This window comes from Gossypium arboreum, chromosome 11, assembly GCF_025698485.1.
Source record: "Gossypium arboreum isolate Shixiya-1 chromosome 11, ASM2569848v2, whole genome shotgun sequence".
Lineage (NCBI taxonomy): Eukaryota > Viridiplantae > Streptophyta > Magnoliopsida > Malvales > Malvaceae > Gossypium > Gossypium arboreum.
Genome location: NC_069080.1, coordinates 129,954,206 through 130,026,294, shown reverse-complemented (window position 1 = coordinate 130,026,294; position 72,089 = coordinate 129,954,206). Strand labels below are relative to the sequence as shown.

General features: G+C 36.2%; 1 protein-coding gene and 1 pseudogene across 1 annotated transcript; one reads left to right on the top strand and one right to left on the bottom strand.

Annotated features, from left to right (window-relative positions):
* Positions 1-15,680: 15,680 nt before the first annotated feature.
* Positions 15,681-16,022, bottom strand: LOC108459063 (serine/arginine-rich splicing factor SC35-like). Its single transcript, XM_017758427.1, has one exon. The coding sequence runs from the start codon at positions 16,020-16,022 to the stop codon at positions 15,681-15,683; it is 342 nt and encodes a 113-aa protein (XP_017613916.1).
* A 35,104-nt stretch (positions 16,023-51,126) lies between these two features.
* On the top strand, positions 51,127-57,855 carry LOC128283974 (uncharacterized; annotated as a pseudogene).
* The last annotated feature ends 14,234 nt before the right edge of the window (positions 57,856-72,089 follow it).

Below are 72,089 nucleotides of genomic sequence, written 5' to 3'. Positions count from 1 at the left end.
GAGCCTTGGCTCACACGCTGAGCTATTTTCAATTTCTGTTTTTAATGTCTATTTTTAAAGAGTCAATTCATATTAGTGCGAGAAATGAGTTGAGCTCAGGATCACATGCCAAGTAAAGAATAAATATTGGAGCTGATTGAAGACACCAGATTTTATATCCCTGAAGTTACAAGTAGAGCTAATCGAGGATACCAGATCTTATCTCTCTGAAGTTGCAGAAGAGCAGATCACAACGAATTTTATATCCTTAAAGATGCGAGTAAATTGAAGCTACAAGTCATACCGAAAGATGCAATGGATTGAACCAAAGCTACAATACGGTGGACTGGAAAGAGACTACCTGAACAAGAAGAGCACCAATGAAGTCAAGACTCGGCAAGACGGAGCAAAATTGGCCTTTCATTATGTCTTTGCTCTATTCCCGTTATATGATAATGAGCAAAGAGGGGCAGCTGTTATAGGCCAATTTTGGCCCAGTCCATTTACAAATAAACCAAAATAAATAGTCCTTTTTACAATGGCCGCAAGCCCAAAACCAAACTACCCATACCCAATTCACAAACCCTAAACTAGCCCATTTACAACCGAAACCCTAGCCCCATTTTCGGCTTCCACTTGTTCTGACACCAGCCATCAGCCCCATACCCTGGCGCCCCAGCTCTCCATGCCACCATGTCGGCCACCACGTCCCTCGTGATACGGAGCCACCACTCACGTCACCACGCCTCGAGGGTCATCGACACCGCAAAGTGAAGCAAGCACCAAGACAGAAGCAGACAAATAGAGAATGACAAAGAAAAACAATATTTTTCTACTATTTTAATCGGCTATAAAGCCGAGAAGAAATCAAAACAAAGGGGGGATTTTGGTCTCAATACCAAGGATTCTAATATACAAGCAGATTTAAAAAAATATACAAGGAAAACATAAGAATAGCATTAATCCAGTAATCAAAACACAGGCATCAAACATTAAGGTGATTTTTTATTTTTTTTCTATTTTTAATTTCGTTTTCAGACCCTTTTTTACCTATATATATATATATATATATATATATATATATATAGAACATATTAACATAAAAAAAGAAAATTTTCAAAAAAAAATTACCTTTTGAACTTCTGGCCACCACATGCTGTGGCCGGCGCCAGTGACGCACGGTGGTCCGGCGACCGGACCAAGTGCCCCCACGCCAAATCCTCCCTCTCCCTCCTCTCTCTTCTTCTCTCCTTTTTCTTTCTTTTTTTCTCTTCCCTTCACAAATGATTTTTTTTCTAAAATTGGGCCTATTTATAGCTCTCCAAAGCACGTCGTTTTGGGGCTATATTTAAGCCCCAAAACGACGTCGTTTGGCCTAACCCGACCCGACCCGACCTGCCTTACCCTAGGATCCGCGTGTTTTTGTTTGATGGTCTAATTTGCGATTGGCTCTTCCGCCTTTTCATGTTTTCGCAATTGAGTTTTTAATATTTCCTAATTAGGCCCCAAGTTTGTCGCGCTTTGTGATCTAGTCCTCGCCATGCGTGGCGTTTTAGGAGGAGGAATATTGCTTTGGTCCCCACAGTTGCCAGCGTGTTCACTTTGGCTCTTTCCTTTATTTCTTTTAAAATTTGCCCCAAAATTTCATTCTTAGTTCGATTTAGTCCTTTTTCGTTTATTTTCATTTTTTTTACATATTATTAATATTATTACTATTATTTTATTTCTATTATTATCTTTATTATTACTGTTAGTATTATTTTCATTACTATTATTTTTATTAACATATTAATTATTTTCTTAGTATTATAATTACTAATTATTATTATTTCCAGTTTTATTATTATTAATATTAGTGTATGTATATTATATATGTATGTATATATGTTTATATATAGTACTATTTTAGTTACTTTATTTTAATATTACTATTATATTATATTTGCTTTTATATATTTCATTATTGTTTCTAATATTATTATTATTATTAGTCGTTATTTATTTCTAATATGTATATATTATGTAAATGTTTAAATATTATATTATATATTCTTCATATATGTTATATATTGTACATGTTTTATGTATATATTGTACATGTTTTATGTATGTTTTGTATATATCTTTAATATTACTAATTATGTATATTTCTTATACATTTCCATGTACATGTTTTATACCATCTTATGTATATATTTTAAATACTATATTGTGTGTATATATATATATATATATATTCTTAATACCATATTGTGTATATATCATTATTACATTTATTTTATTCCTACTATGTTTGTTATTAATATCAAGACATATATTTTATTATACTTGTATGCATATTTTATATATAGTATTATTTTAGTATATCATTATAATTATTATACCCATTATTTTCACTATTATCACTTATTATTTTATATTACAATGTATATATTTTTCATATCGTCATGTGCACACATTTTTCATATGTATATATGTATATATTATGTATATATTTTAACATTATTAGTTATATTCTTACTATCAAACATTATATATAGTTTACATACATACTCTTAATATCATGTATCTACATTCATTATTTCCATTTCATATTTAATTCTAGTATCATATATATCTTTATTGTTTATAATATTATTGTCACATTTATATTCGCTTCAATGTACCCCTAGATTTGTCTTTTATTTATTTTTATTTATTAATTTGCTTTGCATTACTTGAAAACCATATTCTTGTTTTCTAATTAATTTCAATAATCAAGGCAACGTATCGATTTAACATTAAGCCATCGATTTCATCGCTATGTTGGGTGAAAATTAATCGACTCGTGTTAAAACGGTATGTCCTTCTCAAAATCAAAAGAATTGAAATTTCGTCTTTTCAATCGGATCACGATTAAATCTTACTTTGAACTTGCAATTTTGAAAATTAAGACAACGCTTGTTTAATAAGATACCAATTTTGGGCGTCGCGAGGGTGCTAACACCTTCCTCGCACGTAACTGACTCCCGAACCCAACTTTACTCTGGCTTTTGACGTAGACCTAAATTCGGCCTTCATTTTTGTGCAAGAATAAGTTTTCTTTTCTAAAAAAGGAGGATTTATTAGGTGTCCGGTCACACCTCGGAAAAAGATCGGTGGCGACTCCTTTTTTTTTAAAATCGAAAATTGGTTTTCAAATGTTTAATAAATCGCCACAATTAGCGACCGAAAGCGAAAAGTTTTACGTCGATACACATAGAATCAAAGTATTTATATTATTTTAAACATTAAATAAGTATTAAACTCAACTATTTCTCTCTTTTCTTATTAGCCTTATCTTCACCGTTAATCAAATCCCCTTATAGTACTAAAATCTCATATAATTTATGAATCACGAAACTTTTAACAGTTAATTAGATAACTTTTACTTATGTTTGCAATTAAATTGAGTTCACTTATAAATTCAAACATCACAACTCTTGACGCATTAAGTATGAATCTCACGAACACCATACCATCTTAGTTGAATTTTTTTTTTCCTTACCAAACTCAACATTCTTAACAATAGTTTCAATGTTTGTTTACCCATTGAGTAAACTAATTTGCATCGAATAGAATATTTCAACTTTGGTAACAACAATTTCTGAAATCTAAAAGTTGCATTTGTATAGTTACAACTTCACTAATATTATCCCTATCTACCCTAAGCAATTTGTCAAAACTAGAAATACTCATCTTGAAGTTGGAAATCTTTTAAATTTGATTTGAATATATTTGGATAATAATTATCTTTCAGTTTCATCCATTTCTTAATATTGAATATATTTTCATTCGAAAAAATATTGGTTTTACAACTAACAATATTATCGTTGCAGGTCATCTACAGTCAGAAATCTTTGATAACCTATCTAAATTGCAAGTGTTAGAGTTGAGAGCCAAATAAGATTTAGGGTAGAATTCCAAATAGTTTAATCAAGTGCAAAGAGTTGACATTTTTATCATTGTATAACAACTCTTTGGAGGGAAGTATCCCTATGGAAATTGAAAATTTGACTAAGCTCGAATATTTGCTTCTTGATGACAACAACCTCAAAGATAAATAATTATTGTTTTTATTTCATTCGTCTTCTCTTATGTAATTTCTATGAAAAATTTTTGTAGTTATTAAAGCATGAGTTTAAACAATAACCATTAAATTCAATAATAACAAAACGAAACTTTGTCATAGAGTAATTTTTTTATGTGTCAATTTTGGCGTCAAGCTTTTATTTGATTCCTCAAGCCAATTTAAAGGAAAAATGATGACGTGGTCAATGGTTTAGTTAACTTGCATGCCGAAATAAGTCTTGATATTAATTATGTAAAAAATTTTCAACAAATTGAATCTGATGACATCAAATAATAAGTTGAAATTTGGATGGACATAAATCTTCCACATTTATCGCATGTGAAATTTAATGCCTTATTTATATTTGCCTTTATGCGAAGAAATGAAATGATGTTATTTATTGCAGGTCTTATTCCTTACTCAATCTTCAACATTTCTTCAATGCAACAAATTGCATTGGGAGACAACAATCTCTTTGGTCATCTCTCGTCAAATATGTTTGATCGTCTTCCTCGATTATATTATCTTGATTTTGGTGGATGTCAACTTTCTGGTAAGCAAACTTATTTATCATACTTCAATAATGTGCTTAAATTTAAAATAGGTATTCACAACGTAACTTTTTCTTTTTACCCTTACCTTATTTGTTTCTAATTTCGGTTAACATAAGGAATTAATAAATTAGATGAAATAAAAATCTGAAATGAGGAGTAGCCACTTTTGTTTGACGTTACATAATAATTGGAATCAAACTCTAAATCAACAAAAGTCACCGCCTCATGCTATTTTTACCCTTGCCTTATTTATATATGAAACAGAGTAAATATGAGAGAAACAGAGTACTTGAGTAGTCGCCATTTATATATGAAATAGTTACTTCATGTGATGTAATTGTTTCATGCAATACCTTCTTTTTAATTTATTTACATTGCTATCTTGAATATGTTTTTATCTAGTTGGGCCCTTAATTATAAGTGCTACTTATTCACCAACTCTTGCATTTTAGGCTTCCATTTTGTGTTGTGTAATACTGTCGTTGGAGTGCAATCGGAAATGTTCATGGGCTTGCATATATCCTATTTAATTTTTAACAACAAAATTAGCCTGGGTCAGGCTATCTTAAAGTTAGAAAAATTAATCTCGAGTCTAAATCACCTTGCCCGTGAACATTTCTAAGCAATATTTGTATAATTTTTTACTTAAATTGTAAGGGATGTTGTGACTAGATCCTTGGAATGAAAATTTTAAAGATAATGAAGAATGATTAAAAGTTATTAAATTCAGTTATTCCTCTCCTTATGATTTGCCTTATACCCACACAAAATCTTATGATAGAAATTGGCTTCTTCATCTAAGCTTTTGATCCATCATTTTTCTTTGGGTTCATCCACAACTGTTGTTTGTTCTCGGCTTGAATTAATCAAAGTAACGATATTTTTTTTTTGTGTTAAATGATTTTGAGATTTTGGGTGATATATTGATGGTCACCGTTGTTTGTTTTTTATATTTCAAAACTTAAGAGATTGACTTAACAAGAAAGATGATGACGATAATGATGAGTATTAGTGAAGAAGGCAATAACAATTTAAAGATAAGTCAAATAATATAAGTTAGTAATTGTGAAAAAACAATCTAAAACTGTTTTCAGCCATAAGTTCAATATAAAAGAAACAAAGTACATTACTTCTATGTCCAAATATAGAAAAAATAAAGTGCATGGGTTCGATCATCAAGCTATTTTGACAAATATGATTATATGTACTATTGAGAGTATTTCCTTTGGTTATCTATCGTAGAATTTGTTTGGAGAGGACCGTGCCTTTAGAAATCACTTGTTTGGAATATATTTGGTGTATAGTGTTTCATAGGATCTTTGTGTAGTTATATTGGTGTTCGATTAGCGTTTTAGGTGTCTAGTTTTAGGAATATGCCCTTCTAATAACAACATAACAAGTATAATATCATATTCCTATAATAGCTGGGAATTTTTCAAGCTTCATTCGGTTATATTTTTATAATAATTCTTATTCAGGTTCTTTATATGTGTAAATCTTAAATATATTTTCACCAATAAAGAATTAGTTTCAAAACTAGTCATCTCATTACAGGCCATCTACTCTCAAGATGTTTGATAACATTTCTAAATTGCAATTATTAAGCTTGACACATAATCAAATTTCAGTAGAATTTCAAATAACTTATTCAAGTGTAAAGTAGAAATCTGACTTGCAATCAGATGTATGGACCAATGAACCAATCAAAGGTGACCAATGTTTCCCAAATTCAGTCTTGTATTTTAAGGCTTTCCGTTTGTAATTGATATAATTTTTTCCCACTTTGCTTTGGCCCTCCTCACTTGTCTCTTTTTCTTACAACTTTATTATTATTATTATTATATTGGTGTAGTTTATTTAAGCTTGTTTAGTTTTTAGTTTCTTACTATAATAATACTTCACACACTGAAAAACATTTGATACTTTTGCTACTAGAACTTGGTCCATGAGAAAAATCTTATAATTTCACCTTAAATTTACAATTTTTACTAAAAACCTCAAACTATTTAAATTGTCAAAAGTTTAACTGTGTTCGAGTATTTATTAAAATTTCTCTATATCCTGAGTTACTTCTAAGTTAGCTATCTGCATTAAACATAAATTTAAAAAAGTACACACACAAAGATAACATAATTCTAGCACCAAGCTATTTTGACCAATTTATTTATATTTTTAGGTGAAATCCCATCAACTATTGGAAACTTGACCACTCTCGAAGTTATTGATGTTTCTAATAACAACTTTTCAGGTATAATATCATTTTTTTTTTCTTTTTGTTGTTACATTTATGCAATCTCTTTTTAATTGTTATATCAAGTATAATATCATTGCATAACAACTCTTTGGAGGGAATTATGCCTATAGAAATTGAAAACTTGACTATGCCCCAATCTTTGTATTTGGATTACAACAAGCTCATTATCATGTGAGTTCTTACTAGGTTCTTACTCCTCAGTCCCTTTTCACCTAGACTATATCTGGGGTCTAGCGACATTTTTGGGTTGCTAGTATTCTATATGTGCAGATATATGTGTGTGTTTGTTGATTCCTTAACAAAAAGTTGTATCAATACGGCGCTTAGAATGCACATGTGTTTTTGATAATTTGTGGCGAGAGATAAATAGCAAGCAATTTAGGTAAACATATTGTATGCAATAGTATCAGTTGTTAGGCAGTAGCTAATCACTGCTAACTAGATATATAAAAATAAAAGTTTCTCAAAAAAATGATACCTCTTCAGCTTCACGTTCAAACTTGAAGGTCTATCCTATATTTGAACAAAAATATTAACTGTGAACTATTTTATTCCATCTAATTTTCATCATCATTTAAGTTATAAATTTAAGTATTATAATTAAAATCATTTGTAGTTGTCATAACTATTATAAAACTAAACAAAACTAACATGTTTAAAAAATAGGTATGCTCAACAATTTTTTTTCTTCATTCAAACTGCACTGTCAAAAGAAAAATAGAGCAGCAACCAAAAACAGAAAAAAAAACTTACAGCAAAAACAGAACAAATAACACAGTCTAATCACAAAATAAAAGCCTACTAATTCTTCAAAACTAAGCATTACCACCAAGCTTTAAAGATTTGCATCCGATTAACACCTGCCATCACCAAGGAAAACGCCATACTATTACCTTTCCTATCCGCCAGTGAGAAGACAACATTTCCCACCTTCAACATTGCTATCTCAATTTCTGCAAAAACTGATAGAAGCGACCAAGGCCTCAATGCCTTGTTAACACACCACGAAAAAGCCACCAAAGAACCAATTTCAATATATAGAGAATCTTTTGGCTTCCAATTCATAGCTAGAAAAACTTCTAGAGCAATCTTACCTGCACCAATCTCAGCCTCCTTAGCATTATTTGCAATGACAGCACCTGAAAATATCGCTCTTGCCACACCCTCCATATCCCTTAAAACTCCTCCACACCCTACTTTATCTTCTAGTTCAATCCCACACATGTTGAATTTTAACCATCCAACAGTAGGGGGCCTCTAGCAGAACGCAACAGGTTTGGATTTAACAGAATCCACCCGTCACCCGAGTGGAGAAATCCACCAAAGATTCTCCTGCAACAAAATTTCATCATGGATATATCTAATCCACAACAATGCTCTCAAATTTGATTGGAACACCAAATTTTCCATATAAACTCTCTTTTTATCAAAAATCAATCCATTTCTTGCTAAGCAAATTGTCCAGCAAGTTGCTGCAATAGCAATCAACCATAATCGTTTCCTAAATACGGTCATTTGCACATTGTTACATAAAACAAAGAAATCTGAAAAGCCTTCCACCTGCTTCCACACCACTTCCCACCACTTGAAGATTATTTCCCAAAAACTATCAATAAATTTAAACTTAAAGAACAAATGATAAGCGCACTTCGGAACACCATCGCACCATGGACAGTTTGTCGTTAAATTTTGAAAGCTCACCCATCTTTTAGCCAGAAACTCCTTTGTTGGTAATCTATCAATCGCGAGCATCTAGAGAAAACAACGCACTCTAGGAGGCACCTTAATTTTCCATAATTTACCACAATCAAACATATTGTTCTCCCCATCATCCAGCATCAATAATTTAGTGCATTTTTTAACCAAAAAATCCCCGCCTTTATCTTTTGCCCAACACAACCTATCCTCGATGTTCAAATTCAACACCGTGCCATTCACCCTTTCAGCCAGCTCTTTGCACAACCCCTGCTCCCTATCCAACAATGGTCTAGTAAAATATTCGTTCCAACTAGAACTACCATTCCCTAACATACATACCACTTCAGCTACTGTACAATCCTTGCTTTTGGCAAGATGGAAGAGTCTTGGATAAATCAATTTTAGTGGCCGATCCCTACACCAATTATCCCACCAAAATAACGCCGACTTTCCATTCCCAATCTTCCAATAGAATGAATCCACCCCTACACATTTAGAAACAGTAGCATCTATAGAATTTTTAATTATTCCTTTCCATATAGAAGACATATCTTTTTGAAAGTTTGTCTTGAAATGCCACCTTTGTACATTCGCTCCATATGTTGCTAAAATAACCTTTTGCCACAATGCTTCTTTTTCAACTGCAAATCTCCAGCTCCAATTAGCCAATAAGGCTTTGTTTTTAACACCTAAATTAACCACTCCCGCTCCCCCTTAACCTTAGGTTTACAAATAATATTCCATTTAATTTTCGCCATCTTTTTCTTCCCATCTACACTCCCCTAGAGGAAATTCCTTCTAATCTGGTCGATCCTTTTTATTTCTGTTACCGGAGTGCAAAATAAAGACATAAAGTAGATCGGTAACGACGACAACACAACCTTAATGACAACCACTTTTCCTGCCCAAGACAACATACGGCATTTCCACCCAGACATTTTTTTCCTTACTTTATCAATGATCAGATCCCATGTAATTGAATCCCCAAATAGTCAAAGGGCAATGAGCCAATTTTGCATTTACAAATTGCAGCCAACCTAAATAGTAATTCTTCATTCACGTTGAAACCCACCAAGCATGATTTTTTAAAATTAATGCTCAAACCCGAGAATATCTCAAAACACCTAAGAATATACTTCATATTGCTCACCTTATTGTCGTCTGCTTTCAAAAAGAGAATCGTGTCGTCTGCAAATTGAAGATGAGAAAATTTCAACCCAGAGATAATATTTTTAAAGCCCTTGATTAGCCCCATCTCCACTACACTGTCCAACGCCAAATGGAGCGCCTCCGTAACTAAAATGAAAAGGAATGGAGATAATGGGTCACCCTGTGGAAGCGCTCTATGAAAACTGAACTCCTTGGATGAGGAACCATTTATAATCACTACAGCTCGAGCCGTGGAAATACATTCCATCATCCAACCTCTCCATTTATCTCCGAACCCCATTATGAACATCACCAACTCCAAAATCCACACCTAACACGGTTATAAGCTTTAGAAAAATCTAATTTAAAAATCAGATACCCCCATCACCACCTTTCTTCTTTACCGAATGGACTAATTCATTCGCTATTAAAACCCCATCAAAAATATGTCTTCCCCTAATGAAAGCTCATTGAGTATCACTAACCACCTCCCCAACCATCTCTCATAATCTTCGGGACAACACCTTCGACACAATCTTGTACAATGAGCTCACCAAACAAATTGGCCTAAAATCTGTAATTTTAACAGGATTCTCTACATTCGGGATCAGAGTAATAAAAGATGAGTTTATACTCTTTTCCAGCTACCCGGTTGAAAAAAACTCTGACATTAAACCACATAGATCATTCTTAACAATCTCCCAACATTTTTTGAAAAGTACAATTTAAAACCATCTGGCCCGGGCGCTTTAGATTCATTGCAACTCCAAATTGCTTCTTTTATTTCTCCTATAGAAAACGGTTCCTCCAATTTCCTCATCCTATCCCCGTTTAAAATTTTAAATTTCAAATCTAACCCCATTTTCCACCTTCTTGTAGAGCAATCAAAATAATTTTTGAAGTAATTGTACAGCCCCTCATTCATTTCATTAGGCTCCTTCAAGCTCCGGCCCCCAATTCTTAGACTAAAAACCATTTTCCTCTTTGCTTTGATTTTCACTGCTCTATGGAAGAAAGTGTTGTTGGTATCCCCTTTTTTTAACCATGCCATCCTCGATTTCTGTTGCCAAATGGATTCTTTGAATCTTATTGATTCCCACAGCTTAGTGTTCAAATGTTTTAGTTCCTCCAATTCCTTCGCTGTCAACTCTCTTTTTTCACTAACTTCATCCATCTCCTTTATTCTACTCTTGCTTTCAATAATTCTTTTTTCCAACATATTTCCATCCTTAACATTCCATTTCTTCAGAATCCCCTTCAACTTTCGCAACTTCACAGCCGTTTTCCCTTTGAAATGTCCCAACCCCAACCATTCCCTTTCAATCAAGCTCATACAATCTTTCTTTTTAAACCATGCATTTACAAACTTAAAGGGTCTAGACCCCCATTCGATCGACTCATTAACTAGCAAGATTGGGATATGATCCGATATAGATTTGTTAAGCCCCAGCTGTTGAAGATCCTAAAAATAAATCAACCACTCTTCCTCTATTAAAAATCTATCCAATCTGCTACGTTTGCAATCCAGACCAAACCACATGAATTTTTCCCCCTTAACGACAAATCGATCAGTTTACATCAATCAATAAACTCACCAAAGTCTTTAGAACCCTTCTCAATACTCTTACAGTTTCTGCGTTCGCTTCTATTTCTTGCTACATTAAAATCTCCACCAATTATCCATGCACTTCAGAATTGGTTTCTCAATCCAACAATCTCTTCCCATAGAATTTTTTGGTCTGCAATGCAGTTAGGAGCATAAATGTTTATTAACACTGCCTCCTTCCCCTTAAGCATCCATTTACCAGCAACAATAATAAACCTCTGGCCACACATCACAACATCCCCCGCGAAACTGTTCTTGTCCCAAATCTATAACAATCCCCCTGATTTTTCTACAGCAGTAATAAATTTAAAATCGAAACTGTCATTCCCCTATAGTTTTCTAACTAATTCTATTGATACCGACTCCAACTTGGTTTCTTGAAGAAAACAAGCATCCGCTCTCGTCTTCCTAGCAACTCTATTTACGGCCTCAATTTTGGGAGCCGAACCCAAGCCTCTAATATTCCATGACACAATTCGCATAACTCATACCACTAGAAAAAAATACCAAAGCATAAACTCAAAAATAACCACTCACTAGAAAATCGAAGACCCCCAAGCTTCCTATGACATACTTTATATCCTCATGATTTCCTCAATAATAATCTCCTCATCACCTTGCACACTATATCCCAGTCTTTTCCTGACCTCCCACGTCTTCTTCGCTTATCTTAAAATGACTCCTCCTATTGCTAATGTCTAAATCTGAAAGTGATAAATTGACGGTGCTATCGTCTAAATTTAAAGCCCCATTTCTCTTCAATTTTCTTGCTCCCCTATCTCTCCTTCGTTTCTCCTTCGTTGTTAGTGATATATCTTGGATCTCACGCATAGATCTGATTTTTTTGTTCAGGCTTTTCTTGTTCCTTTTACTCTACTTAATTTTGATAATCTCCTCCTTAATTTCATAAGCAGAAACACGGTCCTTAGTGCTTACTATATCTGCTAAACAAGGGACCTTTTGACTTAACATTGGGCCCTTTGCTAAACCCGAACCCCTCAGCCCAATCTCACTACCCCCCACTTCAATACCCTCTGACCTAATATTCCCCACCTCCACATTCTATTCTAAGCCCACATCAACACCCACAAAACATTGTGATACCAGTCTATCCCCCCAACAATCTAATCCGGGCACATATCATTTCCTTTTAAGCAATGGGTCTCCATTCCTACCATCAAGTCCAAACCCACATCCGATTCAAGGCCTTGGCCAGAATAGTTGGCATTTGGCACCCCGCCAGAAGGGCCACTCGTCACATTACAGGGTGAAATAGCACCCTCCATAAAAGCCACATCCGACATACCCTGCTCCCCACTCAGATTTCCATTATTTTCAAGGCGAGTGGCATTAACTCCTACACTTCCATCTGTACGTATCCCTTCCGGAGACACTTTCGATTCTGATTTGTTCACCAGATCCATTTCCAATGACACTTTCTCTTCTCTCACCATTCGATCCTCCCCTAATTTATGTTTTTCTTCTGATTTTTCCACCAGGCCTCTTTCTGTTATGCGAATTGGAAATTTTCAGTACCAACGTCCTATGTAATCACTTCTTCTGTCTTATGAATGTGCTTAGTAAGAATCAATATCTCTATCTTATCAAAGTTGTTTACCATTGACGAATTCTCTCCCATCGTAATAATCTCACCCTATATTTCCACCAATCTCTTAAAAGTTTGATAATTCCAGTAATGAAGATGGATCCTTTCAATTTCTATCCAAACCGCCCTTTTTGAAACTTTGAATTTTTCTGACCATGGTTCTATATTGATAAAGAATTCTTTAAGATATACCCAATCCCTCTACCTTAAAATCTCCAGTAGCTCTTCATCAGGTATTTCGATAAGGAAAAACCTGCCCTGAATTCTCTTAACTTTTAATTCTCTAAGCCCCATGCAAGCGATTCTCTTCGGTAAACTATTTGAGTTGCATAAAGACTGTAACACCCCAAACCCAGCCTAGACGATATGGCCGAATCTGACGATGTCAGATAACTAACCCGTATCGATTCAAAAACTGTCCCAATTGTTACCTTTTACTTATTTGAAAAATGAGTAACAGTCGAATTGTTCGGAAAACGTTTCTTTATCGCGGAAGCTTTGAAATCTATTTTTAAATACGATAATCCATAATTTATTTCAGGAAAATCACAATATCAAAGTAGTAATTTGTAATCCGTATTCACAGTTCAAAACCCAAAATAAAATCTAAAAATTCAAATCCATTGTCACATCAAAACCCCCAAACAAATAATGAATAAACCAAAGTAAAAGTCATAACCAAAATGTATATGGATGTGGTCACCGTCGATTCCTCCACTGTACTGATCCGCCTACTGCTAGGGATTACCTAAACAGATAAATAAATAAAGGGGTGAGTTTTCGCAACTCAATGTATACATTCCCACAGTATAGCATGCATACAAACAGATAATAGAATACAATCATAATTCGGGCCTGGGCCCTTACAAAATCATTATCAGATACAGTCTTAAGGCTTCAGCCCATCTCAGATATAACATGCATAATAAAACAGATTAACAGAATAAGCCCACCCGCCCTACACACCAACTCCGTCCAACCTAACACACCATGTGGGGATAAAATCGACCCACCCATTCCTGCATACCATGTATGGGGATAAAATTGACCCATCCATCCCTACACACCATAAGGTACTGCATTGTAGCACATATCATAAGTATGCAGCTTAGCTGCCAGATAACGGGCTTATGAAGCCCTTTAGATACTTCTTTCACTTCATTACACCCACCCCGATGCAATGCATCATACAAGTATGGCATGCTATAATGCAAACAAATGGATCATACATTTACTTACAGAACAGATCAGATAATCATGTAAGGTATAACATGTTAACACATACATCACAGAATTAAGAGTCTAAATAAGGTTTATTGACCCTAATACAGGTCACAGTCGACTTGGGCGACCTGTGCAACCTTACAGAACATCTCAGATTAAAGGGGCTCACATGCCAGTGTGGGCCCACACGCCGGTGTGGGTCACACGGCCCAAATTGGCCTTGCCCGTGTGGATTACACGGCCTGGCCCAAACTCTCACACGCTCGTATAGGCCCACATAGTTGTGTAGCCCACACGGCTTATTTTCCTGAGCCCGTGCCTCACACACGACCTACAAGCCATCACACTCTCGTGTCTGTCGCGCCAGTGTGGCACGCGCATGGCCTGGCTCGTCGATCACATGGTCGTGTATCGTCACATGGCTTCCACATGGACAGTCCACACGCCCATGTGGCGTCGACAGTAGCGTTTTTAGCTTTATCCAAAATGCAATTTCAGATCGATTGGAGTACATACCTGATATCATTTCGAAGCTAACGTAACCTCGAGCACTTCAGAACCTATTGTTAACAAACTCAATACCAAAATCAATCACTTGAAACGATTTACTATGGATACCCAAATCCCGAAAAAAACAACAGCCTACCTTTAACGAATAATGACAGTTCCTTACTGATTAAAGCGTCGTTTTAGTAGTCCACAGATTGATGATCGTCTCCTAAACAGAAAACAATTCTCTTAATAACCTTATAATTGTAAAAACCAAACAAACGCACCCCAACACTTACCAAATCCGCGCCAACTGTAGAGAATAGCAACGATGAGGTAAAAGGACCGAAAACTAATATTTAACGAAGTAAAAATCAATAGCAGCAGGGAATTTTCAGTTTGGAAGAAAAAGAAAAGGGAAAGAATGTGAAGAGGGAAAAATAGAAAAGCAATTCGACTAGAAGTGTTCTTTTGGGGAACTTCTTAGGTTAGAAAAATCTGATAAATCCTACCTTTTCAATGTTTTAGTTCACCTTCAATTCTATCACAGCCTTAGTGGCAAAAATAATGCCCAAACCAGGATTCAAACACAGGACCTCTAACATAAACCCTTGCCACTTAACCACTAGACCAGCAGGCCCATTCTATTAAGTTTTTACCAATAATTTTTTTAAGCCCATTAACCAAAAACCAGGCTTATTCAAACAAAAACCCAAAACTAACCCAAGTTAAGGCTCAAACTTGAGACCTCCCAAACACACCCCAGATTCCACAAACACTTAAACCAACATAAATTTTATGCCAAACCAACACAAAACAAATGTTCAGATACCTCCATACTTAACAATCACAAAAGCCGAATTTACCAAAATTTGGGGCGTTACAATGACGCCGTCTCCCCTATTAAACATCGCCAAAGCTTCCTTTGTTATCAACATGACCAACAATGACTTTTGAACTGGCCAACACTGTGTCCTTCGACATATCCCAAACCCTATCTCGATATCCCGTCCCTCTCGACTGATTTTCCTTTAAAAGCTGCTTTTTTCCTTAGCCTGTACTTTTTTCCAAATTTTTCTCTTGCCACTGTATTTGGCCATCTTCACCCAGATCTTCTTAGCCAACATCACGAAACCATCCAGCCTTGAAATTGCTCTTTGAGCATACTCGCATTTGGAAAACCTCACAAAGACGAACATTTTACCCTCCTTACTTCTCTTAGCTGAAATGAAAGTATCCACTACATTCCCATGAAAGCTAAATAGTGCCCATAATCCTTTCCAGTGCATGCTATCTGAAATATTGTATGCAAATACTGTTCTCAACTCTTTTCTGCAGCTCCGATCGCCATTTTCGCCACCAGCACTAGCCATTGAATATTATGAGAAGGATGTTAAATGCATTAAGGGTTTGCTAGGAAAATATTTAGAAATTTTGACTGATTTAATTATATGTTTCAGGTGAAATTCCTCCTGTTATTGAAAACTTGGGTTCACTCGAATCACTTCATCTTCACCATAACAAATTGACAGGTATAATTTTATGTATCTTTTCTTCTCTTTTTTGTTATTAAAATTATGCAATCCTTTAAAGTAATTAAAATAAAAATTACCTTAAAAAATTAAAACCTTAAAGTTATTATTATGCATTTAGAAAAGGTAAGATGTTAGGAAGTAAATTAACAAATCATTTTATCATCTATCTAGGTCATCCGCGTGTTTGTGAAGAATATAATTAATAAAAAGGATTACATGGAACAAACATTAACATTTGTTATTTCCATTCAAATTATGTCACCTAATCATACTTTTAAAAATGTCAACTTTTGTAGTATTTCTAACTCAACCAATATATATTCTATAGATATAAGCCTCAACTCCAAAACTAATAAAATGATTGATTAAAATATGTAATTTTATTAAAATATAATATATATATATATATATATAATTTCTCTATTACAGTTTTAGTTTAATATTTTCATTATTAAACTCTTTCAAATAAAATATTTCTTAATACAAATAAGACTCAAATATTTAAATTCAATCATGGGTAATAATCATTTGGTGAGGACTATGGCTTTCAGAAATCACAATTCTCTATGCATTTCTCCATCGCATGGAACAGCTTCTTATATAAGCAAAACCAAATGTCCTGCTTTACTAATATTCTTAAAAATAAGAAAGCTACTTACCTTAAAACTTCTTTTTATATTGCTCTACATTTTTAAGTTTTTATTTTCTTTATGTACTAATATTTTTTGCTGTAAAAGTAATAATTGCTCATTTGATACTAGTTTAGGTATTTATTAGAACTCCACATCCTAAGTTCACCATCTACCTTGTAGTGGGCCAAATTTGCCTGGGCCCACTAGAAACCCAAATATATACAAAATAAATAAATAAATAAATAAATAAATAAATATATACTAAAAACCCAACAAATATTATAACAGTCCATTAATGTCCTATTACAAGCCCAAAGACCCGAAACAGTCCCTCTAGCCCAAATCTAGTGGCCCAATACTTAAAATGAGCCCAAATGGCCCGAAAGCCAAGCCAAATTTTGGCAAACCCTAGGTCACCCCTTTTCTCCTATGCCGCAACAAAGAATCGGACAGCAGCCCCACCTCTCAGACTCCTCACGCCAAGCGCCAAGACGATCCCCATACACGCACCTGCACTCGCAAACCAACAAGGCGTATACAACAAAGAAATGCAAACAAAAAAAAACATTGTATTTTGATTAATTTTTCCTCTTTCTTTTCGACTATAAAGCCAGATTTTAATCTTGTAAAGGGGTCCCTTTTTTGATATACACGGATAATATACCAAAAAAGCAGAGCAATCGAATACAGGGAGAATCAAGGTGTTTCTTTCGATTCTGTTTTCTCATTTCCTTTGCAAGTCCAGTTTCTAACATAACACACATATAAAGATATTCAAAGAAAGCAAAAAAAGGTTATCTTTTGAGATCGTGGGAGGAACCTACCTTCGATTTTAGCCATCGGAAACCCTTTCTTCGGTATGGATTTGGACCGATGGGTGCATTTTGCTTCCTTTATTCCCTAGCCTTGAGCAATAATGGGGGGAGGCGCATGAAATGCCGATGAAGCCCAAGAGTCGACCAAAAGGGGGGAGAGGTTAGGAGAGTTTTGAAAAGGGATTTAGGGTTTGGTAAAAAAAAAGAGGAAAGGGATAGTGGTTCAGCCGAATGGGGTGTTTGATTAGGGTTTTCAAGGGACTAAAAAACAGCACTGTTTGGACCAATTATAATGGTCTTAAACGACACCGTTAGGCGCCGATCCGATGACCCGGCCCATGTTCGGATAGGATCTGCGAATTTGGCTTCGGAGGGTTAATTGCATACTAAATCCCTCCCCTTTCGTGCCATGTGCAAATCGGTTCATATTCACCTTTCTGTTTTTCTTCTAAATTTTCCCCACAATTTGTGCGTGTTTGCATTGTGGTCCGAGCTTCAGCGTTGCGTTTTGGGGACTGAACTATTTCCAGACTTGGTCTCTGCGCATTCGCGCATGTTACACGCCGGTCCCCTTTGTTATTTTAGCAGTTGATTTTGCTTATAATTTATCTCTTTTATTTTAATTCTATTTTAATTAAGTCCCTTTTATTTTTATTTTTTCATTTTATGATTCATTTTTGTTTTAAAGGCATATTCAACATCTTTATCTTTGTTTTGCGTTTTATACTTTAAGTTGTTTTAATGTTTTATTTTGTTTCTTTTTTAAAATTACCATCATATTGTTTGTTTTTTGTTTTTCTGTCATATTATTACAACACTTTGCATAATATTTAATAAATGTCCTTATTTACTTGTTTTTTTTTATCTCGAGTTATTTCAATGGTTTTATTTCGTTTTCTTGATCGCTATTATAATGTTTCTACATACACTATTACACATACATATATACTTCATAATAGAGTTTTTTATTTCATGCATATTATTGATATTATATTATTTTACACATATTTTCTTTTAAATTTATTCTCATCTCTTATTATATGATTTTACATGATATATCTCTTAAGCTATTATATTATATATATTTTGGTGACACCTATGTTTAATCTATATAAATTATATTAAGTTTATGAGTTTTATACACATCGTTCTCGTTATATGCATATAAGCACATTCTCAAAACTAGTATATATTTTATTATAAAATTAACTTAATGCCGCATGTATCCCTATATCATTTACAAGTGATTATTTTCAAAATTATTTATGTATGCATTGTAAATCTACTTCAGATATTATATCCCATCATGTATTATATTTTTCTTTCAGATTATATATTTTATTTGAGTTATCATGTGCTTTGGCAATTTTCAAATGAACTTGTTTTTAAACATTTTGTATATGATTTGATTCAAACTTTTATTCTACAATATTTATTTCAATAATTACTTATTCTTAGTCTCTAAGCAAATTCGTCAACTTATGTATTATGTGTTTTAAAATATTCATTCTATAATATATTTTAGTGATTGCATGTGTACATTAAACTTGTCTTCACAAATGTTTTTAATTCATCAATCCATCTATTCATATAGTATATCGCGTATTTATCATTGTTTTAAAATAACTTTATACCATACTATTTCTTTGATTTGCATTTTGTCTCGTGCATCTAGTAGTAGTCATATTACATTATGCCATGCATGTTATCGTTGCATTATTTATTTGTTCATTGTTTTATATTGTCATGTTAATTATTCTCCATGCATGATTGAAATCGAGTTACATTTCCAGGTTAGTTATACTTAGTTGTAAATGTTCGTTAGTTGATTAAATAAATTGTATTACCTCCACTCTTCCATTGTCGTAGTTTATGCGTACATTACCCCATATCATCGTTTTCCACTTGGTTTTTGAAATGTGATTTTATAAAATCCAAATTTTTATGATTAATCTCGTCTTATTTCGAATAAAATTAATGCATTTTAATCTAGTTTCAAAATCATTCAAGAATTATTTAAAACGAAGGCGATATTCGATATTTGACAATTCGTGGAATCGTGCCCTAACGTGTTAGGTTACAATTTCTCGTTTGCTCAAAGTAATCGAAAGTCCCTTCAAAATTTCATTCATGTTTCTAAAAATACTCTAAAACGAAGGTAATACTCGGTGTTTGACAATTTGGGAATCAGGCCCTATTGTGCTGGGTTGTGATTTCTTGTTTGTTCAAAACAATCGAATATCCCTTTAGGTTTTCACTCATGGTTCCTAAAAATTCTTTGAAACGAAAGAAATGTTCGGTGTTTGGCAATTCAGGGAATAGTGCCCTATCGTGCTGGGTTGTAATCTCCCGTTTGTTCAAAATAATCGAATATGTCTTCGAAATTTCACTCGTATTTTCTAAGGTAAGCAATGGTCAATGTTTGGAAATTCGAGGAATCATACCCTACTATGCTGGGTTTCGAGTTTTTGTCAGACTAAATAGTTGAGCATCCTTTTGTGATTTTCAAATTATAAATTTTTGAATATCGAAACAAGAAGATTTTTGGAAACTAACTCGGGTTATTCAAATGTTATTAAAAAGAACCACATTTCAAAAACATTTTTAATTTTAGACATGAGGACAGTATTTAATCGATTTGGTACCAATTTTGGGTGTAGTGAGGGTGCTAATCCTTCCTCATATGTAATCGACTTTCGAACCCGTTTTCTCATGTTTTATTAGACCAGAATCGTTGTTTTAGTAAACCAAAATGTTTTATTAAAATAACCAAATTCTTAGGTGATCCGATCACACCAAAACAAAAAGATCGGTGGTGACTCCATATTTATGTTTTTTTCAAAAGTTGATTCCCCCAGTTTTTTTATTAAACCTAAAAATTTTTAATTTTGAAAAAAAAGGTGGTTTCTACAGCTTGGCAACTCCACTGGGGACGAAAGAGAGTCTAGCCATAAAATTGATTATTTGTTGTCCTTTTGTCAAAGAAATTGAAAATTTGTTTTATCACGATTGCATTTGATTGTATGATCGTTTTGGTGTAGGTATTGTAGAATAATATTGCATTGCATTGCATAACCGCTATGGTCACACCCTCTAAGTGGGAGTAAGAAACTATGCTTTCGTGAGGTTTTCACTTCCGCATGGGCTAGTGGATTACTTCCGAGATACATCTGTACCTATGATTTCTTGAGATTTTCATCTCCGCATGGTCATAGGGAAATGTATTCCCCTGAACTGAACTCGATTAGTATGAGCCTATAATGGGTGAGGATCGAGGAATCTGCTGGTTTGGGCACCCTTACTTTAGAAACCGAACCATATATAGAGAGACCTAGGAGCTTACTCTAGGTAGAGCCACTCTGAACCTCTAGTGATCACCTGAATAGGTACTTTATTTGTTATTTATTTCTGTACTAATGTTTGTTTGTCTATGACTGCATTGCATTACATCATGGAAAGGAGGTGTTGATTGACGTTCAATTGCTAAATAGAACAATTTGTCATAAGAAAACGAATTTCTTAATAATGCGGATTACAATACGGTGTCCAAATTTGGTCCGAGTGAATACGACAGAAGAAGGCTAACAGTTCGTGGAGGAAAACAAAACTTTACTTAAGGATTCAAGCTGATAAAGATTATCCAAAAGCCGTTGCATCCTGACTTTCTTAAAGGAGCTAATCAACATTGCGAGGATAGTAATTTGTGGCCTGGATCAAGCAAAAAGGAGCTAGTAGAGGCATGCATTGGAAGCTTGCGAGATTTGACTTTCACGAAGAAAGGGGATCAGTGGCTTCGCCTGTAATATGAAAACAAGGCCGTATACGTAATCCATTTTATGTAAAAGAATTTGTTTTCTGGAGAAGTTGTTCTAGGGGAATTGAATTCAAAATTGACATCTTTCTTTTCTTTGCATTCATTTCATGCATTTGCATTGCATTGCATCTTTTGCATTGCATTGCATCATTTGCATTAAATTTTCCCAAAAGGACCTTAACTAGGTAACATTATTTCAGAACCAACAAAGGATATGAACCAAAGGTTGGAAAGAATAGAGCAAAGGCAAATACAGATGCAAGAGCAATTGATCAAAATTCAACAAGATATGCGAGAAATGCTAGAACTCCAAAGAAATATGATGGGCCAGTTAACCCAGTTACGGGCCGGAGAATTTGAAAAAAGGAATGGCCCAGTGATTAATAGTGAGGATGATAATGAAGAGATCGTCTATTCCCCAACTTGTACCCCAATAAGCGTCCTGACCCAACCAAACATGCAAAGGGTACCCATTGTTATTGGACACCAATATCAGATGGATACATCGGCACTGTTGAGCTTCCTGATGAGTTCAGGTTTTAGCTTAGAAGATGGTCAAGCCAAGCCTACTATTCTTGCAGAAGGGAAAAAAAGGGGAGAGTGGACTTTAAAGGCCCCAAAGAAAAAGGAAAAGGGAGCAAGTAGGTATAACAATGGTTGTTCGGAGCCTATTATAGTACGCCGGCCAAGGTCAGTAACTACAAACTATTAGGCCTCCTCAAGGCAAGAACCCAGTCAAAGACCAAAATTAGAAAAACCCCAATACACGCCCATCCCAATCACATACCGGGAGTTGTACCATATTTTGTTCGACGCACATGTTGTATCCCCTTTTTACATGAAACCTATACTGCCCCCATACCCTAAATGGTATGATGCAAGCAGCCAATGCGAATACTGGGCACTCCATCGATAACTGTACCGCTTTTAAAAAGCTAATCAAAAGATTTATCAAATTGGGTATCGTGAAATTTGACAACCCCTCTAGAGCAAGAAGTCTGTTATCCAACCTTTTCGTTAAAAGGGTGGATGTTGATGGATAGGGGCATGGGATCCAATAGTGCATCGAGCTCAGGAGTCTAGTATAAGACCTGGTATTGGGGAATCTGAACATTAATGGCGTATTAGAAGAGGGAACCTGAGAGTAGACTTTTCCAAGCTTTTGTCCTTACATACTTAGGGTGTTTTAAACAATGGGACTGTGAAAATAATCCTTGTATTTTTAGAGCTAATCTAGAGTAATATTCAAAACACAGTTGTTGTTTTAAGCCTAGAAGCAACAAGAATCCTTTTGTGAAATAGGCTTATATCTAAAATCTTTATTTCAATGAAATACATGTTTATTGTCGTTTTGAGTAAATATTCTTTTATTTTTTCCATGTCATACTATACAAATGATTATTCTTAGATTCTTTCATTCATGATCATACCATACAAATAATCATTATTGGAATCATTTATGCTTCGGAATCTGCCTTCGTACCTACAATAGGTCTCCAGATATCAATGACGTAAGCGACGCTATCACTAATTTCGAATATCTTTTTGAGCAAGATATGTGTCTAGAGGGATCTCAAGACCTTGAAGATGATAGAGATTGTAGCCTATCTCTTGATTTGTCAAGGATGGTAGAACAAGATGAGAAATAGATCCTACCATACAAAGGGGCAATAGACGTCGTGAACCTGAGAGAGGAGAAAGAGATGAAGATTAGAGTGTATAACGCCATAGAGACAAAGTAAGATGTCAAGAATACTAAGAGGTATTCGCATGATCGTACCAAGATATTCCTGGGCTACTAAGGCCTGTAGATGTTAAAAGGGACCATATGAGTGTCAGGAGAACACACGCTAATGGTTTTACGTTAGCCAGGCAAATCATGAGGTTCGAGTGTTGCTGATCCAACATGAAAAGGGATTGTATCAGTCAAGCTACGAATGCCAAACGAAAGAAGACAAGACTTTTATGCCTCCTCAGTTTCTTCATGGATTTTCTAAATATAGGGCAAGGATATTATGGGGATGATGTCATTAAAAGTTTCTAACCGATACCGATTCATCTTTGAGGTCGTCGACTACTTCACGGAAAGGGTAAAAGTCATTTCATATACTAATGTTACTAAGTTGATGTCACTAAACTCAAAAAAAAAAAGAGAAAAAAAAGAAAAAAAGAAAAAAGAAAAAGAAAGAAAGAAAGAGATTAGGTGTCGATAAAGAACGTCCGAAAGATTTAATGTCAGAAGTTGGCAATCTGTTCAAAGATCAGATGCCATATCATAACGCGCAAAAAAAAAATGAAAGATAATTGAGGCTTGTAAAGATTGGCATAAAGAAGTTACCATTTACCCTCTATACTTATCGAACGCCGACCAGAACCTTTACCGGGACAATACATTGCTCGTTTACTTAATGGGTTAGAAACAGTTTCAAAAACGAGATTTCTTTTAGCCAAGTTTGTCTAAATTAAAGTTGGATCAGGCAGAATAGATCCAATCCTGATGTGATCAGTTGAAGAAAGGAGATTGAAAGCCATCTGTCATGGCCCGATGTACCAGAAATAAATGACGCCAGCCTACGCCAGAAAGGTTCATCCTAAAGAATTCCCCAAGGAGGACCTGGCATGGAAAATAATCCTTTTTATACAAAAAGACTTTAGAGGAAAGTGAAGAGCCAAGGCGAAAACCTGCAAAGGACGCATTGAGACTAAAAAAAAAAGAAAAAATAAAAAAAAAGAAGAAGAAAAAAAGAAGAAAAGAAAAGGAGAGGCCAAGGCGAAAACCCGCAAAGGGTGCCTTGAGACCAAAAGGGATTTGAGTTGAAAACCCAAAAAGGCGGCTCAAATTTGAATCAAAGTAGGGCATACAGTAGTCTTGCTACGCTTGAATTAATAATGAAGAAGTATGCTACGTCTCAAGGCATCGACAAAGTACTCCGGATCCCTTAAATACATATTGAGCTCAAAATGGATCTCAAGAAGTTTGTACAGAGAAGCTCGGGCTGCGATATCTAGGGCACCTAGTTTTCATCTTACCCATACTGAATTTACTATCTTTGATCATTATATTCGTTCCAAGATATGCCGCCAATAAACTTCCCTCTTATTGTATTGCTACCTTTGATTAACTTATTCATGTTGAGTTAATTGTCTTCTTATTGCATTTGCAATCTCTGATTAACTTATTTGTTTCGAGTTTCGCTCTTACCAAATTTCCTTCTTGTCCATTGTTTTGACCTTTTTTGAGCATTTTGCATTAAAATAACGATTAACGGACCAATAATACTTTTACAAAAGAAGTTCTGCATATTACTCTGAAAGCTTCTAAATAGTGCAAGAACCTGAAACAGGACAATTATTTAGAATTCACCAAGCCTAAGGGTGGAAACATTGGGAAAAAGGAGTCTAAATTGTGGCCATCTCCGCAGATTTTCTATCAAAGGTATCTATTGAATAAAGAGGAAAGATGCTTCTTCGGTGACTCAACCTCGATGAATAACGAGCAATGTCAACCCAAGTGTAAAAAGAGTCATTCTCGGGAAAAGAAAAATGATACTATGCATTCATACATATGTCAAACATATGGTCACTACACCCAAGGAACGGTGTAACATATCAAAATGATCGAAGATGATACAAATCCTATGCTTCTGAGTTACAGCAGACTGGAAATAAGAAACCAAATGTTATTTCTCTGAAGTTATAATGGGAGGTACAAACTTTATGCCCTAGAAGGTACAATGGAAAAAGACTCTAAAATTATGGCGGGGTAAGCTTGCCGAGCAGAATGTGATTGTTTCTTTGGGTTTCTTATCAAAATACTAGCCGGACAAGATGACCGCGTAATACGACAGTGATAATGTCTTCACAAACAATGAGAAATGATACCCTAAGTCTTTTTTTTTAAAAAAAAATAGACCATTTTCATTTTCGCATTCATATATCATTAATAACACATCTAGTTAAGAGCATTTGATTTATTTCGATCATAGCATTCTAATTATTTAACATAAACACCACATCTAGTTAGGGACATTTGATTCATCTCGATCATAGCATCCTAGTTATTTGACATACACAGATACAGGAAACCCATTCTACACATCATGTCTTTAGAAGACAGTGTAGCGACATTAGCGAATCCTGTAGATTTGGCATCTCTGTATTGTCAGAGGGCAGATCGAAGATAGCAGATTTGTCGTCTCTGTATTGGCAGAGAGCAGATCGAATATAGCGGATTTGGCATCACTATATTATCAGAGGGCAAATCGTAGATAGTAGATTTGGCGTCTCTGTATTGGCGAGAGCGATCAAGATAATGATTTGGTGTCTCAGATTAGAGAGTAGATCAAAGATAGTAGATTTGACATCTCGTATTGTCGAGGCGATCAAGATAGCGATTTGGCGTCTCAGATTGTCGAGGCGATCAAGATAGCGATTTGGCGTCTCAGACATGAGAGCGATCAAAGATAGCAGATTTGGCGTCTCAGATTAAGAGAGCAGATCAAGGATAACAAATTTGGCGTCTCAGATTGGCGGGAGAGCAGATCAAAAATAGCGATTTGGCGTCTCAGACGGAGAGTAGATCAAGATAGCAGATTTGGCGTCTCAGATTGGCAGAGCGATCAAGATAGCAGATTTGGCGTCTCAGATTGGCAGAGAGCAGATCAAAGATAGTGGATTTGGTGTCTCAGATTGTCGAGGCGATCGAAGATAGCAGTTTTGGCGTCTCTGTATTGGCGGATAGCAGATCGAAGATAGCAGATTTGGCGTTTGTGTATTGGCAGAGAGCAGATCGAGGATAACAGATTTGGCGTCTCTGTATTGGCAGGAAGCAGATCGAAGATAACAGATTTGGCGTCTCTGTATTGGCGGCGAGCAGATCGAAGATAGTTGATTTGACGTCTCTGTATTGTTAGAGGGCAGATCGAAGATAGCAAATTTGGCGTCTCTGTATTGGAAGGGAGCAGATCGAAGATAGCAGATTTGGCGTCTCTGTATTGGCGGAGGGTAGATCAAGGATAACAGATTTGGCGTTTCTGTATTGGTAGGGAGCAGATCGAAGATAGCAGATTTGGCGTCTCTGTATTGGCGGAGAGCAGATCAAAGATAGCGGATTTGGCATCTCTGTATTAGCGTAGAACAGATCAACGATAACAGATTTGGCGTCTCTATATTGGCAGGGAGCAGATCGAATATAGCAGATTTGGCGTCTCTGTATTGTTAGAGGGCAGATCGAAGATAGAAGATTTGGCGTCTCTATATTGGCGGAGAGCAGATCGAAGATAACGGATTTGGCGTCTCTGTATTGTCAGAGGGCAGATCGAAGATAGCAGATTTGGCCTCTCTGTATTGGCAGGGAGCAGATCGAAGATAGCAGATTTGGCATCTCTATATTGTAAGAGGGCAGACTGAAGTTAGCAGATTTGGCATCTCTATATTGGTAGAGAGCAGATTGAAAATAACAGGTTGGTGTTCCTGAGTTTTCAAGAAGCAAGTTGAGGATAGCCAATTTGACACTCCTGAAGGCATCAGAATACCTTTGGGGAAGATGAGGATCAAGATTTTGAGACTTAGCCAGACCGGGCAAATTTGGTCCTTTTTATAGTTTTTGCTCTATTCTCGTTACATAACAATGAGCAAAGAGGGGCAGCTGTAGTGGGCCAAATTTGCTCGGGTCCAATAGAAACCCAAATATATACAAAATAAATAAATAAATATATATATATATATTAAAAACCCAACAAATATTATAACAGTCCATTAATGTCCTATTACAAGCCCAAAGACCGAAAACAGTCCCTCTAGCCCAAATCTAGTGGCCCAATACTTAAAATGAGCCCAAATGGCCCGAAAGCCAAGCCAAATTTCGACAAACCCTAGGTCACCCCTTTTCTCCTGCTACTAACAAGAATCGGACAAGAACCCACCTCCAGACTCCTTATGCCAAGCGCCAAAGACAATCCCCAGACACGCATCTGCATTTCTTGCAAACCAACAAGGCAGACACAACAACAAATGTAAAAAAAAGAAAAAAACATTGTATTTTGATTAATTTTTCCTCTTTCTTTTCGGCTATAAAGCCAGATTTTAATCTTGTAAGGGGGTCCCTTTTTTGATATGCACGGATAATATACCAAAAAGCAGAGCAATTGAAGATATCAGATTTGGCGTCTCTGTATTGGTGGAGAGCAGATCGAAGACAGCAGATTTGGCATCTCTGTATTGGTGGAGAGCAGATCGAGGATAATAGATTTGGCGTCTCTGTATTGGCAGGGAGCAGATCAAAGATAGAAGATTTGGCGTCTCTATATTGGTGGAGAGCAGATCGAAGATAGCAGATTTGGCGTCTCTGTATTGTTAGAGGCGATTGAAGATAGCGATTTGGCGTCTCTCAGATTGTCGATGGCGATCGAAGATAGCAGATTTGGCATCTCAGATTGGCAGAGAGCGGATCAAGATAGCGATTTGGCGCCTCTGTATTGGCGGGAGTAGATCGAGGATAATGATTTGGCGTCTCAGATAGCGGGGAGCAGATCAAGATAGCAGATTTGGCGTCTCTTTATTGGCAGAGAGCAGATCAAAGATAGTGGATTTGGCGTCTCAGACATGGAAAGCGATCGAAGATAGCAGATTTGGCTTCTCAGATTGGCGAGAGAGCGGATCGAGGATAACAGATTTGGCTTCTCTGTATTGGCGGAGAGCAGATTGAAGATAGCAGATTTGGCATCTCTGTATTGGCGGAGAGCAGATCGAAGATAGTAGATTTTGCGTCTTTGTATTGGCAGAGAGCAGATCAAAGATAGCAGATTTGGCGTCTCTGTATTGGCAGAGAGCATATCAAAGATAGTGGATTTGGCATCTCTGTATTGTCAAGGAGCAGATCGAAGATAGCAGATTTGGCGTCTCTGTATTAGCGGTGAGCAGATCGAAGATAGCTGATTTGAGGTCTCTATATTGTCAGAGGGCAGATCGAAGATAGCAGATTTGGTGTCTCTGTATTGGAAGGGAGTAGATCGAAGATAGCAGATTTGGCGTCTCTGTATTGTCAGAGGGCAGATCGAAAATAGTAGATTTGGCGTCTCTGTATTGGTGGAGAGCAGATCGAGGATAACAGATTTGGCGTCTCTGTATTGGTAGGGAGCATATCAAAGATAGCAGATTTGGCGTCTCTGTATTGGCAGAGAGCAGATCAAAGATAGCGGATTTGGCGTCTCTGTATTAGCGGAGAGCAGATCAACGATAATAGATTTGGCGTCTCTGTATTGTCAGAGGGCAGATCGAAGATAGCAGATTTGGCGTCTCTGTATTGGCGGAGAGCAGATCGAAGATAGCAGATTTGCCGTCTTTGTATTGTCAGAGGGAAGACTGAAGATAGCAGATTTGGCATCTCTGTATTGGTAGAGAGCAGATCGAAAATAACAGATTGGGGTTCCCGAGTTTTCAAGAAGCAAGTTAAGGATAGCCAATTTGACACTCCTGAAGGCATCAAAATATCTTTGGGGAAGATGAGGATCAAGATTTTGAGACTTAGTTAGACCGGGCAAATTTGGTCCTTTTTATAGTCTTTGCTCTATTATCGTTACATAACAATGAGCAAAAAGGGGCAGCTGTAGTGGGCCAAATTTGCCCGGGTCCACTAGAAACCCAAATATATACAAAATAAATAAATATATATATATATATATATATTAAAAACCCAACAAATATTATAACAGTCCTTTAATGTCCTATTACAAGCCCAAAGACCCAAAACAGTCCCTCTAGCCCAAATCTAGTGGCCAAATACTTAAAATGAGCCCAAATGGCCCGAAAGCCAAGCCAAATTTCGGCAAACCCTAGGTCACCCCTTTTCCCCTGCGCTGCAACAACAACTGGACAGCAACCCCAGCTTCCGCACTCCTCACACCAAGCGCCAGCACAATCCCCGTACACGCACCCGTACCTGTAAACCAACAAGGCAGACACAACAACAAATGCAAACAAAAGAAAAAAAAATTGTATTTTGATTAATTTTTCCTCTTTCTTTTTGGCTATAAAGCCAGATTTTAATCTTGTAAAGGGGTCCCTTTTTTGATATCCATGGATAATATACCAAAAAGCAGAGCAATCGAATACAGGGGAGAATCAAGGTGTTTCTTTTGATTCTGTTTTCTCATTTCCTTTGCAAGTCTAGTTTCTAAAATAACACACATATATAGATATTCAAAGAAAGCAAAAAAAGGTTATCTTTTGAGATCGGGGAAGGAACCTACCTTCGGTTTCAGCCATCGGAGACCCTTTCTCCGGCATGGATTCAGACTGAGGGGTGCATTTTGCTTCCTTTATTCCCTAGCCTTGAGCAATAATGGGGGGAGGCGCATGAAATGCCGATGAAGCCCAATAGTCGACCAAAAGGGGGAGAGGTTAGGAGAGTTTTGAAAAGGGAGTTAGGGTTTGATAAAAAAAATGAGAGGAAAAGGATAGTGGTTCAGCTGAATGGGGTGTTTGATTAGGGTTTTCAAGGGACTAGAAAATAGCACCGTTTGGACCAATTATAATGGTCTTAAACGACACCGTTAGGCGCCAATCCGATGACCCAGCCGGTGTTCGGATAGGATCCGTAAATTTGACTTCGGAGGGTTAATTGCATACTAAATCCCTCCCCTTTCGTGCCATGTGCAAATCGGTTCATATTCACCTTTCTTTTTTTCTTCTAAATTTTCCCCACAATTTGTGCATGTTTGCATTGTGGTCCGAGCTTCAACGTTGCGTTTTGGGGCTTGAACTATTTCCAGATTTGGTCCCTGCGCATTCGCGCATGTTACACGCCGGTCCCCTTTGTTATTTTAGCAGTTGATTTTGCTTATAATTTATCTTTTTTATTTTAATTCTATTTTAATTAAGTCCCTTTTATTTTTATTTTTTCATTTTATGATTCTTTTTTGTTTTAAAGGCATATTCAACATCTTTATCTTTGTTTTGCGTTTTATATTTTAAGTTGTTTTAATGTTTTATTTTGTTTCTTTTTTAAAATTACCATCATATTGTTTGTTTCTTGTTTTTTCTTTCATATTATTACAACACTTTGCATAATATTTCATAAATGTCCTTATTTACTTGTTTTTTTTATCTCAAGTTATTTCAATGGTTTTATTTCGTTTTCTTCTATCGCTATTATAATGTTTCTACTTACACTATTACACATACATATATACTTCATAATAGAGTTTTTTATTTCATGCATATTATTGATATTATATTATTTTACACATATATTTTCTTTTAAATTTATTCTCATCTCTTATTATATGATTTTACATGATATATCTCTTAAGCTATTATATTATATATATTTTGGTGACACCTATTTTTAATCTATATAAATTATATTAAGTTTATGAGTTTTATACACATCGTTCTCTTTATATGCATATAAGCACGTTCTCAAAACTATTATATATTTTATTATAAAATTAACTTAATGCCGCATGTATCCGTATATCATTTACAAGTGATTATTTTCAAAATTATTTATGTATGCATTGTAAATCTACTTCAGATATTATATCTCATCATGTATTATATTTTTCTTTCAGATTATATATTTTATTTGAGTTATCATGTGCTTTGGCAATTTTCAAATGAACTTGTTTTTAAACATTTTGTATATGATTTGATTCAAACTTTTATTCTACAATATTTATTTCAATAATTACTTATTCTTAGTCTCTAAGCAAATTCGTCAACTTATGTATTGTGTGTTTTAAAATATTCATTCTATAATATATTTTAGGGATTGCATGTGTACATTAAACTTGTCTTCACAAATGTTTTTAATTCATCAATCCATCTATTCATATAGTATATCGCGTATTTATCATTGTTTTAAAATAACTTTCTACCATACTATTTCTTTGATTTGCATTTTGTCTCGTGCATCTAGTAGTAGTCATATTACATTATGCCATGCATATTATCGTTGCATTATTTATTTGTTCATTGTTTTATATTATCATGTTAATTATTCTCCATGCATGATTGAAATCGAGCTACATTTCCAAGTTAGCTATACGTAGTTGTAAATGTTCGTTAGTTGATTAAATAAATTGTATTATCTCCACTCTTCCATTGTCGTATTTTATGCGTACATTACCCCATATCATCGTTTTCCACTTGGTTTTTGAAATGTGATTTTATAAAATCCAAATTTTTATGATTAATCTCGTCTTATTTCGAATCGAATTAATACGTTTTAAGCTAGTTTCAAAATCATTCAAGAATTATTTAAAACGAAGGCGATATTCAATATTTGACAATTCGTGGAATCGTGCCCTAACGTGTTGGGTTGCAATTTCTTGTTTGCTGAAAGTAATCAAAAGTCCCTTGAAAATTTTATTCATGTTTCTAAAAATACTCTAAAATGAAGGCAATACTCGGTGTTTGACAATTCGGGAATCAGGCCCTATTGTGCTGGGTTGTGATTTCTTGTTTGTTCAAAACAATCGAATATTCCTTTAGGTTTTCACTCATGGTTCCTAAAAACTCTTTGAAACGAAAGAAATGTTCGGTGTTTGGCAATTCGGGGAATAGTGCCCTATCGTGTTGGGTTGCAATCTCCCGTTTGTTTAAAATAATTGAATATCTCTTCGAAATTTCACTCGTATTTTCTAAGGTAAGGCAATGGTCAATGTTTGGAAATTCGAGGAATCATACCCTACTGTGCTGGGTTTCGATTTTTCGTCGGACTAAATAGTTGAGCATCGTTTTGTGATTTTCGAATTATAAATTTTCGAATGTCGAAACAAGAAGATTTGGCAACTACCTCGGGTTATTCAAATGTTATTAAAAAGAACCACATTTCAAAAACATTTTTTATTTTAGACATGAGGACAGTATTTAATCGATTTGGTACCAATTTTGGGCGTAGGTGTAGCACCCCAAACCCGGCCCAGAAGTTATGGCCGGATCCGGCATGCCACATCAAAAACGTTAAAAAAAATCCATTCTAAGTCCAGAAAATCGTACTTAATGTTCAAAAGATTAATTCATTAAGGGTTAAAGTGAATGGAAGTCGTGCACCGTAGGAAACCGGAAAAGAGGTGGTGAGTCCATCGGACCGCTAAGTACCAAGCTCCTTTGGATCCAATCCTAGACATGCATACGCCATTGCCACACCTTAACGTCATGGATATTTCTAGAAACCAATTTGATTAAGTCATTTTAGGAAAAGTGATTAATTTTGGAAAATACTTTCATTCGGAAGCTTTGCTTGTTGTCGTGTTATTTTGAAATCAACTGTTGTTTTTGAAAACGCGCCTAAAGCTATCCAGTTTCAAGAGTTAAAATAAGTAATACCTATCTTAGTAATACATATTAAAACCATCAAAATAAATAAGCGGCCTTATTACATTTAAAAGCCCAAAACACAAACGTAATTAAAAGGATGTCCAGTTCACCGGAAGAAAATCAAACTTTCGAACGGGTGGCCACTCAATTCCCTCACAACTCCAAGCCCACTATGGTTGGGGATTTCTGCGTGGATGAAAATAAAATGGTGAGTTTGGGGAAACTCGTGTGTAAGGAAAACCCTTCAAAGCCCAAGTCACTCAAGCCTATTGGGCCTAAGCCTATTCTGTAATAGTGGTCTTGGGCGAGCCCTTTTCAGACATAATAAACTGGGCCTTAGCCCTTATTCAGATAATAAAGATGGCCCATAGGCCCATTTCAAAATACATGCAACATCAATAAACATATGCAAGCCCATTTGGGAGACTACTCAACCCACCAACCACTACACTCCACCGTACCAGCCATACACTCCATGTGGGAATAGCTCAACCCACCCAAATTTAACACTCCATAGTTGCAACCTTTTTGCTCGCTTAATAGTAAATTGAGGCAAAGCCTCCAAGACGTGGACAAGCCACTTTCAGATTTCCTCCATCAATATCCCGGTCCCATGCATCGATAATAACAACATGGCATGCAATAAATAACAACAATCAAACATGCATTTAGGTCAATTTAACCCTAGGGGTATTTCAGTAATTTTGCACCTAGGGGTATAACAAGAATTTTCCATACATAGGGTATTATAGTAAGTTAACCGCTTTTAGGGTTTTTCATGCATATTCCTATTTTTCACGTACTAATGTAATCACGCATCGAGGGTTCTTACCGAATTGGGCCGCTGGCTCATCATTCCAATTTTGGCCTATTAAGCCCAAAAATATCGAGGGCACGTAAATCATGCACTTTGGTCCAAACATTGCAGCTTACCAAAAACATTAATCGATTTACCTCACGAGCATTCGCACACTCGCAAATCTACAAAATACCGATTTTCGGCATTTCGCTTTTCACTTTTGCCGATCTAGACTAAGAAAGAGGGTGTTAGTTACACACATTTGCGATTTATATGCTCACGAGATCAACACACGAACCGCCTACAATTGGATTACTAACACGTTAATCTAACTATTCAAATACGAACTACGATTAATCCCTTACAATATTCGCCAACCACACCTACAGATCATAGTAAGCTTATAAGAAATCAATAAGCAACTCATTAACAAATTTTTATCAATGTTTACCACATAATCATAATTTCACTGCAAGCTGTCTTCCTGAGCAACAGTCACTAAATCATTTATAACTGAGCTACGAAACTCCAAATCAAGTGCCGTTAATTTTCCTGAAAATAGACTCATATATCTTTTATCCATAAAATTTTCAGAATTTTTGGTATGGCCAATCAATACCAGATTTTTCTTAAAGTTTCCCATGTTTCACTGTTTGACTAATCTGACCACTCTTCAATACGAATCAAATTTCTCATTGTACAGAATTCAAAATATGTTCTTGTTTATTCATTAGAAACTAGACTCAATAAGCTTTAATTACATAATTTATGCAGCTTCTAACTCATCTCCCACAATTTATGGTGATTTTCCAAAGTCACGTTACTGCTGCTGTCCCAAGCAGATTTATTACCAAATCACTCTTTCACACCTAACTTGCATGCTTGTTATTTAAACATGTATATCACCAATCAATCATCACATATCTATGATTTTACTTAAGTATAATCTCCATTTCATCATTTTAAAGCACAACATGTTAGCCGATTTTTCCCCTTAGCATCTAAGGCACATGCATGCTCATTTGTTTGGCTCAACTTCACATATCTTCCATTTTCATCAAAAGAACATGAAACAACAACCATTTCCTTCATTTTAATTCATGACCAAATGCTCACAACACAACCAAAAATCAAAATATACTTCAAGAGTTAAGGTAGAATCAAGAAGAACTCATGAACCTCAAAATAAAAGCAAGGTACCAAGAACTTACCTTCAATTTTCCTCCTCCTAATGACCGAATACTCAAGAGCTTTCTCCTCTCCTTTCTCTTCTCTAACTTTCAGCTATGATGAACAAAGATGGACAAAACTTTGTTCTTTTCACCCCTTTTCTTTTAATAAAACTTCATATTTCATCCATTTAATTCTTTAATACAAAAGACATGATATTCTTATCATGAAACATTTACCTAACCCATTATCATGAAACATTTACCTAACCCATTATCATGGAACATTTACCTAACCTATTATCATGAAACATTTACCTAACCCATTATCATGGAACATTTACCTAACCTATTATCAATTTGTATCAATTTGTACCATAAATTATGGATATCAAGTGTACATTTTGTCTACAACAACATGATGGTTGGCCACTTCATGTAAAATGGGAGGTTTATCATGCAAATCCTCCTATTTTGCACTCCTATTTATTTGGCCACTTCAATTTAGCCTATAGCATTTTCAAACATTTTCACATAGGTCCTATTTCATAATTTCACTCACAAATGACAAAATCAAAGCATGAAATTTTGTCAACATTCACAGAATTCCCGAAAATTGGGGCGTTACAACTCTACCCTCCTTAAAGAAATTTCGTCCTCGAAATTTACCTAATCCAAACAGATGAGGGTATTGCTGTTGCATCGTCTCTTCTGGCTCCCAAACTCAGAAGTTTCCCCTTCCTTAACTTGTTGAAAACGAGCGACCAAAGACTCATCGTTCAACTATTTTTCCTTAATCTGATCCACCTGTGTTGGCCTCACTTGCAACTCACCAGCAGACTTCCATCATCATCTGAGACTCAGACGAGCAAACATTGCTCTCGGATCGACATAACTCTACGACTTAGAGCATCGGCTACCACATTAGCCTTGCTTGGGTGATACTCGATCGAGCAGTCATAATCCTTAAGCAACTCAATCCATTTCCTTTGCCTAAGGTTCAGCTCCTTCTGAGTCAATAAATACTTAAGACTCTTATGGTCAGTGTATATAATACACCTTTCTCCGTACAAGTAATGTCTCCAAATCTTAAGTGCAAATATCACTGCTGCCAATTTTAAATCATGAGTCAAATAGTTTTCCTCATGAGGCTTAAGCTATCATGATGCATATACAACCACCTTACCCTCTTGCATTAACACGCAGCCCAAACCCACGTGTGATGCGTCACGCATACTGATAAAATCATTCCTGACTCTCGCTAAATTAACACAAGTGCTTCAGTCAGAACTTTCTTCAACTTCTCAAAAGCTTCCTGCTGTTTCTTAGTCCATATAAACGGTACTCCTTTCCTTATCTGTTTTGTCAAAGGTGCTGCTATCACAGAAAAACCTTCCACAAACCTTCTGTAGTATCCTGTCAGTCCTAGGAAACTCCGTATTTCCGACACTGACCTAGGCGGCTTCCACTCCTAAATCGCTTCAATTTTCTGAGAGACCACCTTAATCCCCTCAGCAGAGACCACATGTCCTAAGAAGGTTACCTCCCTCAACCAAAATTCACACTTGCTGAACTTTGCAAAGAGTTCCTTCTCCCTTAATACTTACAAAGACTATACGGAGATGCTCATCATGTTTCATTTCAGTTTCAGAATATACCAGGATATCGTCAATAAAGACGACTACGAACTGATCCAAAAATGGTTGGAATACACGATTCATCAGATTCATAAACGCTGTAGGAGCATTCGTTAGTCCAAATGGCATAACCAGAAACTCGTAATGACCATACTGAGTCCTGAATGTCATCTTTTGGATATTTGCCTCCTTGACCCTTAACTGATGATATCCAGATCGAAGGTCGATCTTGGAAAATACAGAAGCTCCTCTAATCTGGTCGAACAGATCATCAATCCTTGGCAGAGGATACTTATTCTTAATCGTCAGTTTGTTCAACTGGCGATAATTAATGCACATTCACATCATACCATCCTTCTTTTTCACGAATAGCACCGGTGCTCCCCATGAAGACACGTTTGGCCTAAAGCCCCTATCCAACAACTCTTGAATTTGAGCATTTAACTCTACTAACTCCTTCGGTGCCATCCTATACGGTGCGATAGACACAGGCGCCATTCCAGGCAACAAGTCTATTCCAAACTCAACTTCTCGATTCGGAGGCAATCCTGGAAGCTCCTCCGGAAAAACATCTTGGAACTCCTTTTCGGTCCTAACCTTATCCACTGTCAGTCCCTCCTCTTCCGACTGACTTACAAATACCAATTAGGCCTCACAACCTTTTCGAATCCACTTTTCGGCTCTTAATGCCGACACCACATTGGACAAATAATCCCTTCTCTCACCTATCACCATAACCTCTTCATCCTTTATAGTTCTTAACACCATTCGTTTAGAAGCACAATCCAGAGTCGCCTTATGCTTAACAAGCCAATCCATTCCTGAATGAGGTCAAACTCTCCGAACAGTAACTCCATCGATCTTCAGAAAAACATTGCCTTGAGTTTCTAAGGGTACATTCCTATACGCTTTGTCTACCCTAACCGAAAGTGACCCGGGGACTTAGTACAGATACCCCACTCACAATCTCCTCAGAGCGGTCCAAGTCGTCCATAATCCGCTCTGTGGCCTCCAACCAATATTCCGCCACATTCGGGCTATACCAGCACGCCTTAAAGATCTCCGTCCGTTAGTCCCAAGTCATTTAGAAATAGATCCTCAATTTCGTTGTTCGAACTTGCTCGGCAACCCTTTCCGAACACGAAGCATTGCTCGTGACAAGGCATCATCCTCGGTGGCCCTATCATACGGCCCATTCTCATCCGTCGGTGGTGGTCGTGCTACTCCAGTGGGTATGTGTTCAGAAGACGAAGTTCCAGCTTGAGTACTAGCTCGGCCTCGACCACGGCCTCTTCCCCGAGTAGCTCTCATACTCATATCGATTTATCTTGATTACGAATTTTTATGTATCAATTAATATTCCAGTGTTTATTACAGATGTTTTATCAATCAGACAGTAGTTCAGAGTTTGTTTTCGCAGAATTGAAGTCTAGCCACAATTTCAGTCTCTTATCAGATTTTCCTATGGTTTCAGTATCATCCTATCTAGAGTATCCTAGCAGGATTTTAGTACAGACAGATAAGTCAGAAAAATATTCAAAAGAGTTCAGAGTAATACTTACAGGCTTGGGCCGGAGATTCGGAATGCCACCTTCTAAAGATCTAAATTTTGAAAATCGAGTTTTTCGCATTCTTTATAAAATTTTCGCTTTCGAAAATCTTTGTTTTTGTAAACCCATTCCACGTACCGAGTTGTTGCAACCTAGGCTCGATACCACTAAATGTAGCACCCCAAACCCGCCCGGAAGTTATGGGCGGATCCGCATGCCACATCAAAAACGTTAAAAAATCCATTCTAAGTCCAGAAAATCGTACTTAATGTTCAAAAGATTAATTCATTAAGGGTTAAAGTGAATGGAAGCTGTGCACCAGGTAGGAAACCGGAAAAGAGGTGGTGAGTCCATCGGACTGCTTAAGTACCAAGCTCCCTTTGGATCCAATCCTAGACATGCATCGCCATTGCCACACCTTAACGTCATGGATATTTCTAGGAAACCGATTTGATTAAGTCATTTTTAGGAAAAGTGATTAATTTTGGAAAATACTTTCATTGCGGAAGCTTTGCTTGTTGTCGTGTTATTTTGAAATCAACTGTTGTTTTTGAAAACGCGCCCTAAAGCTATCCAGTTTCAACAGTTAAAATAAGTAATACCTATCTTAGTAATACATATTAAAACCATCAAAAATAAATAAGCGGCCTTATTACATTTAAAAGCCCAAAACCTCAAACGTAATTAAAAGGATGTCCAGTTCACGTAAGAAAATCAAACTTTGAGCGGGTGGCCACTCCAATTCCCTCACGACTCCAAGCCCACTATGGTTGGGGATTTCTGCGTGGATGAAAATAAAATGGTGAGTTTGGGGAAACTCGGTGTGTAAGGAAAACCCTTCAAAGCCCAAGTCACTTAAGCCTATTGGGCCTAAGCCTATTCAGGTAATAGTGGTACTGGGCCAGAGCCCTTTCCAGATTACAATAAACCGGGCCTTAGCCCTTATTCAGATAACAAGATGGCCCATAGGCCCATTTCAAAATACATGCAACATCAATAAACATATGCAAGCCCATTTGGGGAGACTACTCAACCCACCAACCACTACACTCCACCGTACCAGCCATACACTCCATGTGGGGAATAGCTCAACCCACCCATTTAACACTCCATAGTTGCACCTTTTGCTCGGTTATAGTAAATTGAGGCAAAGCCTCCGAGACGTGGACAAGCCACTTTCAAGACTTCCTCCATCAATATCCCGTCCCATGCATCGATAATAACAACATGGCATGCGATAAATAACAACGATCAAACATGCATTTAGGTCAATTTAACCCTAGGGGTATTTCAGTAATTTTGCACCTAGGGGTATAACAAGTAATTTTCCATACATAGGGTATTATAGTAAGTTAACGCTTTTAGGGTTTTTCATGCATATTCCTATTTTTCACGTACTAACGTAATCACGCATCGAGGGTTCTTCTTGAATTGGGCAGTTGGCTCATCATTCCAATTTTGGCCTATTAAGCCCAAAAATATCGAGGGCACGTAAATCATGCACTTTGCGGTCCAAACATTGCAGCTTACTAAAAACATTAATCGATTTACCTCACGAGCATTCGCTTTTCGCAAATCTACAAAATACCGATTTTGGCATTTCGCTTTTCGCTTTTGCCGATCTAGACTAAGAAAGAGGGTGTTAGTTACACACATTTGCGACGATATGCTCACGAGATCCACACGAACCGCCTACAATTGGATTACTAACACGTTAATCTAACTATTCAAATACGAACTACGTATTAATCCCTTACAATATTCGGCCAACCACACCTACAGATCATAGTAAGCTTATAAGAAATCAATAAGCAACTCATTAACAAATTTTTATCAATGTTTACCACATAATCATAATTTCACTGCAAGCTGTCTTCCTGAGCAACAGTCACTAAATCATTTATAACTGGAGCTACGAAACTCCAAATCAAGTGCCGTTAATTTTTCCTGAAAATAGACTCATATATCTTTTATCCATAAAATTTTCAGAATTTTTGGTATGGCCAATCAATACCAGATTTTTCTTAAAGTTTCCCATGTTTCACTGTTTGACTAATCTGACCACTCTTCAATAAGAATCAAATTTCTCATTGTACAGAATTCAAAATATGTTCTTGTTTATTCATTAGAAACTAGACTCAATAAGCTTTAATTACATAATTTATGCAGCTTCTAACTCATCTCCCACAATTTATGGTGATTTTCCAAAGTCACGTTACTGCTGCTGTCCCAAGCAGATTTATTACCAAATCACTCTTTCACACCTAACTTGCATGCTTGTTATTTAAACATGTATATCACCAATCAATCATCACATATCTATGATTTTACTTAAGTATAATCTCCATTTCATCATTTTAAAGCACAACATGTTAGCTGATTTTTCCCCTTAGCATCTAAGGCACATGCATGCTCATTTGTTTGGCTCAACTTCACATATCTTCCATTTTTCATCAAAAGAACATGAAACAACAACCATTTCCTTCATTTTAATTCATGACCAAATGCTCACAACACAACCAAAAATCAAAATATACTTCAAGAGTTAAGGTAGAATCAAGAAGAACTCATGAACCTCAAAATAAAAGCAAGGTACCAAGAACTTACCTTCAATTTTCCTCCTCCTAATGACCGAATACTCAAGAGCTTTCTCCTCTCCTTTCTCTTCTCTAACTTTCAGCTATGATGAACAAAGATGGACAAAACTTTGTTCTTTTCACCCCTTTTTCTTTTAATAAAACTTCATATTTCATCCATTTAATTCTTTAATACAAAAGACATGATATTCTTATCATGAAACATTTACCTAACCCATTATCATGAAACATTTACCTAACCCATTATCATGGAACATTTACCTAACCTATTATCATGAAACATTTACCTAACCCATTATCATGGAACATTTACCTAACCTATTATCAATTTGTATCAATTTGTACCATAAATTATGGATATCAAGTATACATTTTGTCTACAACAACATGATGGTTGGCCACTTCATGTAAAATGGGAGGTTTATCATGCAAATCCTCCTATTTTGCACTCCTATTTATTTGGCCACTTCAATTTAGCCTATAGCATTTTCAAACATTTTCACATAGGTCCTATTTCATAATTTCACTCACAAATGACAAAATCAAAGCATGAAATTTTTTTCAACATTCACAGAATTCCCGAAAATTGGGGCGTTACAGTAGGGAGGGTGCTAATCCTTTCTCATACGTAACCGATTCCCGAGCCCGTTTTCTCATGTTTTCGTAGACCAGAATCGTTGTTTTAGTAAACCAAAATGTTTTATTAAAATAACCAAATTCTTAGGTGATCCGATCACACCAAAACAAAAAGATCGGTGACGACTCCATATTTATGTTTTTTCAAAAGTCGATTCCCCCACTTTTTTATTAAACCTAAAAATTTTTAATTTCGAAAAAAAGGTGGTTTCTTCATACCTTATAGCAGAAATTAGCTTATTCGTCCCTTTTGATCCATCATTTTTCTTTGGTTCCTATATTTGTTCATCCACAGCTTTATTTGTTCTTGCTTTATTGTTTCATTCGTTTTTATCTAATTTCCATCAACAGTTGTTTTAAATAGTGAAGCGGGACTTTAAACAATAACCACTAAGTTCAGTGCTAGCAAAACCAAACTTAATCATGGAGTATATATATATTATTTATGTCAATTGAGCCATCAACCAATTTAATTGGTGTCAAACGAAACTTAGTTAGATTTTCAAGCAACTCTTGATTTACCCTTAGTAGCAGGTAGGAACACATCAGAACTCATCACCTCCACAACCGCATACTTGAGGAATAACAAAGTGAGATATCTCGTCAACCTCTGTTCTTTGTGAGAGATATGAAAGAACAAAAGCAAAAGTGTTGGTTTTCAATTGTAACAGCTTTAGTTGAAAAGTCAAAGTTGGCTTGTTTATGATTGGTTTTCAGTTGTAATAGCCTTGTTTGTGTTAAAACTTTCTTTTTATATTGTTGTAGTTTATTTCAGCTTCTTACTATAGTAATGCTTGTTCTATATCTTTCTCAATTTTGATTATATTCTCATTAGTAAAATATTGGTTTACAACTAACAATGTTCTTATTGTAGGCCATCTTCTATCAGGAATATTTGATAATCTTTCTAAATTGCAAGAACTCTATTTAGAATCGAATCAGATTTCTGGTAAAATTCCAAATAGCATATTCAAGTGTAAAGAGTTGAGGATTTTATCATTGCGTAACAACTCTTTGGAGGGAAGTTTGCCTATAGAAATCGGGAATATGACTATGCTCCAATATTTGTTTCTTGGTTTCAACCACCTCACAGGTAAACAATTCCTCTTGTTTCATTCACTTTTTCTTATCTAATTTCTATAAATAATTGTTTGAAATATTGATGCATGACTTTAAACAATGAAACTTAGTTAAGTGTAAATCGTTATTCGTTTTATGTCAATTGAGCCATCAACCAATTATTTGGTTTAGGAGTTTGTTTGTAATTTTCTTTCCTATTTTAGCATGTCTCTGTATTTAGCATCTCATGTTTTACTAACCTTTTTGGTCAGTTCTACCCTTTTAGGATATATATATATATATATATATATATATATTATTTTGGCTGAGAAAAAATGTAGACACTTAATTTTGACCGGGCCCAGAAATAAGTCCAAAAACAAAAATAATAAACCCAAAAAAATGAAGTCCATGTTCAGTCCAGAATTACAAATATAATTTGGCCCGATCGGAATGACTCATTACTTGAAAAGATTTAAGGTCCATCTACAAGCTTGACTCATATGGAAATATAATCTTCAATGATATGCAATCTTAGATATGATACAATCTTAGATATGATTGCAATCTTAGATATGATACAATCTTAGATATGATTGCAATCTTAGATATGATATACAATCTTAGAAGATATGATTTTGTAATCTTGGAGATTTAATTTGTAGATATCCTTTAATCTTAACCGTTGATGTAATTGATCTATACCGTTGGATTTGGGGAGGCTCAACTATAAATAGAGGCCTATCCCTTCATTGTAAATCACTTGAGTTTGGGAAGCAATAAGAATTCTTGAGAGTATTCACTCAAATTTCTCTCCCTATTGCGTTTTTACTTTCTATGGTTTGTTCTTATTTTATTCTTCATCTATCTTAGTTTTTCAACCTTTTTTTATTTTAATTTCTTCATTTTTCAAATATGTATATTTATTCCTATCTTTTATACATTTGATTATGTATTTTATATATTATAATATTTAACCTTTTATATAGTTTATTTTCAAATATATATTTTCTATGCATGTATATATATTATATTATTATTTCATGTATTTTGAACTATTGCATTATATTTTTATAATTTGTAAATGTTCTATTTATTCATTTTTTAAAAGTATATGTCATTTATCTTATTTGTGCATAGTTTCATTTTTTATATGCTATGTTTAATTATTTCTTTATTGTGCTATTTTATGATATATATTGTTGTATAATTTTGCATCTATTATGTTTTTCTTTTAGTTTACTCATGTTTTTATTTGTTTATTATCTTATATTTACCCTAGTATGATTTTTTTTCATTAAACGTATGTTTATGTTATTTAGTTTTGTCTTAATGATATTATTTATGTTTGTATAGAAATGTTAGAATATTTTGTACATCTATGTTTCATGATGCATTAATATGTCATCCTAAAATGTCATTTAAAATAATATTTCAAGGTTTTTAAAAAATAAAATAAAAGACAATGCTTGATGTTTGGAAACTTCGAGAAAGGTAGTGCCCTAACTTACTGGGTTACGACTTTTCTCGTTGAATTCGAATAGTCAAGCACCCTTCTTAGTGATTTTGAGTTTTCAAAACTTAAACAATTATTTCGAGATTTCAAAACATAGTGTCTTAACTTACTGGATATGGCGTTTTGTTGTTTCGAGAAAGAAATTTTCGAAAGACAAGCTTAGTTTCGAAGGTTTTAAAATGTTGCGTCCTAACTTACTGGATGTGATGTTTTGACTCGTTTGAAATAAGTGAGCCTTAGTTTTTCAAATTAAAACACTCTAATTAAAAAAGAGGATTGTATCTTAAAACTTTTAAATTTTCGACATTAAAGACACTCGATAATCAATTAGGTACCAATTTTTGGGCGTTACGAGGGTGCTAACCCTTCCTCGTACGTAACCGACTCCCGAATCCGTTTTCTCAACTTTCGTAGACCGAAATTAATGTTTTAAAACAAAACATTTTATAAGGTGATCCAATCACACCTAAAAAGATTGGTGGTGACTCCCGTTTCTGTTTTTCTTAAAGTCGATTCCCATTTTCCAAAACTCGATTTAAAAATGGTCTCGACAGCTTGGCGACTACACTGGGGACTAATAAGAGAGTCATGCCGTGTAATTGATTATCTCTTTCTTAACGTCAGAAATTAAATATTTTAAAATTTAATCCTTTTTGCATTACATGTGTTTGTATTATTGCATGGGTTGCTATATTCTGATACGCATTGCATTTACATGACCGTTGTGGTCACACCCTTAAGTGGGAGTGAGAAGCTACGCCTTCGTGAGGTTTTTGCCTCCGTGCAGGATAGTGGATCACTTTCGGGATACATTCGTACCTATGGTTTTTGTGAGATTTTCATCTCCGGGTAGCCATAGGGAAATGTATTCCCCTGAACTGAACTCGATTCAAATGAGCCTATAATGGGTGAGGATCGAGGAATCTGCTGGTTCGGGTACCTCAACTTTAGAACTAAACCACATATAGAAGGACCATAAGAACTTAACCTAGATAGAATTATACCGTAATTATTACTCTTGCAGGTTATCTTTGAGTTTATTGTTATCATGTGATACTAACTGTTATAGGCCAATTTTGGCTGTTTTAAATTACAACCTAACTACCCATTTACAACAATTACCCAACCCATTTACAATATAAACCTACCCACTCAATTTACCCAAAACCCATTTACAACCAAACTAAAACCCAAACACTAGCCCACTAACCCCTTGGCCCAATACCAACCCTAGTCAACTCAACCCATGCCCTAAACCACTTGTGCGCCGCAACCACTCCCACCTGACTCCACCGACCCCACTGCCAAAAGCCTGCTCCACCGCTCCACCGGCCACCATACCCTGCAATCAGACAGGCACACGCAAACAATAAACTAATGTTTGTGGAAGGGTTATAAAAACCCGAGGAAAAGAATGTAAAAGGGTCCTTTTCCCTCTTCTTCTTTTTTTCTTTAAAAAACATCAAAAGGAATACATAGATTTCGGAAAGCAGATAATAGTGGTTGTTCAAACAAATAAAGAGGAAACGAAAAGGTTGCATTTGTCTCTTTACTCCTTTCGATTTTTGCATACATATATACATTTCTTCATTTTTACTCATTTAATATAAACAAATAATATAGATAAATAAAAGACAAAAAAAGAGAGAGTTTTTTACCTTTCCGGCCACCGTGTACGGTGGCTGACGCCTGCGCCGGCGAGTCTCCAATGATCGGCCGATCCCCCCTCACCCCACCGAAAATCGCTCATTCTCTCCCCCCTCTCTCTTTGTTTTTTCTTTTCCCCCATCAGAATGATTTTTTTTCTTCAGATTTGTAAGCTATTTATAGCCTATCAAAACGGCACCGTTTTGGTGCCCAAATTTAAACCAAAGAACAACGTCGTTTCATCAGTGGATCGGGTCGACCCGACCCTACCCGATAGGATCCGCGTGTTTTTTATACGGAAGGGCTATTTGCGCTTTTGGCCCTTCCGCTTTTGCTTTGTTTTGCGATCAAATTCCTATAATCTTTCAAATCGACCCCCTAATTTCGTTTGAAATTCAAAAGAATCCCTATTGATACGATGTAGTTTTAAAAAGCTGGGGTTATTACACTTTTGGCCCCCCGAGGTTACATGCGTGTTCAAGTCGATCCTCTTGTTACCTTTATTTTAATTTTGACTTTAAAACTTTGCTATTGATTCTATTTAGTCCTTTTTATTTATTTTCGTTTCTTCATTAAATATTAGTATTATTTTATCACTATTATTATTATTTTTATATATTAATGTATATTGTTTTTATGTATGTATACGTGTATACCTATATAATGCTAATTTTAGTTATTTGAAATTTCTTGTTATTTTTATTATTATTATAATATAATATTATTAATAGTGATGTATATTTTAGTGTATAAGTATCACGTTTTTTATATATATATGTAGTATGATCGTACCTATTATTATTCATTTATTATTTTTATTATTATAATGGTGTATATTTTATTTATATATATATATATATTATAGTATTTTTGTTATGTTACATTGTTTTTGTGTTTTAATATCATTACTATTATAATCATTAACCCTAGTATATGTTTTGTTACATACGTATATATTATATGTATTTTATATATTATGTATATTGTTTTTTTATACACATTACATTATGTATTAAATATCATATTACCCATGTATATATTATTATTACATTTATTTACTCTTATTATATTTATTATTAGTATATATATTTTATTCTACACATATATATTTTTATACATAATATTATTTTCACATATTATTATATTTACTATTATATATATTATTTTCATTATTATTACTCGTCATTTATTTTAATATTATTATGTAGATATATACCTTTTGACATTGTATTTTCATCTATATTTTGTATATACTTGAATATTATATAGCATGTTTTCCAATACTATCGCTATTTATATATTTGTATATATATTACGTATATACTCTTAATACCATTATTATGTATATACATTCATTGTTTCCATTTCATGTGTTATGTTTAATATCATATATATCTTTATCATTTTAATATTATTGTTACATTGATTATTTGTTTCAATATATACCTAGCTTTTTCATTTATTTATTTTTATTTCATATAAATTTGCTTTGCATTATTTCGAAAATTATATTCTTGTTTTGCTAATTAATTTCAATAATCAAGGCAATGTACTGATTTAACATTAAGTCATCGAGTTCATCGCTATGTTGGGTGAACGTCAATTGACTCGTGTTAAAGCGATATACCCTTCTCAAAAACCGGAATAAACTAAAATTTCTCGTCTTTTTAATCGGATCATGACTAAATCTTACATTGAACTCGTATTTTTGGAAATTAAGACAACACGTGTTTATGAGATACCAATTTTTGGGCGTCGCGAGGGTGCTAATACCTTCCTCGCGCGTAACCGACTCCCGAATCCTAATTTTTCTCTGGCTTTTAACGTAGACCTTCACTCTGCCTTTTTCTCATTTTTAAAGAAAAAAAAATCTAATAGGTGTCCGATCACACCTAGAAAAAAGATCGGTGGCGACTCCCCGTTTATTTTAAAAATCGAAATTTTAGTTTTCAAACAATTAGCGACCCGAAACCAAAATTTTTACGTCGCTACAGCTGGCGACTCCATTGGGGACCAGTTTTTGAGAGTTGTGTCTGGAATTAAACTCGTGTTGTCAAAATTTTCAAAGATCCTCGTCCAAATTAACCTTTAGTCGTGATCCTCAAATTTTTGTTTTTAAAAAGTCATGCATTCGCATTATGTTGTAAATATTTTTCTAACTCATTTTGTCCTTTGGTTTTTCAGCTTTAAATTTTATGGTTTTAGTTTTGGTTTAATTTTTAAATAAAAACACAAAGGTTTGTGAGTTTCTCCCCACACACCGTGCACTTGCATTTTCGCATAACATGAGCTCTATACCCTGGCTCTGTCCCTTTTAAGTGAAAGTAAACGCTACGCCTTCGTGAGTTAATTCATCCCTCTGCACAGGCTAGTGAATACTTTCGGGTTACATATGACTTATGCTTTCATGAGTTAACTTGTCCCTCCGCATAGGCATAAGTAAATGTAATCCCTCGAATTGAACTTGTGAGCCTGTGATGGGTTATAACCGAGGCTTCGTACTAATCTTAGCAGATGATAGTACGGGCAATTCGAGTACCTGTCTAGAACTGAAACAGCATATAGTGAACCGTACAAGCCACCTAATTAGAGCCATGCCGAACCTCTGTCCGCTTATAGTCACCAAAATAAGTACACGGGAAAATGCCTTTTGCCTTTCATTTTGTACATTTACACTGTTTATGCAAAAGAATTGGATCGGGTAGTTTAATTTGTTTCTCAAATTATATTTGTGGTGTTTACTAACCAAGTTTGTTTGTTTTTATTTTTATTTTCATCATGCATCATAGGCATCATATTAGGAAGGTGTTGATTAGAGGTTGGTTGCCAAAAACGGGTTTCTGATGGAGGAGTCAATTACACAAATAACCGGGAAGAATGCCGTGGTTCGGGACTGGTCTCTAAAAACTCAAAAAGAAAAGGGGTATAGTCTAGTGGAAGGGTGTGTTGCCAATTTACCCGAGCATATAACTGTGAATGTTCACCAAAATAACCTTGAGGATTTGGTTCGAATTTGGAATCAGTGGGACTCAGACACTAGGGGCATTTTCACTGAGAGGTATGGAGATATAGCTCACTTGATCACCATCCCTGTAGACGAACAGTTGATTCAAGCCATGGTTCGATTCTGGGACCCAGCTTATCAGTGCTTCATCTTCAATCAAGAAGACATGACTCCAACCATAGAAGAGTATACTGCTTTACTCCGCATCGACAATGTACAATTCGGTAAAATATGTGTGAAGGAGCCTAAGCCGATGACCTTCAAGAAAAAATTGGTGAGATTGACAGACATGACTGACGCATGGGCTGAGAAACAGATAAAGAAGAAGAATGAAACCATTTGCATTCCATGGTCTTGCCTACGAGAATTGGTTCTGAACCATCCTGACATATTGAAGAGAGTAAATCTATTCGCTTTGGCCATTTACAGTTTGGTCATTTTCCTGAAAGTTCTCGGACATCTTGAAGTTGTAGTAGTTGATTTCTTTGAAAGGTTAAAACAAGGAATCAATCCTGTCCCGACTATCCTAGCTGAGACCTTCAGGTCCCTGAGTACTTGTCGAAGGGTTGGAAAGGGACGATTTAGTGGATGTGCGCAGCTGCTCAATGTTTGGATTTTGAGTCATTTCTGGAAAGTAGAGCCCACTTCGTTCCATATGTTTTCTAAGACATTCTCTCCGTTGGAAGCTTATCTTAATAAAGAATTGCCAAAAGAAGTCACTGAGCAACATTGGGTCTCAGTTTTTCAGAACCTTCGCGCCGAGGATATAACGTGGAGAGCACCATGGATCCGTCCTTCAGTTCTGCTATACAAATGTGGAAGCCAAGATTAGGTACCTTTACTCGGGTTATGGGGAGGAGTTGGATATGCCCCACTTTTAGTCCAAAGGCAATTTTCTTCACGACAATTCATACCCGCTACCGGAGGATTAACGCAGTCCGAGTTCGCTTTTGCGGGCGAGGGATATATGAAGAGGGTCTGAGACACTGCAAAATCTTGGAAGAAAGTTCACCTGATGGAATTGGCTCTATATGCTGATACCCTAACCCAAGATTATGACATATGGAGGAAGCAACGGGTAAATAGCCAGCAAATCTCGTCAATAAACTACACTGTCCAAAATCCTTTCTCGGAGGAAATACCGTCCGAGCTGGAAATGGCGAGACAAGAATTTGAACGAGAAAAGGCGAAGATGTCTCGGGACCTTAGTACCCTTCAAGAAGAAAACTATCAGCTGAAGATTGAAGTTCAGGTTGAAAGGTCTAGAACTGAAAAAGTACAAAGAGAAGCCGAGATCGTGAGAAACGACTTAAGGGACCTTTATTTGGAAAACAAGAAATTAAGAAACACTATAAAGAATAGTGGGTTGGGCAAGTCGACAGCAGAATGGAAGGAAGAAATTAACAGTATCAAAGGAGGAATGGAATTTTGGAAGGGAAAAGCAAAGAAAGAGGAGGAAAAAGCTGCGCGCGCTGCGATAGAGTTAAGAAGGAAGAACGCCGAGTATGAAATGGTGACTGCAGAATTTGTGAATAGTCAGTCTGAACATCAAGAATTAAAAAGGAAAGCACGAGATCTAGAAAATATGCTGCAATCTCGTCAACAACAGTTAGATAATCTCCTGAAGGCTCTAGAAGAAAAGAATGATCAGTACGATAGGGACATTCCAGCGTATGAAGGAACTCTCTAAGAAAAGAAATGCAGCTCAACTTCTTGATCAATGAAATTCGCAAGGCAGCTATGCAAGTTGTTCAATTATCAGATGAAGCTGAAGTTCTCAGTTGCCAATTCCCTCCGAGCCAAAGATCGAGCATATCAGAGTTCTTAGAGCAAGTGAAGAAACAAGGCAATATGGCTAGAAAATTTGTGTAACTATTGGAAAAATGGAAACTTTTGGTAATAGACTCTTTTGATAAATGAAATGCCTAAATATGGGGCTATCTTGAAATCAACACCAAATTCTTGCATATTTACTCATAACTAACATTTATGCATCATTTATTCTTTGGACATCCATCCATTCATATATTCATTCATTCATTCATCGCATGTACATATCACCATAATCATCCACCGAAACTAAAGAATCGTATAATTCGCAGTTGCAAGACTTCAAATCTGGAACCACACCATTCGTATAAAACACGCCGACAAGCTAGAGTAATGGAAGCTGAATTCAATGAGAGAATTGAAAGGATGGAAAGGATTCAAAAGAAATTACAAGAGTAACTGGCCAAATCGCAGCAAGAGACAAGAGACTTAATGTTGAGATCTCCAGAGGAATCACTTGAGCAGAAAGATCAAATGGCCAAAATGATGGAAATAATGTCGGTTTTGGTCAAAGGAAAAGGGCCTATGCAGAACCCCGACGTCATGGAATCTCAATCAAGAATTCACCACGATTAGGATCCACTCTATCTCCCGGGATTCACTCCTCCGCATGCCCACACCACACAAAGAGGGTATACTCAAGGGGAACCCACAGGCTTGGAACAACGACCTTTGCCACTTGCTCCACCCGCTAATTTGGGGCAAGGAATGTTCGCGTCGAACTCAGGGGCTAGTCCTGCTAATCCACTAGTTCCAGATTTAGACGACCCAGCAGAGGTAGCCAAGTTGAAATTGGATAATCATGATGCAAAATATAGGAGTCTAGAGGAAAGACTCAAAGCAATAGAAGGCACTAAAGTCTTCTCCGCACTAGGTGCCAAAGAACTCAGTTTGGTACCCGATCTAATTTTGCCTCCGAAGTTCAAGGTGCCTGATTTTAAAAAGTATGATGGGACAAGGTGCCCAAAAGCACATCTCATCATGTTCTGTCAAAAAATGACCGGTTATGTGAACGAGGATAAGCTACTCATACATTGCTTTCAAGATAGTCTAACAGGGTCAACTCTTCGGTGGTACAACCAACTTAGCAAAGAAAAGATTCGATCCTGGAAGGACTTGGCGTCAGCATTCTGCGAGCAGTACAAGCATGTATCGGATATGGTGCCAGACCGGATGACCTTACAAATGATGGAGAAAAAGCCGTCAGAGACCTTTAGACAGTATGCGCAGAGATGGAGGGACGTCTCAGCCCAAGTGGAACCCCCACTAACAAAAACGGAGATAACCGTTCTCTTTATCAACACCTTAAAGGCGTCGTTTTATGACAAACTAGTGGGAAGTGCCACGAAGGAGTTTGCAGATATTGTAATATCCGGTGAGCTCATAGAGAATGCCACCAAGAGCGGTAGAATGGAAGGTTCAGAAGGTTCAAAAAGGGCAGCGCCTATGAAGAAGAAGGAACCAGAAGCCCACATGGTCGGAATGGGAAATCGTTATGCCTCTAATCCATATCCAAGCCAACCCCGACCTCGAAATTATCCACCTCCAAATTTCTATTATCCCCCTCAAACCCATTACTACCAAGCACCACCTCCTTCCTACCTCGTTTACACCACGAACAACCAAAGACCCGTTACCACATTCCCACAAAACACTGTACCTGTTCAAAGCCAGCCCAGAAACGAACCAAGACCAGCAAGGCTTAATCCTGAGAGACTACAGTTTACTCCCATCCCTGTGTCGTATGGGGAATTGTACCCAAAAATTTTGGAAAAACAACTGATTTCTCCCCATTACATGGCACCCCTTAAACCTCTATACCCGAAATGGTACGATCCGAACGCTAGTTGTGCATACCATGCCGGGAACTAGGGGCATTCCACAGAGAATTGTCTTACCTTCAAAAAGAGAGTTCAAGGGCTCATCGATGCGGGCATTTTGCGATTTGATGGTACTAGCAGTACGGCCGGGAATCCATTCCCAAACCACACCAAAGGGAATGTGAGCGCAATAGGAGAGGAGGATAAATGACAAAGTAGAAGATGGGTTACTGAAATAAGAACACCTCTGCAGAGAATCTGGGAGGTACTAGTTGAAAAAGGTTTACTCTGTCGTTTTAACAGAGTATTTGAAGGAAAAGATGCAAAAGATCACAGTTTTTGTGAGTTCCATGGCATTGAAGGGCACGATATTTAGTCCTGTGATGAGTTCAGAAGATTATTGCAAAATATGATGGATAACAAGGAGATTGGGATCTTTTATAAAAGGGGGGAGGCCGATAGAGGAGAAATATGTGCCTCTGACAATCAATCATCAGGTTTCCCGTATAGCACCGACCGACCGTTAATAATTTATTATGACGCGAAGAAGAAGCCGGTGAAACCAAAAGTGATAATCGAAGTACCATCTCCTTTCCCTTATAAGGATATAAAACAGTACCGTAGAGGTATGATGTCAACATCGTTGCATCTGAAGGTGAAAAGCCGAAGCCACAACTGGAGATGTTGGGGAGGTAAGTCATTTTACCCGAAGTGGATGGTGCTATTCCAAAGAGATTGAGCCGATAAAGAAGAACAATGACTGGAAGCAAAAAGGGAAAGTAGTGATGCATGAGGCCGAAGTTGAGTAAGAAATTCCACCCGTGCAAGAAACTAAAAAGCCTGTGGATGAGAAAGAAGCTCAGGAATTCTTGAAATTTATCAAGCACAGTGAGTATAGTGTGGTGGAACAGTTGAGTAAGCAGCCAGCACGAATCTCAGTCTTATTTTTACTGCTAAATTCAGAGCCACACCGGAATGCTTTGCTGAAGGTGTTAAATCAAGCTTACATAGCTAACAACATATCTGTTGAGAAGCTTGATAGGTGGGTGAATAATTTGAACGCGGACAATTTCATCTCTTTTAGTGACGATGAGATACCACCAAACGGTAGAGGATCAGTGAAAGCACTACATATCACGACTCGCTGTAAAGGCTACATAATACCAAATGTGCTCATCGACAATGGGTCAGCACTCAACGTCATGCCTTTGGCCATGCTCTCTAGGATTCCGATGGATCTGTCCTATTTGAGGCCTTGTCATTCTACAGTAAGGGCATTCGACGGGACAAGGCGTGAAGTCATGGGAAAGATTGAGATCCCTCTTGAAGTGGGCCCTTACAATTATGATGTCGAGTTCCAAGTCATGGACATTACACCCTCGTATAACTGCCTTTTGGGAAAACCCTGGATCCATTCTGCTGGAGCAGTCCCATTATCCCTCCATCAAAAGGTGAAATTTATCATAAATGGCTGTTTGGTCATTGTCGAGGGAGAAGAAGACATTGTTGCATCTATCTTTGCTGATGCGCCATACCTTGAAGTAAGCAAGGACGTGATGGAATGCTCCTTTCGATCCCTTGAATTTGTCAATGCCACCTTCGTTGCTGAAGGAAACAGAATTCCCGTGCCGAAACTGTCAAGAAATACCAGAATGGGTGTCAAATTGACTGTAGGAAGATGAGCTCGAGCGAGAAGAGGTTTAGGGAGATATCTGCAAGGAATAGTCAGGGCTATAAAGCCAGTGCATCACAAGGCCCGATACGGTTTAGGGTTTCAGCCGGAGATACATCAAAGAAGAAGACAGTGGAAGAAAGATCAGGAAAGAAGGATCGCAAGAACTTTAGGCTAAGAACCAGAATAGGAGCCGATAGAATACCCTCCTTTGTCAAAAACATTTACATCTGCGGGAATGATATACCCTGGACAAGATGATCCACGAGACATGCTGTGGTCAATTGAAAGGGGTTTTCAGAAAGTCAGTATAAATGTCATTGATAAAGGGGCTGGTGTAAGTAAAGATGTCTCGAGGATACGCCCTTGCCCTCCTGGTTTCATGTTGAACAATTGGACTGCCGAGGATCTTCTTGTAGTTTATAAGTCTTCAGAGTAATGCTAAACATTAACCTTCTATTGTGTCCTTAGATATAATATAATTCTTTTGTAAGAGCTTGCATTCACTCTTTACCATTTAAATGAATATCAATGAAGATGCATTTTGTCACGATTTTTCGCATTATCACTAATTTCATGACCATTTTCCCATTTCATAGCCTATCCTTACATTTGCCTCATTACATGACATAACATTTCGTTTGTTGGTTCCAATACTTGGATGCTCCTCTATAGTTTCCTTTTCCATTCAACTTTCAGGTGCTCAGATATCGACGACATGAACAAACCCATTACGAGTCTTGAAATTGATTTTGAGAAGGCTGTTTGTTTAGGAGAATTCGAAGCCGAAGAAAATGCTGAAGATTATGTCTCGTCTCCTGACTTGTTAAGAATGGTGGAACAAGAGGATAAACAGATTTTGCCTCATGAAGAATCTGTTGAAACAATAAATTTGGGCACTGAAGAAAGAAAGTAAGAAGTGAAGATTGAGACTTCTATTTCAGAGAGCACCAGGCATAATTTGATCGCTTTGCTCCGCGAGTACAAAGATGTATTCGCATGGTCATATCAAGAGATGCTAGGGTTAGATGAAGATTTAGTGGTCCATAAGCTCCCGTTAAAGCCAGAATGCAAACCCATCCAGCAAAAGTTAAGACGGATGAGACCCGAAATGTTGTTGAAAATAAAAGAGAAACTCAAGAAACAATTTGATGCTGGCTTCCTATAAGCCTCCAAATATCCAGAATGGGTGGCTAACATAGTCCCAGTACTAAAGAAAGATGGCAAAGTACGAATGTGCGTGGATTACCGTGACCTGAACCGAGCAAGCCCAAAAGATAATTTTCCCTTACCATATATTGACACGTTGGTGGACAACACAGCAAAACATTCATTGTTTTCTTTCATGGATGGATTCTCGGGCTACAACCAGATCAAAATGGCTCCGGAGGATATGGAGAAAACTACCTTCATAACAATGTGGGGAACATTCTGCTACACGGTGATGCCATTTGGGTTAAAGAATGCTGGGGCAACATATCAGAGGGCTTTGGTGATGTTATTCCATGACATGATGCATAAAGAAATAGAGGTCTACGTCGATGACATGATTGCTAAATCCCGAGGGGAAGAAGAGCATGTAGTGAACCTCAAGAAGTTGTTCGAAAGGCTGAGAAAGTTTCAACTAAAGCTCAATCCAGCCAAATGTACATTTGGAGCTACCTCGGGAAAGTTGCTAGGCTTCATTGCTAGTGAAAGAGGTATCGAGGTTGATCCAGATAAAATAAAGGCCATTCAAGAGTTACCACCCCCGCGCACGCAAAAGGAAGTTAGAGGATTTTTAGGAAGATTAAACTACATCGCCCGATTTATCGCTCAACTTACCAACCAATGTGACCCAATCTTTCGGCTTCTTCGAAAACATAACCCGGGAGAATGGAATGAGGAATGCCAGGTGGCTTTTGATAAGATAAAACAATATTTGTCTAGTCCTCCAGTGCTAGTACCGCCAACTCCGGGAAGACCATTGGTATTGTATTTGACTGTGTTCGAAAATTCAATGGGTTGCGTACTGGGGCAACAAGACGAGTTAGGAAAGAAAGAAAAGACGATCTACTACCTCAGCAAAAGTTCACTGAATATGAGGCAAAGTATTCATCCATTGAGAAATATTGTTGCGCTCTGGTTTGGGTAGCTCGGAGACTCAGGCAATATATGTTGTATCACACGACATGGCTAATTTCAAAGCTGGACCCGATAAAATACATGATGGAATCACCCGTACTTTCTGGAAGAATGGCACGATGACAGATCCTACTGTTGGAGTATGACATCGTCTATGTAAGCTAAAAGTCGATAAAAGGGAGCGCAATAGCTGATTTCTTAGCAACTCGAACAACGGAGGAATATGAGCCTTTAAGATTCGATTTCCCAGACGAAGACTTAATGTGCATCACAGAAATGGAATCCGAGTCATCAAAAGAGAAGTCGTAGAAGATGTACTTTGATGGTGCGTCAAATGCCTTGGGACATGGAATTGGAGCAATCCTGGTGTCACCAGACGGGAATCATTATCCGTTCACTGCAAGACTGAATTTCTTCTGCACCAATAATATCGCAGAATATGAGGCCTGTATCATGGGGCTTCGCGCGGCTATTAAACAAAACATCAAAATCTTAAAGGTGTACGGAGACTCAGCCCTAGTGGTTTACCAAATCCGTGGAGAGTGGGAAGTAAGGGACCCAAAATTGATTAAGTACAGTGATTTAGTAGCTGAATTGATTAAGGAATTCAAAGAAATAACTTTTCATTACTTCCCACGAGAAGAAAACCAATTGGCTGATGCCCTGGCCACTTTGGCTTCAATGTTCAAAGCAAGTAGAGAAGCAAAAATAATGCCCCTCAAAATGAGCATATATGAGGTCCCTGCATACTGTTGTAGCATTGAGAAAGAGGCAGACGGATGGTCATGGTTCCATGACATCCTAGAATATATCAAGAATCAAAGCTATCCCGAACAAGCGAATGAGAATGACAAAAGAACAATCAGGAGAATGGCAGCTGGATTTGTTCTTGATGGGGACATTCTGTACAAAAGAGGAAAAGATCAGATGCTCATGAGATGTATGGATGATGTCGAAGCCAGAAAAATACTTGAGGATGTCCATGAGGGAATCTGCGGAACACATGCCAATGGTTTCAATATGGCCAGAAAGATCATGAGACTCGGTTATTATTGGCTAACGATGGAAAGTGACTGCATCAATTTTGCACGAAAATGCCACAAATGTCAAATCTATGGTGATAAAATTCATGTAGCCCCTTCTCCTCTTCATGTCATGACTTCTCCATGGCCTTTTTCTATGTGGGGCATGGATGTTATAGGGCCAGTTTCTCCAAAAGCATCAAATGGACATCGATTCATTTTTGTGGTTATCGATTACTTCACAAAATGGATAGAAGCCGCTTCATTTGCCAATGTGACAAAGACGACAGTTTGTAGGTTTTTGAAAAAGGAAATCATTTGTCGATATGGTTTGCCTGAAAGAATCATTTCGGATAACGCCATGAATCTGAACAATAAGATGATGAAAGAAGTGTGCGAGCAATTCCAAATAAAGCATCATAACTCTTCACCCTATCACCCAAAGATGAACGGGGCTGTTGAAGCAGCCAATAAAAATATTAAGAGGATCATTGGGAAAATGACTGAGACATATAAAGATTGGCACGAGAAGCTACCATTTGCTTTGTATGCATATCGCACATCTGTGCAGACATCTACAGGAGCAACTCTTTTCTCTCTAGTCTATGGAATGGAAGCTGTGCTACCCATCGAGGTTGAGATCCCCTCTCTACGAGTTTTAATGGAATCAAAGTTAGAAGAAGCAGAATGGGTTTGAGCTCGATACGATCAGTTGAACCTCATTGAAGAAAAATGTCTAAGGGTAATTTGTCATGGGCAGATGTACCAGAAGAGAATGATCGTGGCCCATGACAAGAAGGTACGGCCAAGAGAATTCCATGAAAGAGAACTCGTGCTGAGGAAGATTCTCCCAATACAAAAAGATCTGCGAGGAAAATGGGCACCAAATTGGGAAGGACCATACGTTGTAAAGAAGACATTCTCAGGTGGAGCTTTGATCCTTACCGAGATGGATGGGAAGGAGTTACTGAGTCCAGTGAACTCAGATGCTGTGAAGAAATATTAATCTTGACAAGAAGATCAAGATGAGAACCCGAAAAGGGCATCTTAAAAAAAAAGGGATCAAGGCGAAAACCCGCAAAGGGCGTTTTGACTAAACACAAAAAGATTATGATGAAAACCCGAAAGGGCGTTCTAATGAAGCAAACACTCAGCTTACAAGGCAAGGCATTTAAACGGTATGACAAACAGTGAGACTACAGTATTTGAAGCATCTCTGAAAGCTCGAAATCTTTTACGCAAGAAGCCATACTCGAAAAGATTCTTGATTAAGGAACGTGGAAAAGTTCATGTGTTGAATATCTAGAGCATTTGTATCCGTTGAATACGATCCTTTCTTTCTTTTTGACATTTTTTACTCTCATTGGTTAACTTGCTTTGTTTGCCACATTTGAAATAGATGAATATGAGATATCATTTTTGTCCCTATCTGACCTTTTTCATGCATCTCATTATGTGTTTATTTACATGATAAATAGTGAAATGACACACTCTAAACAAAAGAAATGTTAAGCATTACCTGGATGAAAATTTGATAAGTACAAGAGCTTCAAAGCAAGAATAAAGTTTAACTAGGGGCAAAAGAGTGATAGCTGAGAAACGTCGATTACTCGTGAAGCTCGAATACAGATACAAGGCCTGAAGAGAAAGTCAAAAATCAAAGCAATGAACGTAGATCCTCAACAATTGTGGCGAAAAGGACATATGAAAAACATGCTTAAGGAGCACTGCATAATCATGTAGGCATAAAGGCAGTTGAGACAAACACGTGCATATCATGATGACATCATGCATGGCATATACAGGTACTCCAGCAGAGCAAGAAATCTTGAATGATAGTTGCACTGAATCAAAAGAAAAGACACCTGAGTTCTACCAAATGACAGGTTTTGGTATTTTGATGTTTTTAATTCATGTTTTTAGAAAATCAACTCATATTGCGAGAGGTGAGTTGAGCCTCAAGACACGTTGAGGTAATTTCAATTTATGTTTCAAAAAAAATCAACTCATATTGCGAGAGGTGAGTTGAGCCTCGGGGCACGCTGAGGTATCTTTAATTCCTGCTTTTCAATTCATGCTTCTCAAGAAAATCAACTCATATTACGAGAGGTGAGTTGAGCCTCAAGACACTTTGAGGTAATTTCAATTTATGTTCCAAAATCAACTCATATTGCGAGAGGTGAGTTGAGCCTCGGCTCGCATGCTGAGGTATTTTCAATTTTCATTTTTTAATTCCTGTTTTTCAAAAATCAACTCATATTGTGAGAGGTGAGTTGAGCCTCGGGGCACGCCAAGGTATTTTTAATTTCTGCTTTACAAAAGAATCAACTCATATTGCGAGAAGTGAGTTGAGCCTCGGGTCACATGCCGAGGTATTTTCAAAATTCTGTTGTTCAAATTCTGTTTTTAATTTTCCAAAATCAACTCATATTGCGAGAGGTGAGTTGAGCCTCAGAGCACGCTGAGGTATTTTCAATTTCTGTTTTCAGTTTATGTTTTTCAAAGAATCAACTCGTATTGCAAAAGATGAGTTGAGACTTTTAATTTGTAAATCAACTCATATTGCGAGAGGTGAGTTGAGCCTCAAGCCACTCGCTGAAGTATTTTTAGTTTATGTTTCAAAATTTGACTCATACTGCGAGAAGTGAGTCAAGCCTTAGGTCACGCTGAGGTATTCTTAATTTCTGTTGTTTCAAAAATCAACTCATATTGCGAGAGGTGAGTTAAGCCTTTTAATTTCTATTTTTCAAAAATCAACTCATACTGCGAGAGGTGAGTTGAACATTTTAATTTCCATTTTTCAAAAAAATCAACTCATATTGCGAGAGGTGAGTTAAGCCTTTTAATTCCTGTTTTTCAAAAATCAACTCATATTGTGAGAAGTGAGTTGAGCCTCGGGTCACATGTCAAGGTATTTTCAAAATCTGCTTTTCAAATTAAGTTTCAAAAAAAAAACCAACTCACATTGCGAGAGGTGAGTTGAGCCTCGGCTCACATGCTGAGGTATTTTAATTCCTTTTTTTTCAATTTTTGTTTTTTCAAAAAAAAAAAAGAAAGAAAAAGTCAACTCATATTGCGAGAAGTGAGTTGAGCCATGGGGCACGCTGAGGTAATTTCAATTTCTGTCTTTAATTTCTACTTTTCCAAAATCAACTCATATTGCGAGAAATGAGTTGAGCCTTTTAATTTCTGTTTTTTTTTCAATTTATATTTAATCAACTCATATTGCGAGAAATGAGTTGAGCTCAAGATCACATGACGAGTAAAGAATAAAGATTGAAGCTGATGGAAGACACCAGATTTGGCCTCCCTGAAGTGCAGTGAAGCAGGTCAAAGTTGCAAGTCTTGTCTCCCTAAGGTGGTAGTGGAGCTGATTGAGGATACCAAATCTTTCCTTTTTAGAGTTACAGAAGAGAAGATCATAAACCTCATCTCACTGAAGCCATAGAAAAGTGGATCGAAGCTGTAGATTTTATCTTTCTGAAGCTACAAGTGAAGCAGATCGAAGCCACAAATCTCATATCCTTGAAGCTACATTGAAGAAGATTGAAGTTACAAGGCATATGTCAGAAGATGCACTGGATTAAACCAAAGTTACAAGATACGGTGGATTGGAAAAAGACTACATGAGCAAGAAGAGCATCAAAGCAGGTCAAGACTCGGCAAGATTAAGCAAAATTGGCCTTTCTTTATGTCTTTGCTCTATTATCGTTGCACGATAATGCGCAAAGAGGGGCAGCTGTTATAGGCCAATTTTGGCTGTTTTAAATTACAACCTAACTACCCATTTACAACAATTACCCAACCCATTTACAATATAAACCTACCCACTCAATTTACCCAAAACCCATTTACAACCAAACTAAAACCCAAACACTAGCCCACTAACCCCTTGGCCCAATACCAACCCTAGTCAACTCAACCCATGCCCTAAACCACTTGTGCGCCGCAACCACTCCCATCTGCCTCCACCGACCCCACTGCCAAAAGCCTGCTCCACCGCTCCACCGGCCACCATACCCTGCAATCAGACAGGCACACGCAAACAATAAACTAATGTTTGTGGAAGGGTTATAAAAACCCGAGGAAAAGAATGTAAAAGGGTCCTTTTCCCTCTTCTTCTTTTTTTCTTTAAAAAACATCAAAAGGAATACATAGATTTCGGAAAGCAGATAATAGTGGTTGTTCAAACAAATAAAGAGGAAACGAAAAGGTTGCATTTGTCTCTTTACTCCTTTCGATTTTTGCATACATATATACATTTCTTCATTTTTACTCATTTAATATAAACAAATAATATAGATAAATAAAAGACAAAAAAAAGAGAGTTTTTTACCTTTCCGGCCACCATGTATGGTGGCCGACGCTCTTGCCGTGAGTCTCCGATGATCGGCCGATCCCCCCTCACCCCACCGAAAATCGCTCATTCTCTCCCCCCTCTCTCTTTTTTTTCTTTTCCCCCATCAGAATGATTTTTTTTTTCAGATTTGTAGGCTATTTATTGCCTATCAAAACGGCACCGTTTTGGTGCCCAAATTTAAACCAAAGAACAACGTCGTTTCATCAGTGGATCGGGTCGACCCGACCCTACCCGATAGGATCCGCGTGTTTTTTATGCGGAAGGGCTATTTGCGCTTTTGGCCCTTCCGCTTTTGCTTTGTTTTGCTATCAAATTCTTATAATCTTTCAAATCAACCCCCTAATTTCGTTTGAAATTCAAAAGAATCCCTATTGATACGATGTAGTTTTAAAAAGCTGGGGTTATTACACTTTTGGCCCCTCGAGGTTACATGCGTGTTCAAGTCGATCCTCTTGTTACCTTTATTTTAATTTTGACTTTAAAACTTTGCTATTGATTCTATTTAGTCCTTTTTTATTTATTTTCGTTTCTTCATTAAATATTAGTATTATTTTATCACTATTATTATTATTTTTATATATTAATGTATATTGTTTTTATGTATGTATACGTGTATACCTATATAATGCTAATTTTAGTTATTTGAAATTTCTTTTTATTTTTATTATTATTATAATATAATATTATTAATAGTGATGTATATTTTAGTGTATAAGTATGCACGTTTTTTATATATATATATGTAGTATGATCGTACCTATTATTATTCATTTATTATTTTATTATTATAATGGTGTATATTTTATTTATATATATATTATAGTATTTTTGTTATGTTACATTGTTTTTGTGTTTTAATATCATTACTATTATAATCATTAACCCTAGTATATGTTTTGTTACATACGTATATATTATATGTATTTTATATATTATGTATATTGTTTTTTATACACATTACGTATGTATTAAATATCATATTACCCATGTATATATTATTATTACATTTATTTACTCTTATTATATTTATTATTAGTATATATATTTTATTCTACACATATATATTTTTATACATAATATTATTTTCACATATTATTATATTTACTATTATATCTATTATTTTCATTATTATTACTCGTCATTTATTTTAATATTATTATGTAGATATATACCTTTTGACATTGTATTTTCATCTATATTTTGTATATACTTGAATATTATATAGCATGTTTTCCAATACTATCGCTATTTATGTAACGCCCCTTACCCGAGACCGTTGCCGGAGTCGAGCACAAGGCACTACTAAACTTATTTGAGCACTTAACCAAATTTAGATAATTTATATAATACTTTTCAGACAAGCTGTCCAACTGTGTCATAGTTGCTAAATAATTCATATCTCGAGTTATAAAACTCGAAATCCAAATCCGTAAATTTTCTCTGAATTTATACTCATATATCTACTTACCAATTTTTTCTAGAATTTTGGTCAAGCCAATTAGTACAGTTTATTATTTAAATTCTCCCTGTTTCAGGGTTTGACTACTCTGACCTTTGTGTATTACGAATCAGATATCTCTCTGTACAGAGCTTCAATGACTATGTCGTTTGTCTCTAATAAAACTAGACTCAATAAGGAATCTGTACATATAAAGTATGACTTCTAATTATCTTTGTAAAATTTATGGTGAATTTCCAAAGTCAGAACAGGGGATCCAGAAATCGCTCTGGCCCTGTTTCACAAAAATTTAAACATCTCATAAAATATAGCTCATATACCTGTTTTGCTTCTTCCATATGAAAATAAACTCATCAAGATTCGATTCCATAATTTATTCATTATTTAATTCCATTTCTACTATTTTAGTGATTTTTCAAAGTCAAACTACTGCTACTTACGAAAACTGTTTTAGTACAAATATTGTTAACTAGTTTATAACATCTTTACTTCAATTCATTCAAACTCTATACATGCCATATAAATCTTTAAACATAAAACAAAAACTACGGAGTTGATCTGAATAGTGTGCCTGTTGTGTTGATCCGATCTACCCACTTCACTTCAAGTCAATTTACATAAAAATATTAAACACACACAAGTAAGCTTATTGAAGCTTAGTAAGCTCATAGGCATATAAACACAAATCATATCAAATATCGTACACAATCATACACCTATTAGTTTAACTATTTCATCCTCCAAATCACAATTTCATTAATAACTCATTGGAATAATTTCCATATGGCAACTCACAATTTAACTCCCTTAGGCCCATTTCTCATTTACTTCATTGTCAAATTAGGGAACAATAAGGGAATTGAGTGCTTCATTATCACATTGCCATAGTAAACTATGGACTTTCACATTGATACGCATCACACACCGAAGCCATAGCCTTGCCATGGTCTTACACGGTTCACATATCATACCGAAGCCATATCCCAGACATGGTCTTATACGGAATCACATTATCACATTATACCGATACCATAGCCCAGCTATGGTCTTATACGGAGTCACATTATCACATTGCACCGATGCCATAGCCCAGCTATGGTCTTAAACGGGCGCACTTATCACATATTTTTCGTCAATTCATCAGGGTCACAGAATAGAAGCACTCAAATCCATTGTTCCTACTAATTTGTACTTTTAGTTACACATTATTTATTAGTTAATGCAAATTGATAGTATTCATCAACAATAAAATACTTTAACAATCATAAGATTTTCATAACAAAACATTGAACTTTTCCATATGAACTTACGGACTAATTTGTAAAAGTCGAGAAATTCAAGGACTATTCTTGAATTTTCTCCTTTCCATGATTGATTCGTTTTCTTGATCTATAATTATAAAATCATTCCTTCATTAGCATCCATTTCAATTCTATTTCACTTCACAATTTATGCTGTTCAAATTTTGAAATTGCACTTTTACCCCAAAATTTACAATTTTCACAATTTAGTCCTTCTCAATTCACCCATCAATTGAACTAATTTTTCTCAATTAACACTTTATTTTATCATTATAAACTATTTCAAAACCTTTTATATTCTTAATTTCAACAGCAACCTTCAATTCACAACTTTTTCACAATTAGGTCCTAAATATCATTTCCTATCAAAATCACTTAATAAAACCACTTTAATATGAAATTAGAACTTAAATTTCATAATAATTCATCATAAAATTCCTTATCCATCCAGGGTAACTTCCAATTTCACCCATAAAATCAAAAACTAATGAATTCTACAAGTGGACCTAATTGTAAAAGTCATAAAAACATAAAATTATCAAGAAAAAGCAAGAATTAAACTCACATGATGTAAAAATATGAAAACCAGCTTTCTCCGGACCTTCTATGGCGTTTTGGCTGAGAAAATATGAAGAAATGTCTAGATTTTCAATTACATCATTATTTAATTATTAACTTTTATCTATTTCCAATTTTGCCCCTTGTTCACATTGTTTTCTTGCTTATTTCATACCCAAACCGTCCAGCCATTAACCTTTGGGTCTAATTGCTCTTTAAATCCATCTTTTAAATACTTAAGCTATTTAATCACAATTTAACAAATTTTGTGCTATTTTCAATTTAGTCCTTTTAATTAGTTAGCCATCCAAGCGTTAAAATTTTCTAACTGAAACTTTAATAATAACTCAATGACACTTCATAAATATTTATAAAAATATTTATAGCTCAATTTTGACTTTGAGGTCTTGATACTTCATTTTGACCCGTTTGACCTAATAAATTCTTTTAATTCACTAATTTCACCATTTCACAAATTCTTCTAAATTCTTACTTGACTCATAAATATTAAATTACTATCTTGTTCAATCTTATTTGTCGAATTTAGTGATCTCAAATCACCATTTTCGACACCACTGAAAATTAGGCCGTTACAATTTATATATTTGTATATATATTACGTATATACTCTTAATACCATTATTATGTATATACATTCATTGTTTCCATTTCATGTGTTATGTTTAATATCATATATATCTTTATCATTTTAATATTATTGTTACATTGATTATTTGTTTCAATATATACCTAGCTCTTTCATTTATTTATTTTTATTTCATATCAATTTGCTTTGCATTATTTCGAAAATCATATTCTTGTTTTGCTAATTAATTTCAATAATCAAGGCAATGTACCGATTTAACATTAAGTCATCGAGTTCATCGCTATGTTGGGTGAACGTCAATTGACTCGTGTTAAAGCGATATACCCTTCTCAAAAACTGAAATAAACTAAAATTTCTCGTCTTTTTAATCGGATCATGACTAAATCTTACATTGAACTCGTATTTTTGAAAATCAAGACAACACGTGTTTATGAGATACCAATTTTTGGGCGTCGTGAGGGTGCTAATACCTTCCTCGCGCGTAACCGACTCCCGAATCCTAATTTTTCTCTGGCTTTTAATATAGACCTTAACTCTGCCTTTTTCTCGTTTTTAAAGAAAAAAGAAATCTAATAGGTGTCCGATCACACCTAGAAAAAAGATCGGTGGCGACTCCCCGTTTATTTTAAAAATTGAAATTTAAGTTTTCAAACAATTAGCGACCCGAAACCAAAATTTTTACGTCTCTACGCTAACTATTTCCTTTCTTTTGTTTGCATGACATTTTGCATTTATAAAGGTATTGATTCACGATTAGTTTCTAAGTTAGGAAGTTTTATTATGGATAACGGACTTCTTGATAGAGTGGAAGGCAACACTAATGTCTATATATGGTCAGAGCAAACTCAGTTAGTAAAGGAAAATAGTCTAGCCATGGAATATGTGTTAGAGCTGTCAGACTACATTCGTATCAGCGTCACACAGGATAATCAGCATGAGTTCAATGGGGTAGCGAAGCTAAGCAGTTGTTCTACAACAACCATGGGGACTTATAGTACTTGCTGGACTTGGGAATAGACGAGAATTTGTTTCAGGCATTCACTCAGTATTGGAATCTTGTATATAGTTGCTTTACGTTTGTAAAAGCCGATATGATGCCCGTGGTGGAGGAATATTCAGTTTTGTGGCATTGTCCTATGATTCAAGTTGATAAAGTTTACTTAAGGGCTGACTGTATTCCAACTTTTGTGAGGAAGTTGATGAACATCATGGGGAGAGGGAGTGAGCTAAAATGGAAAGAGCAGGAGGGAAAATGGGCCGTCTTGGAATTCATGCCTCTTCCGCCACTGGTGCGTCTTAAGGTTGTTTCCAATCAAAGCAGAATTGGATACGAGGAAGATTGTTTGACACCTTATGGTAAGGCATGCTACAGGAACTAAAGGGCAGAAGGTAATGTACTCACCAATCATTTCAAGGTGAACAAAAAGAGTACTGATGGACATTTCCACCATTACAACATTTCTCTTTCATACGAAGATGGTCGATGGTAAGAGTGTTGGAAGGAAAGTGATTGACAGAATGCATGGACCTACAAAGGTGAGTTGGATGGAAAGAATTGTGCCTATGATGGTAAAAGGCTTATTTATTATAAGACCAAACAACAAGCATGAGTTTACTATGTTACACTTATCAGAGACAATGGAAATGCAAGCCCTGATGGTCTGTCAAAATGGACACAAAAGAATAAGATTAAAGAAGACCATATCAAGACCTTTAAAGTAGAGATTAACTATGCTGAGAAGATACCTATGTAAGCATTTCAAAATGCTTTGCGTAGACAGGAATCTGAAAGCTCTCAAGAAACACTAAAAGTGCTGGATACCATTTTAAGGTAGCATGTTAAGTAGGAATGCCCACTTGTTTACCAATCTTTCTTTCAAGATAATCAGAACAGCTTCACAGACATTGGAAGAGGTGTCCATAGATGTAGGGATTATCTCATGGGTGAAGCTATAGCTCAAATTTAGGATGGTAGTAGATCATTTACGGACCATGAAGGTACAAGCTGATACATTGAGCACGAAATACAAGCTACAGTCAGATCATTGTCAAGAGTTAGCTTTGTTGAGTTAAAAATTTGGGCCATAGGACGAAGGCATATTTGTAATCCATTCATATGTAAAGATATTCTTCTTCAAAATAAAGTTTTCTAAATGAAATTGAGTCGAGATCGATACCTTTTTGCATTCATGCATTTGCATTACATCACATTGCATCATATGCATTTAAATTATAAAAAGACCCTAATTAGTTAAAGTTATTAAAAAAAAAAAGAAAAAGAGAGAGAGAAGAGGGTCACGACTAAATGAAAAAGAAGTTGAATGGGAATTAACGACGTTCCCTTACATATCCCCGACTTTTGTGTCAGGAAGGATAGCTTACCCGGAGAAGGGGGTGTTTGGAAATGAAAATCATCCCATCAATGTCATACATAAAGAAGGGACTGAACAAAGAAACCCTGAGGGCAAATGCCCTTACGAACCGGGAAGTTCTTTAAACAATTGGACTGTAGAAGAACTTCCTATAATCTTTAGGAATTTTACGGAGTAATATTCAGAACACTCTTGTTGCTCTAAAGCCTAGGAGTAATGAGATTTCTTTTGAGAAGTGGGCTCATGTTCAGACATTTTTATTTTCAATAAAACATACTTTTATTATTTATCCTAGTAAATATTCTTTCATTCTGATTCTTTTGACCTTTGACATTCTTTATAGATTTTCATTTCATGTAAATAGTCATTTTTGAATTCATTTATTCCTTGTATATTCTTTTGTATGCCTATCATAGATCCTTAGATATCAATGACATGGGCAACGATACTACAGATTCAGAGTTCCTTTTGAGTGTGATATGTGTTTAGAGGAATCTCAGTATTTTGAAGGTGATAGAAATTGTGACTTGTTTCTGAATTTGTTGAAAATGGTTTTTACCCCGTGAAGTGGTGGTAGGAAATATAGCCTTCGAAGAAGGAAAGATTGCAAAATTGGAATTAGCTGAAGAGACAAAACAAGACCTTGTTGAGACTACTATGGGAATTCAAAAATGTGGTCCAAAGACGCGTGCAGGAGGATTTACAATTGCCAGGATAAACGTGAGGTTTTGGGGCACTGTTGGTCCACCATGGAAAGGAATCACATCAGTTGTACAATGAATGCCAAATTTAAAGGAGTCAAGACTTATGGGGCATGTATGTTATGGGCCCGAGCTCGTCAAAAGTTTCAAGTTGACAATGACTCATCTTTGTGGACGTTAACTACTTCATTAAGAGGAGGAAATAGCTTCATATGCCAATATTACAAAGTCAAAAGTCATCCATTTCAAAGAAAAAAGATTATATATAACTGCACAATGCCAAAAGTTTGCAGTCTTTTCAAAGATAATGCGCCATACCACAACAAAAGAAAAAGAAGAAAAAAATAAATTACAGAAGATGACCGAGACTGGTAAAAATTGGCATAAGAAACTACCACCTACTCTCTATGCTTATGCTGGGGCAAACACCTTCAATTCCAGTTGTTTCAAAGGTTCCAACCATTATCCTTGGAATGGGTGCATTGTTTGGCTTTCCTAAGCAGTCTGATGTGCCATCAATAGCTGCGATGGTTAGCTCCAGGCGTGGCCATTAATTTCCAGCTATGGGGCATCAGGCCGTACACAGTCTCTGAAGCTTAAAATGATAGATTCTTTCTTCAAAACCAGTTTCTAACAAAGTGGATGACGGTATCATGAAGGAAGCTCTCTTAGACTTCTATACAAGTTCAGGGAAGAGGAAACCTGGTCAAATCATTATTTTCAGGGATAGGGTTAGCGAGTCTCAATTCAATCAAGTTTTGATCAAGTTATTGAGGCTTACAACTTCCTTGACGAGAAGCGGAACCTTAAAGATTGTGGTTATTGTTGTGCGAAAAACCATCATACCAAGTTTTTTCAGCAGGGATCTCCTGACAATGTGCTACATGGTACTGTCATTGACAACAAAGTATGCCATCCAAAGAACAATGATTTTTACCTTGGTACCTATGCTGGAATGATTGGAATCACGAGGCAGACCCACTATCATGTTCTCTTAGACCAGGCTGGGTTTTCGGCTGATGATCTGCAAAGATTTTGTTCATTCTCTATCCTATATGTATCAAAGGAGCACCACAGCTATATTTGTTGTGGCTCCTATTTGCTACGCTTATTTGGCAGCTTCACAGTTGGGGGCAATTTATGAAGATTAAGGATGCTTTAAAAACATCATTGAGTCATGGTGGGATGTATGCTCCGGGAGTAATCTCTATACCTCAGCTTTCCAGGTTGAAGGATAAAGTCAGCAACTTCATTCTTGTCTGCTGAGAATTATTGAACCATCTTTTTGTAGGGTTTGACAAACAACAGCCAAGACTGCTGTTGGGGCAATCCCTTTCTCATGGGCTTATGAATCAAGATTTTTCCTCCAAGCTTTGATAAAGTCAAGAATTGAATACCAAACTTAACTTGAAAGTATTCATCCTAAGAAAATGTACCAAGAATGGATGACACAGACTTATGACAAAGAAGGTTCGTCCAAAAGAATTCATAAAGGAAACCTTGTGCTGAAAGAGATCCTTCCCATGCAAAAGGATACCGAATTGGGAAGGGCCATATGTTGCGAAGAGGGCTTTCTCTAGAGCTACACTAATTTTGACAAGAAATGGATAGGAAGAATTTATCTGATCCAGTGAATTCGGACTCGATCAAGGAGTACTTTGTCTGAAGGAGAAGGGAAACCAAGGTGAAAACCCGCAAAGGGCATTTTAGGACTTCTATTTCAAAAAAAAAAGGAAAAAAGAAAAGAAAAAGAAAAAAAAGAAAAAAGAAAAATGGAGAGGCCAATGTGAAAACCCGCAAAGGGCGCCTTGAGACCAAAGGGGTTTTGAGTTGAAAACCATAAAGGGCAGCTCAAATTTAGAAAGTCATGCAGTGACCTTGCTATACCAGATTCGACGAGAAGTGAAGTATGTTACATATCGAGGCATCAACGAATTACTTTGGATATTTTAAACACATGTTGAACTCAAGAAAGTCTTCATGGAGCTGGTGTATAGACGCTCAAGCGGCGATATCTGGGGCATCTGATTTTTGTCCTGTTTACTATCTTTGAATTCTCTTTCTTCTCAAAGATAGATTCTTAGATTAACCTCCTTTGTTTTTTTTTTGATAAATCATTCAAATTATCCTCAAGATCAATTTATTCGTCCTCCATTATTCATAAAGTGTGTTGCATAGAAATAATGATTGATGAACTAAATATCTTTACAAATGAAGTTCTGCATATTACTCTGGAAATTTCTAGATAATACAAGAAACTGAAACAAGACAATTGTTTAAAGAATTTTCATATTTGAGGGTCGAATGTACTTGGGGAAATTTCTTCTTCAGTCCAAAAGGTGGTTGGATGTTTTAAGCAATATTGATCTTAAGAAAGGATCACTTCATAAACATCTCCAGCGGGTCACAACATTTGGAGAATGGTACAATAGGACTAAGTTGATTCAAAGCATACAAGCAGGGTATGATTGATACATCAAGAAGTATAAAGATAAAACTTCGATGAGGGAATGAGTGATGACGTCTGAAATAAGGGTCATATTCATAACATTTTGCATTATAACATGTCTAATTAGGATAATTTGACTCACTTCGGTCATAGCATCCTAATTATTAGGCATGAACTCATAAGCATTCTATAGGTTATGTCTTTTATGGGACAATGTAAATCAAAGAAACAGATTTGGCATCTCTATATTCGACGGAGAGCAGATCGAAGACATAGCAGATTTGACCTTCATCGGGGCAGATCTAAGATAATGAATCTTATCTCTCTGTAATGGACGAGGAGTAGATCTAAGATGACCAATCTTATCTCTCTGTATTCGACAGGGAGCAGATCAAAGACGTAGCAGATCTGACCTTCATCGGGGCAGATCCAAGATGATGGATCTTATCTCTCTGTAATGGACAGGGAGTAGATCCAAGATGACCGATCTTATCTCTCTGTATTCGACAAGGAGCAGATCAAAGACGTAGCAGATATGACCTTCATCAGGGCAGATCCAAGATGATGGATCTTATTTCTCTGTAATGGACGGGGAGTAGATCCAAGATGACCAATCTTATCTCTCTGTATTCGACGGGGAGCAGATCAAAGACGTAGCAGATCTGGCCTTCATCGGGGCAGATCCAAGATGATGGATCTTATCTCTCTGTAATAGACGGGGAGCAGATCTAAGATGACCGATCTTATCTTTCTGTATTCGATAGGGAGCAGATCAAAGACGTAGCAGATCTGACCTTCATCGGGGCAGATCTAAGATGATGGATTTTATCTCTCTGTAAGGGACGGGGAGCAGATCCAAGATGATAAATCTTATCTCTTTGTATTTGACAGAGAGCAGATCAAAGACATAGCTGATTTGGCTTTCACGCGCTTACGCTGACGCAAATCTAAGATAATTTGGCATTCTTGTGTTTACAAGGAACAAATCAAAGACATAGCTGATTTGGCTTTCACGTGCTTACGATAAAGCAAATCTAAGATGATTTGGCATCTCTGTATTGTCAGAGAACAAATCAAAGTTTGGCGTTTCCATATTCGACGGAGGGAAAACACATAGCAGATCTGGCCTTTAGATGTTTATACTGAAGCAAGATCCAAGATGGTTTGGCACCCTTGTGCTTACAAGGAACAAATCGAAGACATAGCTGATTTGGCTTTCACGTGCTTACGATGAAGCAAATCTAAGATAATTTGGCATCTCTGTATTGTCAGAGAACAAATCGAAGTTTGGCGTCTCAAATGGAGGGCAAACACATAGCAGATCTGGCCTTCAGATGTTTATACTAAAGCAAGATCCAATATGGTTTGGCATCCTTGTGCTTACAAGGAATAAATCGAGGACATAGCTAATTTGGCTTTCACGTGTTTGCGAT

Coding starts and splice junctions, on each gene's coding strand:
- LOC108459063 (XM_017758427.1), bottom strand. CDS start 16,022: ATGGCTAGTGCTGGTGGCGAAAATGGCGATCGGAGCTGCAGAAAAGAG.